The sequence below is a fragment of the Adiantum capillus-veneris genome, chromosome 14, assembly GCF_014529385.1.
Source record: "Adiantum capillus-veneris isolate H3 chromosome 14, ASM1452938v2, whole genome shotgun sequence".
Taxonomy (NCBI): domain Eukaryota; kingdom Viridiplantae; phylum Streptophyta; class Polypodiopsida; order Polypodiales; family Pteridaceae; genus Adiantum; species Adiantum capillus-veneris.
This window is the reverse complement of record NC_140944.1, coordinates 111,440,735-111,512,823: the sequence shown is the minus strand read 5'-3', so window position 1 is coordinate 111,512,823 and position 72,089 is coordinate 111,440,735. Positions and strand designations below refer to the sequence as shown.

The 72,089-nt window shown below is 42.0% G+C and overlaps 2 protein-coding genes and 1 pseudogene across 3 annotated transcripts; 2 read left to right on the top strand and 1 right to left on the bottom strand.

Moving 5' to 3' along the window:
* Window positions 1–28,104: 28,104 nt before the first annotated feature.
* On the bottom strand, window positions 28,105–29,177 carry LOC147442944 (uncharacterized; annotated as a pseudogene).
* Window positions 29,178–36,380: 7,203 nt separating this feature from the next.
* On the top strand, window positions 36,381–40,058 carry LOC147442943 (uncharacterized). Of its 2 annotated transcripts, none has more exons than XM_086528923.1 (4): window positions 36,381–36,956; window positions 37,646–37,791; window positions 38,007–38,203; window positions 39,709–40,058. In XM_086528923.1, exons 1-4 carry the CDS (start codon window positions 36,585–36,587, stop codon window positions 39,714–39,716), a joined length of 723 nt encoding a protein of 240 aa, XP_086385049.1. In that variant the 5' UTR covers window positions 36,381–36,584; the 3' UTR covers window positions 39,717–40,058. The 2 variants fall into 2 exon arrangements, with proteins under 2 accessions (XP_086385049.1, XP_086385050.1); XM_086528924.1 differs by having other exon boundaries at window positions 36,392–36,956; window positions 39,720–40,058.
* Window positions 40,059–51,506: 11,448 nt separating this feature from the next.
* LOC147442942 (adagio protein 1-like) lies at window positions 51,507–62,955 on the top strand. The gene is made up of 2 exons (XM_086528922.1): window positions 51,507–51,968; window positions 61,148–62,955. The coding sequence occupies exons 1-2, from the start codon at window positions 51,682–51,684 to the stop codon at window positions 62,760–62,762; spliced, it is 1,902 nt and encodes a 633-aa protein (XP_086385048.1). The 5' UTR covers window positions 51,507–51,681; the 3' UTR covers window positions 62,763–62,955.
* Window positions 62,956–72,089: the final 9,134 nt, after the last annotated feature.

The following is a 72,089-nucleotide window of genomic DNA, read 5'->3' as shown; positions in this document are numbered from 1 at the left end:
ATGAAGATATGAAGTCCATCCAATTCAACTAGGCCTTTTTGAATATGTTCTTTGTCTATCGAAGGGAAGAGGAGTAGGAGGAGACTAGGGCATTGGTTAGATATTGGACTGCTTGCCACGATGGCAAGCGGCACCAACCTGTTTTCAATGATTGTGAGTGGGTTATTACATGTTGACTAGAATGGTAGTCAATGCAGAGATCATACAGAGTAGAACCCATCACGAGGGTGCTTGGGGCATGAAACTATATAACTAGCTCTGCATGTGGCTTGTGTCATTTCTCTTTTTACTCTCCCATCTCTCACACACAAGGCATTAGACTCCTTTCTAGCTAGGCAAAAACATCCTTTCTCTCTCTCTCTCTCCACAGGTGCACATGCATGTACGATAGGTACATTAAAGTTGCCATGAGTTTGTGCATCAGGCTACACCCACAAAGGTGGAGTTATTTCAAGCCTTGGTAGGTATCGAGTGGCCTCATAGAGTTTCTCGAAGTTTGTTAATTCTAACCTTTTTTACTGTTTTTGATGCACCCATAATTAACCGCTTTATATGTAATTCTATGACTTGGGGATCTCGTTAGGGCCTCAACATGTAAGGAGGTTTGAGATTCTAAAGCCTCGGCTGCTTTGCTGAAATTTTAGATGTACGACCCTTTTGTGGTGAGGTGTTTGGTGGTCGAATCCAGCATGACATGATTATTTTCTTCAATATACCTTGCGCTCGTATCAATTTGTCAAAAATGTTGCTCATATTTGCTAAAAAATGGGCTTCGCTCGATTTTCTTTGCTTGTTGATTGAAAACCCTTGTGATAGCCGCTACATCACTCTTCCTGCTTAAGGCATCAGTCACAAGATTTTCCTTCCCAGGTTTATATTCAATCCCAAAATCATATTTTCATAACAACTCCATCCATCTTTGTTGCCGCATATTAAGGTCTGGTTAAGTGTAGATCCACTTTAGGCTTTTATGGTCAGTATGTAGTTCAAATCTTCTTCCAAAAACATAATTTTGCCATACTTTAAGAGCATGCACAACGGCCAATAATTTCAAGTCATCTATAGGATAATTTAACTCAAGTATACGTAACTTACGAGATTCATAATCTACTGGTTTTTCTTCTTGAGATAGCACGCCATCGATTGCTTGTTCACTTGCATGCATGAGCACAATGAATATCTTTGAGAAGTCTTAAATCTATAGTATTGGAGAGTTCACAAAAGCTTCTTTGAGTTTCTCAAAACTAATTTGAGCACGTTCATTCCAAGTAAGCACTTTAGCCTTCTTAAGCGTATTAGTCAATGGATATGCAATCTTAGCGTAGCCTTGAATAAATGTATGATACCATCCTCTTAAACCAAGAAATCCATGTACTTGTCGTACTGATTTCATTGTAGGCCAAGCTATAATAGCTTTGATCTTGCTTGGGTCAGTAGAAACACCATTTTTTTATACAATTCCCAAATATTCCACCTTGTAAGTGAAGAAGGTGCACTTGCTACATTTAGCATAAAGTTGATTTTAACAAGGAAGTTCAAGTACTCACCACACATGTTGCTCGTATTCTTTTTTGTTTCTTGAGTAAACAAGGATATCATCAAAGAAGACAATAACAAAATCATCCAGATGCTTTTGAAACACATCGGGCATAAGACGATTAAAAGCTGCAGGAGCATTGGTAGGTCCAAAAGGCATAGCTGTAAATTCACAATGTCCAAAATGAGTATTAGACCCTGTTTTAAATCCTATTCACTAGTCTGAGCTTAGGGTTTCCCTGTTTCCCAGTAATTGTAACCCTAGAGTCTTGGTCATTTTTGAAAGTCAATGAAGAGTCTTTACAATGTATGTGAGCATCATTGGCTTTAAGCCAATCCATTTCGAGGATTCCATCATAGATCCCTATGGGTAAGACTCTAAAGTTTGAAGAAGTATTATGACCATCCAAAAAAAAAATCAAGTTACCCACCAAAGTAGAAGATCTATCCTTCCTACCTGTAGCTAATTCTATTGTAAGGTGTGTATCAGGGTGTTCAGGCAAAATGAGGTTCCTGATGCACTTAGGAGATATCAAAGATGCATACTCCCTGAATCAATCAATAAGGTAAAATGTTTACCTTGATACTCCACTGGGGTTTGAATCACTAAAAGTTATTCATTCACTCCCTGATGTTCAATTGCATCATGAATATACACGTTTGCCTGATTACCTTCGCCTCTAGCCCCTTGAGCTCTGTTAACTTGAGGTCTTTGATTCCCTCCTCCTCTTGGACGAGGTTGATGGTTAATATTTCCATTGTTGTTATTTTTGACGAGAGGTCTATTCCGAACAAAAGGTAGATTTCTAAGTTTAAAATTCCCTTGGTTTTGAGGTTGTCTGGTTTTGGTTAAAGTTTTTTTGATTGACTTTCCTCTAAATTGCTGATGGTCTGGGTCTAAAATTTCTAAAGTTCCGATTTGGATTGAATTTTCAATGTTCATAATTGTCCACCAATCCTACGAAGCTTGAATTGTTAAATGGACAATCCCTGGATTGACCAGGATCAAGACAAGTGTAGCACAAATAACCCTGTATGGCTTTCATACTTAATAAGTTCTTTCTTCTTTGTTGTGGATTTTTAGACCTTTGTTCCTCGTTGGGACGAGGCCTTTTGATTCCATGAACAAGAACAGGTTCTAGTTTCCTTTACCCGGTAGTAGATAGCTCTATTTTGATAGGTTTTCCTGCATCAAGGACATCTGCAAAATTGGTAAGACGAAGACTCTGGAGTCTAGTCTTCATAGGATTATGTAATTCCTGACATGAATCAAGCTACCTTTACCTCTTGAGTCATCCCTATTGAAGCATACTTGACAAGGGTTAAGAAATGTTGATGGTATGATTATAGACCTCTGGTTCCTTGAGTACAGTCAAGAAAATCATTCATACGGTCTGAATGATACACTTTGTTCTGATAGTTCTTATTGAGCTGGGTTTTAAGGTAATCCCAAGTTGCAGCATTTGGGTCAACATTGTTTTCCGTGCAATGGTACCCCACCAATGCTTGGCTATTTTCTCTAGTTTGAGCTTAGCGATCATACCTTTGTTTGTTGCTGACAAATGGGCTAAATCAAAGTAGTCATCCATGCACTCAATCCAATCTTCAAGAACTTTTCCTACATCTTTGCCTTCCCCGCTAAAATGTCTAGGTTGAGACTTGCAAAGCATAGCATCGATATCTCTATCAATGATGGTGTGTTGAGGAACAATAGGTGTGTTTGCATTAGCAGCAGCCGCATTTCCTCTAGGAGGCACGGTAACTTTTTGCACCATATCAACCAAGGTTACACTTAGTAAAATATTCTAATCCGCTCCAAGCCTGTAAATCAAATAGAATAGACAGTTGAAGATAAGATGAGAGAGAAATAGGAGAAATAATAACGAATAAATTACTCCAATTTCTATATCACAAAACTTTGGGTTTACAAAAAGTCCACAAGTGTCTCAAAAGCTTCTAATAAATGCTAATGGCTCTGATATAATGCACTCGGGATTATCCATTATGACATCCTTCCACCAATGGAGTATAGTTGTCCCATTCCTTGAGTATATCGGATGGGTGATCCAATAATCCTTTTTTATCTTTGGTTGGAACAGTTCTCTGTTTGGCATGTGAGTCATACCATTCTTGAGTAAGAGATTTTTTTGTTATAGGTACCCCCATTTTGGTGTGAACAATTGCCTTCTTGTACCCGAAGTAGTCATCGAAGAAATTAGATCCTTCTGGAAACACATCCGGTGTGTCCCATCTAACTGAGCTTTGTATGTTTGGACAATATGCAAGGCACTGAGGTCTATTGTAGACATTGTATAAAACATTTATATGGCGAGGATTGTAGATAAGTGACTTTCCAAATAAGTCAAAGAACAACTTCCAAGCCAGGCTAAAGGAATGTCGATCGTTGTTTTTGAACTGATGACCCCATACATTAAACATAACAATGTTAAACTTATCCGGTAGCCATTACTAAAGGAAGTATGTTTCTGGCCATCCATGTTCCTTTTGTCGATCGTAGGGCAAGTTCATAAGCATGTATATACAATATTTGATTAGTGACAAAAATCTCCTTTCCCAACTTGGATTGTATCCACTCAATACTCCCAATAGGTGAGGGTTTATCTCGGGGGGCTCACTGTTTGGTAACCCCCTATATAACGTGCGTTTGCTGCATATTAAATCCCCTCTTTTAATATAATTGAATGAATAAAATGATCGCTTATTTTAGAAAAAATTCTAAAATTCAATATAAAAACCCCTTATTTTAATGTATCTTTGCTAAATTGGCTAAATTTTTTTCATTTTAAAACCCCTCCTTTCGAACTCACGTTATACATTAACATGATTACTTAGTGCACCCCCTGAGGGATTTATGCTTAGGTGGTCTAAACTCAAGGTTTCCTGTAGCATAATGATACCAAGATTGGAATCTATCAAGTACAATAAAGTGTATAGACATCAATCTTTTCTTCTCTTCTCCATTATGCGTGGTAGTGATAAGCCTTCGCACTTCCACTCCAGTTTGGAAATGCTCCTCCACCATAAGGCGGGAGAGTATATCCGCCCGTATCCCTCGAGATAAGCGGTCATCCATCTACACACACACCCCATCTCTCAAGTTAGTTAGAATGACAAAACCAAGATTCAAGGTCAAATATTATATCCTCAAAATAATATGCGTTATATCAAAATCAAATTTTTATAACCGTAGAAGACCAAAAAGGTACATAGTGTTTCTAGGGAGATGCATAAAAATGAAAGAGTCCTATGAACCAATTCTTGATTCCTACAACCAAGGTTCTACCCCTATACTTGTCCACATCTTGAGTATCAAAGTTTAGCACTTTAACTTGTGCATTGAAATCTACGTCTTCCTTTTCATACCATTCCTCTCCTTGTGATACATCATGGGTGGTAAAACATTAAAGCAGTTTACATGAGCATGTTGTTCATTTACATCACCTCTGTAGAAATATCTACTTGAGTTCACTGTCACTAGTTATGCTTGGGCAAAGTCACTAATGCACCTAGGCTTCTCGTAGTCATCCAAGGTAACGGTGACATTATGAGGGTTGTATTTAAGAATAGGTCCATAGACTCTATCGAACCAATCTTGGGGTACATAATAGAATCAGTTTTTGGTATTTGACTTCTTTCATACTCTATTATATGACCTTCTCACAAAAATTGTATCTTTGATTTAGCATAAGGGCCTTCTTACTAAGTATGAGTTCTCGACTCGGTATGTCCAAAAGAGAACATATGTTAAGGTGAAGAACATATCCTTATACTTTAACGTCCTCTTCTTGGATCTTTTTCTTTATCTAGAGCTGTGGGTTGGTCATAAACCTATCAGGCACTTGTGTTCAATGTTCACATTGAGATTCAACGTATAACTCCCATGCTACATAAGTGTTTGGTACAAGGTAGTCTCTACTCCCCTTTGAAACTCGAACTACGTCAATTACCCAATGGATACTAACTCCAACTGCATAATTGAAAAAGACCCTTTGTGAAAAGTCACTTGAGAGTTCATCTAGACAATTAAGAAGATCCATCTAAAAACAAGACAAGGAGAGAGAAACTTAGTACATATGTGAACAAAACTGAGTCTATGCTTCATCAACATTTGATTTTTATGACTTCTTTACAATAATATGGGTGTCTCGGAGCTACTTCTTTAAATATTCTTTTAACTCTCATGACAAGGTATTCTCGCAGACCTCCCACGGGACAACGTGGTCTGTAGTTATCTTCTAACTTTTCTTTTCGTATGACAATTGCAAGAGCTTCAAACTTCTTAGCAACTTCAGCAATCCTTAACATTTGGGAGCACATTGCCAAGTAGTAGAACATGTCTTCTAGGCCTAACCATATTTTGAGTTGAAGGAGCCTGAGGTTGGCAAACCAATCTCTTGGACTGTCATCAATGTAAATAAAGAATTGACTTAAGGATTCTTGGTGATCGGTAAGGTAACTACGATAAACACTCTTCCAAGAAGTTGTGCTTCCTGGCATGCCAAAGACTTTGGTCCTGATTTCTAAGTAAAAGAGTTCCAGTTCATCCCTCGACAACCATGTCGCCATATTGTTGAACACTATGCAACACTATGGCCAAAACCTCATTCCCCTTGCATAAGCATTCAGACGTCACTCTGGGAGCCATTTGTTACTACAAAACAAACATTCAAAGAAATTACAATGCCGTTGTTTGAACACTTCAACCACTTCACCATAACTTAATCAAACACTGCCACTCAATAAGACAAGTCAAACAAGTACCAATGTCACTTACAGATGCATCATGAATACAATATCCTTTCTCAAACAGCATACATGAATGCGTGCACTATGCATAACTAACCCGACTAGTTTCAGGCTTTAGGCTACCCCCCATAAACTTAAGCATAGGCTTTGATACCAGGTGAGGGATACCCCTCCCCAGGGGTCTATGCACAAAATATACAATTTACACTTGTATACAATTTTCAATATAAATCAAAGTTGGGGAAGCATTTGCCTAGGGAAAGAGCTCTCAACGCCCGACCAAGCGTGGAGTTTAGGCCATGAGCCGGACTTCATCCCCAGAGGCACCTAGCGACTAGTGCTATCCCTGAATGGGTGTTATAAATGAAAGAGTACTCAAGAAAAATATAACATTGTGGAGGGTGAATATATGTGTACACCGCATTGCGGAGAGAGAGAGAGAGAGAGAGAGAAAGAATATAGTGGAGGGTGAAATAGAGTGCAAAGAGATATGAGAGAATGACAACAAGAGAATATTTTAATGCCCCATCTAAATGAAACAGGAAACCATGTATTAATGCAATGACAAAATGTGGGTATACCATAACATCAAAAATTTTATGACAAAATAACTAGCAGAGCACCAGATCCTATGTAGGGATCAACCGGTCCACCCATCCACATCCGCTCTACCACGGACAGAGAGAATTTCACTTTGCCACGGGAGCAAGCCAGAACACCTCTAACCTACCTGAGCTAGACATAAGCTGAGGCCACTTCGCCTCCCTCCATGAACCCAAGCTCTGAAAGGATCCCAAGTACCAGTAGGTGGTAGAGTATCAACACCAACCATAACAGTTTAGATGCCATTCCTCTTTGATGCCCAGCACCGGGTGTTTAGGCAAAGCCGAGGAAAAATCCTCGACACGTTAGCCGCATAGTTTATTCAACCACAGACGCACTAACCGTGTTGATGAGCCTAACAAAAAGAAGACGACCTAGGTAACAATCCCGATCCAACAAAGCCCCATAGTCTAAGGCTAAGCGATGTAGGTGATCCTAGTTTTGTAGCAACACTACCATGAGAAACATAACACATGAGTCCAATCACAATAGTACTTTCCGTATGCACAAACAATCTTTTCCAAGGAGTTAGACTGTACAGGGTCTCTACCCTTACACGTCTACCATGAACCATCTAGATCACTTCATAATCCAATCCCAAAACCATAATCCAATCACATCACATGGGTGAGCACTCCATCCAACTTGGGTGAGGCACAACCAATTCTGCATTACCACTTTAGAACATAACATGGCTGCAAAAATTTCGGAAGCATTTTGGAAGCATAACCATATCCAAAAAACAAAGACATAAGCCACACCGGATTCCACCATAAAAAGCATAACCATAATCCATGAGGGAATCTCAGCCCTTAACCACCAGTCATAATCACACTAAACCAACTCCCACACTCGGAGTTTGACATAGTCCCTACAATCAATTGGAGTCCATACACATGTGACTCTTAAGACATGATCCTTTCATGCATAAAAAAAGTCCTACCAGCAAATAATCATGATATAAAAATCCAATTTTGACAACATTCAACCATGCAAAGTTGATGCATCACATCTGCACTTCACCTTCTTAGCAAGGTGGAAGGTGGAAAGCAATCATAACCATGCATGTGAGGCATCCACATCAATCCATGAGTTCCCGTACATCATATGATAGCATTCCATCACCATAAACATGATGCAAAACAACTCCGACCTTTAGGTCAACCATAAACCATAACTTCACACATATACAAAAAACAACTTTTTGGCATTTTCACGAGCGTGCATAACATGCAAATGAAAGTTTAACCTCAAACGAATGCATCAAACTCAGCTCCACAATATAGACTAGCACTCTATCACATCACTTTACCCATATGGTACTTACACAACAAATGATAATCCAAAAAGAAAGCCACTTTAATCATATCTGCCTATACGGTTCAAGATGTCTAGCCATATACCTTCACATAAGTTTATGGTTATCTAATAGCTGAAATCAACTCACCAAAACAAACCATAAATCATACATAAACGGCTCGGTTAACTCACAACATCATATGGTACCCCTATACATTGTCAGACATTTTTTGGATAAGCATGAAGTCATTGATTCATGCTAAAAAGCTTGCCCACTAGCCTCGTGTATATATGTGTACATAGCCCTACGAGTTTTGGAAGTGGCTCTCTAAGAATTCACGTACAAAGGTGTGATTTTTCCAAGCTTTAATGCTGATGTTTTGGGTTGTTCGAGACTCCAAAATATGGGTTTTAATAAGTATTTTCAGCCGTGCTTTATAGCTTGTGAATCGGGCTTGTACATCATGAGTTATGAGCATCCAAAGCATGCGGTCTCAACTTAGAAGGTGATTTCAGGTACATTCAAGAAGGGAAACTACGCTAACTTGGGGCCCTAAGATTAGAAATGCTGAAGTTTTGTATTTCTAGAGATAGCCGAGGTGATGGGCTTTGAGCCGTGTGTTATGGTGCGTCATTCGTTGATCGAAGCAGCAAGGTATGCCTCAGGGAAAATTTCCTAGAAGTCCTCTCATGCTTTGGGAGAAGTTGTGAGTTTTTGGGGAAGTTGGGGAGCTTGGGGAGAGTTTCCACGTGGCATGGAAGTAATCCCACATGGGAAGAGGAAAGAGGAAAGTGGCGGGTACATAGGGCACTTTGGGAGCCCATTATGGTATATCGAAGGTGAGAGAAGCTCGCTCAAAGCTTGGCTATGGGGGCTCGTGGGCTCATGGGGAAGCAATGGAAAAATTTTCAGTCCACACTAGCTACCCAGGCACCTGGCCATGTTTTTTGGTCCCTGGACACTTGCCCCCACCCCATTCCTTAGTCAAGGGTCACCAACAGGTCATTTTTCACCCAAAAAAGGCCAAAATTGGACCATTTAAAAGGTGCCCATGGAGAGAACCATGTGGGTTAAGAGGAGAAATAAAATTCCTTGGGATAAGAGCCAAAAAAATATCCCTTTTTGATAGCTGCAGTTCTATGCACACCCTTTTTCCTTACAAAGACTGTTGGAATTAGGCTTGCAGAGAAACGCACACAGTTTGGAGAAGACGAAGGAAGCTCAAGGCACATGATAGAGAGTGTGTTACTTAGTATGCAATGGAAAGATAGATAGCCCTAGAGTGATGGGCGTATATACAATGCACAGGGCAAAAAACCTCCTAAAGATGGAAAAAATGCCTCGGCGGTCCTAGTGTGTTCACACACAGCACTACCACATGTATATGGTAACAAGTCCCCCCTAGAGTGATGCGGTGAACAAGAGCTGGCACATGAGTAAAGGGAAGTGCCATACCCTAAGGACATGATCAGTCCACAAAGGGGAGTAAGCCCAAAGCTTTGCGGAAAGCTTCAAGCTTCTCACGACACAATGCCTTTGTGAAAAAATCTGCAAGGTTGTCTTGTGTTGGCACATAAGCCAAGCTGATCTGTCCTACGGAGAGCCTCTCCCTGACATAGTGGTAATGCACCTCAATGTGCTTTGTGCGAGCATGAAAAACTGGGTTCCTCGCAACTGCCAATGCGCTCTAATTGTCAGTGTAGATAGTGTTGGCAGTGTCCTGTCCAACACCCAAATCATCCATAAGGCATCTGAGCCATACACACTCAACTGTAGCTGTGAAGACTGCCCTGTACTCAGCCTCACAACTCGAAGTGGCCACAGTAGGTTGCTTCTTGCTCAACCATGATATACATGAACTGCCAAGCATGAAACAAAAACCACTTGTGGACACTCGCATGTCAAAAACCACTTCTCGACACTCGCGTGTCAAAACAACCAGCCCAATCTGAGTCCGAAAAAGCATGTAAGTCTGGCGGCAATGATCCCCCCTTGGGATGAAAAAAGCCAAGATGTAAAGTGCCACTAAGGTAGCGGAAAATCCTCTTGACAGCGTGCCAATGCTTAGACCCTGGGCTATGCATAAATCTGCTGACCTTTGAGACTGCAAACTGATTATCTGGCCTGGTGTTGTATACATAAATGAGGCAGCCAACAGCAGTTTGGTAAAGAGTGACATCAGCAGGATTGCCAGCATCATGTAGACTCAACTTCAAACCTGTTTCCATGGGAGTGGCAATAGGTTTGCAATCCTCAAGTCCAAACTTACATAGTAATGTCTCTATGTAACTCTTCTAACACAAGGCAATACCACCATCACACTGTTTAAATTGTATACCCAAGTAATGATGCAACAGCCCCAAATCTTTCATCTTGAAAGTAGTATTCAAATCAGCCTTAAATTCAGAAATATGTCTCTCATTTGGTCCAGTGATCAGCAAATCATCAACATAAAGAACCACAATGAGAAGTACATCACCCTCACGCTTTACATACAATGTGCTTTTTGTTGGACTGTTACGAAAGCCTCGTTTAATCAAATGAGTATCAGCTTTCTCATACCAAGCAGGAGGAGATTGCTTCAACCCATACAAAGCCTTCTTACATCTGCACACTTTGTCCTCTTATCCTTTTATGACAAAACCGGAGGCTGCATTACATAAACTTCCTCAAATATGTCACCATTCAAGAAAGCAGTAACAATGTCTGATTGATGTACATCCGAACCAGAATGAGCTACCAATGCACATAGAAAACGCACAATAGTCATACGACAAGTGGGAGAAAACGTCTCTTCATAATCTATGCCTTTTTCAGGTAGACAGAGTGGAAGATGAAGGATGATCAAAGTGTTGTTTTTTGGCCCAGATATGTAGAGCTTGAAGTGCTCAAGGAGCAGGTCCTGACAGATCATCAAGCAGAGCTACGGAGCCCAAGATATTTGAGATGGAAGGTGCGATGTGTTGTAGATTATTGGTAGATAGGGCAGATGGGGGCAGGTGGCCCAAGAGGATGTCAGTGTATGGACGTGTAGTGTTCAATTTATGGAGCTTGCCTATCTTTTCAGATTGCAGATCGGAGCTACGGGTTGCAGTTTATGGTCAGTTGAAATTTTGCAGGGGGCTAGGTTGATGCCCACCTGACCGCATGGGGAGTCATACCATCTGGCGTTTTTTGGGCCTCAAAGGGATTTTGGATCATGATATGTACTACGGTGAGCCAGCAGGAAGTGACAGCTCCTCGATCGATGCCTGGACAAGGAGATACGGCTCATTGAATTTGATGCTAGATGACGATAGTGCAATGCCAAGTGTTTGTGCCGGTTTGGGGACCGATGGTTGACAGCCCGTCAAAATGTATCCGGGCTTGTAGGAGTCACGATCAAAGACCGGGTTTGCAAGAGAGTGTTCTTGGCTCAGTGATTTGATCTGGGTGTGGGGAATGGCAAGCCAAGCGAGGATAGCCAAAATGAGATTTTTTTTACAAAAAAGTCATGTGTTGAACTTTTGAGGGAAGGGTTGCCAGAGTGTCACCACATGGCATGGGCACCTATCCCACATGCACACATGGGATGGAGGTAGCCGTGGTATATAAGCAATGGCGTGCACTCTCTCAAGGTATGCAAGAGCTCGTGGATCTCGTTGGTCATGGCGCATGAGCGGGGCTGCTGCTTCGGCGGCTCATTCGCCACAAGTGGGCGGTCTCGGGGAGTTTTGACCGTGACGCGGCAGCAGGTTGGCAAGGCGGTGGTGGTTCTGCTGGGCGCTTGCAGGCGGAATGAGCGTGAAGTAGTTGATGATGTGTCGGGCCTGACTGTGGGGCGCTTTCACACACCCGTAGGGTCGCAAATCTTTTGAGGGCTAACATGGGAACACCAACAGTGCCGTCGATGTCCCACTTGGAAAGAAGAGGGTTCTCACGCGGGTGTGGGGCTCAAGACAAGCCCATGAGAGGCACCGTCACATGCAAAAAAAGAGCGGCTTAAAATAGAGAAAAAAAAGGGAGTGGCTTGGGGGCATCAAAGGAGCCCCTTTTTTGGCAAAAAGGGGGGTTTTTTTTTTGCATGAGCGTGAGGAGTGCTTGGAGAAGAAGGAGCTGGGAAGAAGAGGCCCCCGTTTTTTGGAGGTCTGGAGAGCGGCAAAAGAGGAAGAAGAAGAGGAGGTGTGCCATTTTTTTTGCTCAAAGTGGAGCCCTCGACCTAGAGGACGCCAAGTCGGAGGTGTGTTCCCAAGCCTGCGAAGCAGGAAGGCAGGTTTCCCTTTGGAGCAGAGATGCCATCGTAGTCATTTTTTGGTTGCCATGCTCTGAGCGAGGAGAGGTGCACAAGTGGTGAAGCAGTGTTTGCAATTTTTTTATTTGCTGCTCGAGGTCTCCATGTCAAGCAGGTTTTATCATTTTTTTCATGGTTGTATATATGAGATTTTTTTGTCATAGTAGAAGCAGACCATATCAATTTCTGGTGTCGTTTCTTCCCTCCCCCCCCCCCCCCCCTCTTTTCTCTATTCCATCAATCTAGTGCTGGTGTTGGAGATGTGTGTACCTCCCCGGGCCTCTATGTATGTGAGAGAGAAATAGAGAGTGGTGTGTGTTGTGGCACGATTGTAAACGGGCCGGATCGGTGGGGATTGTTATCGATTGTGTGAGTTTTGAAGGTGAACTCTAGTGGATTGGGGTGCAGTGATTATCTTGGGCTATAGAAAGAGGAAAACTATTTGAGTTCCGGGTGTGTTCCCCTTTCCCCCCATCCAACGTGCTGAACAATAAGGTGATAGCAATTATTTGGAATAAGACTGCCACCACCATTGGACTTTGTGGCAATCCTTATGTTAGGTTTAATGGCCATGTGGCCGACCGCCCATCACTAACTGCCGCTAACCCTAAGTGTACAGCTATACACTTGTGTGAGCCACTGACACTAAGTACAATGTGTATTGTGCCTTAGTGCATAAGATAAGAGAAGAAAGAAAGGGGGCATACAGTATGTTGGCTCTCCCCCTTCAACCTGTGTGTGGCTATGGTGGTGTGTGTGTGTGAGTGTGTGCGTGCGTATTCTTCTTCCGTTGTGTTCCCAGCTCCTCCCCATCATCTGGTATCAGAGCGATTTCATTCCCGAAATCGTTTCCGCACGCGCGCACTTTCAAGAGTGCAAACAGGATTCCGTTTTCGCCATTGGCAAGTTCAGCTTCCCGAGAGCCTTTCCAGCAGGTGTCTTGCGGTTTTGCCCCCCTTTCAGAGCCATTCGAGCCATCAGAAACCCCATTCGAGCTACGATTCAAGCGCTGAAATTTTGAGCCCTCTTGTGGTAGTTTGTGCTGCAGTGCTTCCATAGCCAGTTTTTACAGGTACCATTGTTGCAGTCTCTTCCATCTACGAGAGCCCACGGCTCATTCGAGAGTGTGTAGCCTCTTTCAGAGTGGCCTCATACACACACATAGAGTGGGAGCTTGACAGCATTGTCTTCTTCGACTCTATAGGTACAGGTACAGGTACAGGTACAGATACAGGTACAGGTATAGGCTACAGGTTTCAGTGCTTGCGGTATTATGGTTCCAGTGGGAGCAATTGTTTATGCGTACATGCATATGTTGACACTTTTGACAGTGTTTGAGCTCTTTTGAGAGCAGATTGACTCCCCGCAGGGATGTTTAGTTGCAGGCACATGCTTTTGACGACTGTTCGAGCGTCTTGACAGACTTGTACGTCTTTGTGGATACTGCCATTGTACGCTTTTGTGGAGCCATCTTTTGGCTAGTACGGCAGTCCCGACCATTTCTGAGACTTGGTCCGGAAGATAGCCATTTCTGAGACTTGGCTATACGTTTTTTGCTGCATAACCTACGTTGTTGAGGGTCGATAGCATGAGGTTTTCATTGAGCTGGGGTATTCTCAAATGTGGAGATACCTTCGGTGATACAGGTAGCTAAAGCATCCCTTACGAGGCCTCGCCATAGGACATGTATAGAGTGGTATAGGTGCTTTTGACGCCAAGTTGGCGGTCTATGGTCAGTTTGACTGTTTATGCGCCTCAGTTGGTCTCTATACAATGTGCTTTTGAGAGGCATTGATCTCTTCTATGCTTTGTGAGTGACATACTTGGTCATTTTGTCTCGTATTTTGGTTGATATAGTCCCAAATACAAAGGAGACTCTGCCGAAATTTTCCCAGAATCTTTTGGTAGTTTTGTCACCATGTCTACTAGCAAAGACCGTGACATTTATGACATAAAGAAGTTTGATGGCACTAATTTTCAGCTTTGGAAGAATGAGATGCAAGATGTGCTTGTCCAAAAGAAACAGACATTGCCTATTATTTATGCAACACGGACTAAAGATGAATTTGACTCAGTTTCAGTGGGAGGAGCTTGATGAGCTATGCAGATCTACTATTAGATTGCACCTTGCTAAGCCAGTGTACTTTTCAGTGCTAGAATGTGAATCTGCCTATGCTTTATGGCAAAAGTTATGCAACACTTATGACAAGGATATGGCAAGTAATAAGGTTTTCATGATGCGAAAACTGTTTAACCTTCGCATGAAGGAGTCAGCCAATGTTGCTAGTCATATTAATGACTTTGATTCTCTATTTGCCCAGATTCGTGCACAACGGATCAATATTGATGACGAGATGAAAGCAATCTTCTTACTTTGTTCATTGCCACCCTCATGGATATCTTTTGCACAGCTGTCAGTATCTCTACTCCTAATGGTACGCTAGTGTACATTGATGTCAGTAGTTCTCTTTTGTCAGAGGAAATGCGCCGCAAGGCTATGGATAGCTCGCATCATGGCGAAGCTCATTATGTGCAAAAGGATGGAAAACAGCATAAAGGTCGTTCTGGGAATCGTGAATCCAAGAAAGAGGGCAATAGAGATGCTTCAAAGGGTAGATCAAAGTCTCCTGGTCGTCGCAATGTTCAATGCCATTATTGTGATAATTTTGGTCACATAAAGAAGGATTATTATGCTTGGAAGCGTGACAAAGGTAAAGGCAAAGGCAAAGACAATGATGATAAAGAGGAGAAACCAAAGAGTTCGGTTAAGATTGAAGAACTGAACATAGTGCAAGATGATTGTGATGCACAAGACATCAATATGTTGACTAAAAATAATGATGTATTTTATGATGCACAAGAAACTCCATCTTTGCAGAGTTCTATGCTAGCAGAGCTACTTGTTAGTGGTGAAGTGTCCCATACATGGATTCTTGATTCGGGCGCTTCGTTGCATGTCACACCTCATAGGCATTGGTTTACTACATATGAGGAAACCATTGGCACTGTTATGCTAGGTGACAGCTACTCTTGTGACATTGTGGGCATAGGTGATATTGCTATGGTTATGGCAAATGGGGTGAGGTTTACCATACATAATGTGCGTCATGTTCTAGCTTTGACACAAAATTTGATTTCGGTTGGACGTCTTGATGACTTGGGTTACAAAGTCACTTTTCATCAGCAGTCTTGGCGTATTGCGAAAGGTCATCTTATTTTAGCCCATGGTTCTAAAGTTGGTACACTTTATCCTCTTTATGTATCTGACAAGAACAGTGTTCTTTCTGTAACCGAGCTGCCAACTGTTGCTTTGTGGCATAGCCAGTTAGGTCATATGTCAAAGAAGGGAATGGAAACCTTTCTCGTTTGGGCTACTTACCGTCTTTATCATTTTGTGATTTTCCCTTTTGTGAACACTGTCAATATGGTAAGCAAACACGAGCATGTCGTACACAGTCTTTTGACAAAGAAAGAAAGCCCTTAGAGCTTGTGCATAGTGATTTATGTGGGCCTATGCCTTCCAAATCCCATGGTGGTGCGTCTTATTATGTTACATTCATTGACGATGCAACACGACATGTTTGGGTTTATGCCATGAAGTCTAAAGATGAGACGTTTTCTTGTTTCAAAAAGTTCTTATCTAGTGTGGAAACTCAGTCTGAACATAAATTGAAATCTTTACGCTCAGACAATGGTGGAGAATATGTCTCCAAAGAGTTTGCAGACTTCTGTTCAAGTAGGGGAATTAAGCGCGAGTTTACAGCTCCTTATACCCGTGCACAAAATGGTGTTGCCAAACGAATGAATAGGACCATCCAAGAGAGGATTATGTCTATGATATCACAGGCTAATTTATCGCAAGCATTTTGGGCTGAAGCATTATATAATTTTGTGTATTTGATCAATAGATCACCACATGCTTCATTATAGTTTCGTGTACCTTTGGAGTTATGGTCAGGACATAAGTTGTCTTCTGAAAAACTCCGTACATTTGGTTGCGAAGCTTATGCACATGTACCCAAAGGAGTTGCATGCTAAGCTTGACCCTAAGTCCAGGAAATGCATCTTTATTGGCTATGGTGTAGATGGTCAATTTGGCTATCGTTTATGGGATCCGGAAAGTCGATCAGTAATACATAGCAGTGATGTTGTCTTCAATGAGACCAAGATGCATAGGCAGCCCAACGAAAGAGGTTGAATTCTGGAAAGTGACGTTTTCTGATGTATCACCTCCTGCACAGATAGCTCCAGAGCCAATTACTACACAGGCTAGTACAAGCTCTGATCAGCCAAGGAGATCTCAAAGAGTCTCACATCCACCAGAATAGTTTGTTCTAAGCGTGGACTTTGTGTTGCTGGCAGATAGTGGTGAGCCTTCTTGTTACAAAGAGGCTATGCTAGCCAATGATAAGGTTCAGTGGGAACATGCTATGAAGAGGGAGCTATCCAGTATTGCAAAGAACAAAACATGGGAACTTGTTCCATTGCCAAAAGGTAGGAAATCTTTGCCTTGTAAATGGGTTTACAAGAAGAAGATTGTATCCAATGTTGAGAATTACAAAGCTCGTTTAGTGGCTAAAGGTTTCAAGCAAGAATATGGTGTAGATTTCCAGGAAATCTTTTCTCCAGTGGTCAAGATGACGACACTAAGAATGTTGCTTGCTTTGGTTGCCACTGAAGATATGGAGCTTGATCAAATGGATGTCATTACAGCTTTCTTACATGGTGATCTCGAGGAAGAGAATTATATGCAGCAACCTGAAGGGTTTGTGCTAAAGGGCAAGGAACATTTGGTCTATAAGCTTCTGAAAAGTCTCTATGGCTTGAAGCAATCATCCAGACAATGGTATCAAAATTTTGATGCATTTATGCGATCCCTAGGATATAAGCGCAGTAATGAGGATCCATGTCTTTACATAAAAAGACAACAAAATGGACAACTTATTATGCTTATCCTTTATGTAGATGACATGCTTATTGCTGGTCATTCTAAGAAGGACATTGCTGACTTGAAAACCAAGCTGAAAAGTCAATTCGACATGAAATATTTGGGTGAAGCCAATCACATTTTGGGTATGCGCATTACTCGTGATCGTAAGAAGAGGTTGTTGTACCTTTCTCAAAAAGAGTATGTGCACAAGGTCCTTGATCGTTTCAACATGCAGAAGGGGAAGGCCTTGAGTACTCCATTGCCTGCATATTTGAAACTTAGCAAGAACGATTGTCCCAAGTCTACTGAGGAAAAAGCTACGATGGCTAAAATTCCTTATGCTTCAGCTTGTGGTAGTCTCATGTATGCCATGGTGGCTACAAGACCTGACATTGCACATGCAGTGGGAGTTGTCAGCAGATTTATGTCTAACCCTGGTAAAAAGCATTGGGATGCTGTCAAGTCGATTCTCAGATACTTGAGTGGCACTGCAGATAGACAGTTATGCTATGGTCGTGGAGAGTCATCCATTCAGGGATTTTTAGACAGTGACTATGCAAGCTGTGTTGACAGTCGTAAATCAATAACAGGTTGGATTTACACATTTGTTGGTTCTGCTATTTCTTGGAGATCTGTTCTTCAAGATTGTACATCCATTTCTACCACAGAGGCAGAGTATGTTGCATTGAGTGAAGCATGCAAAGAAGCTATTTGGCTTGCTCGCCTAGTGAAAGATCTTGGATTGGAGCAGTGTACACCAGTTCTTCATTGTGACAGTCAAAGTGCTATTGCCTTGGCTAACAATCCAGTGTTTCATTCCAGAACGAAACACATTGATGTGCGCTATCACTTCAGTCGTGAATGCCTGGCAAACAAGAGCCTTGATTTAGTGAAGATTCCTACATCAAAGAATGCAGCGGATGCACTCACTAAGAGTCTCTCTAGCCATCAGTTTCAACATTGTCGTAAGTTGATGGGCATTGGGTGAAGAGTGGTGCTCTTCCATTTTTATAGTCTCCCACATTGGCCATCAAGTGGGAGAATGTTAGGTTTAATGGCCATGTGGCCGACCGCCCATCACTAACTGCCGCTAACCCTAAGTGTACATCTATATACTTGTGTGAGCCACTAACACTAAGTACAATGTGTATTGTGCCTTAGTGCATAAGATAAGAGAAGAAAGAAAGGGGGCATATAGTATGTTGGCTCACCCCCTTCAACCTGTGTGTGGCTATGGTGGTGTGTGTGTGAGTGTGTGCGTGCGTATTCTTCTTCCGTTGTGCTCCCAGCTCCTCCCCATCACTTTAGTAGTTTATGGTTCAGTTATAAGTTGAGATGTAGATAGCTATTAATTGTTACATTGAGCTCTTTGCGAGCCATGACTATCTTGTGTCCAAGTGTGAACTAATGTAACTCAATTTTTAAGCATGAAATTTTTTGTAAATAAAATAAGTGCAATAGGGACATGCTCACTCTTGCACGGGGTAGATTGCACCCAGTGTTTGTGTGATTCTTCTCCCCTATCCTCCCTTCTCTCTCGTTGTGCTGGTGTAGCACTCTTCTCTAGGAGCTGCACCGGCGCATGTTCTCTTCCTCTCTCTCGATTGCTGTCTCTCTCTGTTTACGTACATCATGGATTATGTGCTATGCAAGGCGTCGGGTATGCAGATTTGTTCATTTATGCTTAGCAATATGTTATTTTTGGTATTTTGCAGGGCAGCCATGCATCCGTTTGTAGCAGATCAAGCCTCTCAAGTCATCAAGGAACTCATTAAAAAAATACAAAACTCTTTTCTTTTCCCAACATTCTTTGCACTACAATTCCTTGACCAATAATCCGATTCTTGAGCCGTGAAAACCGTGTGAAATTCCACCATGTCGACTCTGAACCCCAAGACCCTTGCTATACTTTGACTTTTGCAAGCCCGTAAACCAAGGCTGCAAAAAAGGGAAAAAAACATTTGGCACTGACGGGTGCAAAGCACAAAACGAACCCCAACGGCCTCAACGCCAAGACCTTCGACTATCACTTACCTACCCAAGGTCTTTACACTTACTTTAGTCCTTTCGTTTGCACATGTATGCACCCATAGCCTTGCATAGCACACTTCCCACCATTGACCAACTTTGGTTGCACCATCATTGGCCAACCCCCTTGTTGAATATTTATGTTCAACCAAAAATATGTATACTAAACTTGAAAAATACAACACCAAACAAGAACTTTGTACACATCAAACCTAATACCATATGTACATTTCCTGGCTCCTACTACCTGCCATATTTTCTCAAGAGGGTTGCTCAACCCCTTGCCTCATAGTGAGGTGGTTCGGGGTGGGCAACAAGAGAGGTGACCTCTAAACACCCCTCAAGGATCTTGTGCTGCTCAATTGGGGTTGGGGCAACCACAACCAAAAAAAAACAACAACAAATCCACAGCCAAACAAGTGAAGGGGCACCACCTAGTTATAGAGCAAACTAGGATGCAAAAGAGGAGAATCCTTGAGCAATACAAGAGATAAGTAAGGGTACACTATCACTAATATCAATGCTACAAATACACACACCAAACATCGAGAGAGAGAGAGAGAGAGAGAGAGAGAGAGAGAGAGAGTTTTGTGCGAGAATTAAGCTTCAATTTAAATGATTGATGTGGGTGTATAAATAGCTTGGAGGAGAGTCAACAGACACAATTAAGTTTGAGGATGTTGCAATCTACACATTTAGGGTTATGGGAACCCTCTCACCATACAACCCTCTTATAGTGTTTTCCCAAGCAACAAAAACAAATACAAAAGCCCTTGAGTCACATACATGCAAATATTACAAAAGAATCTCAAAATGAAAACGCATCACCTTAAACCAAATAAGTCGAGGTTGCCAAGCATGAATTGGAGAGACTCAAGAGAGTTTTGAAGCGTGATTGCACCCAATTTATTGATTCAATTGATGTGCAAGAGTAGGTACAGCTTTGATTGGAAGTTATGAATCATTCACTCCCTTGCAATGCTACAACTAGCTTAAAAAATCTTTCCTATACACCATAAGTAATGGTGTATATAGAGCTCACTCTCTCTCCCTACAACTAAGATGGTGAATGGTACACTCAAATTAGTGACTAATATTGTAGAGATCATGCCATTTACAAAAAGAAAAGGGCTCTATTTATAGGTGAGGAGAGCCCTTATTAAGATTATCTCTTGATTAACATTTACATAAGAAACCATGTTTATGAAATTTTTTATATATTCTTATGAGAGTGGGGCTCTCTTGTCTCTTGAGTCACATGCATGTTGGCTCACGAGGAGAGAATTATTGAGGTGAAATAGAGAAGATTCTAGAGAGGTGAGTGATTTTTATGTGAAGTTGCCTACTCCAAGGTAGAGTAGAGTGGGTGCAATTTACAAGAAAGGGTTAGTGGTTAATGTAAGTACTCACTAAAAAAGTTAGTAATATAATTACAATGGGTAGAATGACTTGAAGGATGAGAAAATAGGGGTGAATGAGATGGGTATACTCTTGAGATGGTGAATCCTTGAGGAATCTTGGACTCACCCATGTGTAGAATATTGAAAGTGATTGCCGTTCTTTTTCTTCTTCTTTTCGCGTTGCCACCATAGTTGAATCACCACAAAGAGAATGAGGGTTTTGTTGGTAAAAAACCCCATTTTGCAGAGATTAAGTATGGTTAGGTTGCTGATTTTTTATGCATTCTTGAAAGGATAGAATAAAATTGTGATATGGGAGTAATAGAGAGAGATATGGAGATGGTGGATGTAGGTAGAGCTTCATATGGGTGTGAGAGGGGAGGGTAATGGTGAGGAGGGTGAGAGAAACCATGGAAGGTGCAGGCTTAAGTGAGGGATGGAGAGGAATGATTGTGTGTGTGTGTGTGTGTGTGTGTGTGTGTGTGTGTGTGTGTGTGTGTGTGTGTGTGTGTGTGTGTGTGTGTGTGTGTGTGTGTGTGTGTGTAAGTGTGAAGGGAGGTGAGAGAAGACAAGGGTGACCTGTGAGAAAAAGTGGGAGGACAGACTGGGGTCCACCATACAATTCATATCTCACCGATGGTAGCTCCAAATATTATGAAAAACATTAGGTGTTTATTCAGCTCATGGGCTACATTTTGTTGGTTGGTCACTTCTTCAAATTTCAAGCGGAGATAGGTGCCAAAAGTTTCACCAAAAAGCCTACTTTTTATGCTCGCAAAAGTCTTTTAGTGGCCCCCTCCTTTCTTGAATTTTCACAATGCATCCAAGATTGAGCCCGTCCTTTGTCATATTATGATACAAATCATCCAAGTTATATTTACACATGCATAGAGGAGTATTATTGGTGAATAAAAAAATATATACATGGTGGAACTAGTGTATAGACTATTCATAGATTTTAGCTCAATGAGCACATGGTGTTAGAATGATGAGTACATAATACAAAAATGGAAGAATTATGGATAAGGAAAAAGATATTGGAATCGTATGATATGGTCCCTCTTTTGTATTATTTTGATTGAAAGAGGAAAAAGCATGCAAGTAAATGAAAATTATATAATAAAAGTGACTAAGGGAGTAGAAATCAATTTTTCGTTCTCACAAGAGGTGAGGGTGAAAATGTGGGGGTGATTTGTATAAAAGAAAAATATGAGATAAGAGAATGTACACATTGGCAAAAAAAATATACTCATGGTGCAAGAGAATACAAGAAGGCATACATAGCCTAATAAAACACACACCCAGGTATAAATATTTAAATAAAATACCAAAATAATTATAAAAAACCCCTATATTTAGGCCCTACATACAATGAAATATTTACACACAAAGAGACCATAATACACCATGACTCAACTAGCAGAATGACTAGCTAATTGAGGGTTTTTGAGGAGATATGGGGAAAGTCCCCTAACTCACACACGCCTATGTACAGTGAAAAGGTGAGGATAACCACAGTGTTTGAGTGACTTGATAGGGTGAGGTAGCTCACTATGGCAATTTTGAATAGCCAAAAAACGGCTATCAATAGCAAAGCTTCCACCTGGGTCAAACACCTCGCTTTGATCTCATCCATCCCCCTTCAACAGCTTCCCATAATGCCATATCCTAGCACATAGCCAACCACACACCCAAAATGCCCATGGCATACCTCCACTGCTCCAAGATCCCATAAGCATATTGCCCATCTCCAAAAAACCATCACCAAAAAATCACACCATCACTTTTATTGTGGAAACATATACCTGCCACACCCTCCCAACCATGTAAAGCAAGGTCCTCTCAAACGAACCATGTACTTGACAGACCACCCACTGCACAACTACACCTACCAGCATACCTTTCAACCATGTCTCACATACCTCCATTCATAGCTTGGCCGTAAACTTTGGCCGTAACCTGGGATTCTACTCCATCCACCTTAGAGCACACCTATTGTGTTGAATACTCCTTCATTTCCTGCTCTATGCTCTCCTCCACACATGAAACATACTCAATTCTAGAATCATTGATCCCATCTTCATCACTTGGCCCATCAAGGTCCATCAACAACTCCTGCATGTCGACTTTAAGTGCCTGCTCTTCAACCACCTGTGCTACCACTACACCAGTCTCAGCCAAGGAAGATATAAACTCACCCCATACCACATTATCCATTTGCTCTTCTTCCATAGTCAAGGTTGATCTATCCCTCCTAGTAAAACCCTGCACCTATTGCACCACCATAGCATATTCCATTTCAACCTCACAACCATATCCATTAGCATGGCACCACACATCAATGTCATCACCTGAGGCCTAGATTACTCTATTTGCAGCACATCAGCTTGTACTTACCTTACTCCTCGTCCACATTTACTGCATCTCTACTCACATGCCAGAGATCAAATTCTTTATACCTTTATTGAGATGAGTTGGTCTCCCAAGATGTATCTTCATCCATAGAGTTTCTATCACTTGGCTCAATTTCCTCTTCAGCCTCGAGCTTTGGGATCTCCTCTAGCTTTACCACTTCAACCTCATTTGAAAGCCGCACCCTTTGATCCCTCACACACTTCAATATATCTTGACCAACCATACCTTGTCTTGGCCATGCATCTTCCACCCGATCTAGAACCATATGCACTTCCTCCATAATTAGAGCCTCTCTAACTAGCATCCTTGGCATAGAAATCGCTCTACCCCTTTGCATCCACATAACCCTTGGTTCCTCTTGCACTAGCACATCCCTTTGTATCAAGTTTGGGTTGCCTACCACCGCATCAATCTGCTTTGGCATCACCAAACTTGACCACTCTTGCCTAGCTTGGTGCTTCTTCAAGATCTTCTTCGTCCATTCTCTTGCTAAAGCCATTGCTTCTTCTTGTGACATAGGGACCATCTAGCTTCACTTTGTCTCAAACCTCCTCATACAAACAATCAATGAATTTGCTCAATTTTAGAAAACCATTTTTAAAAAAAAGTAGGGCTTTGAAATCCACCCAAATGCTTGAAAATCACCCTCTAAGCTTTGCTTTAACCCATCTAGCTTCCTCTTCACCTCATCTAGCTACGCATCCACCACAAATTTGCTCCAAAAGACCGCTTCCAAGGCTTTACAATCAGTCTTCTCTTCTTTTAGTAGACCATTGTACCATCTGCTCACTTTTCCATGAACCAAGAGCAGTAAAACTTGCATAGTACCTTCATCCCTCGATAAACTGCTCTCCAACAAGAACAAATCATAACCTTGGAGCCAAGTTTTTGCATCTTCAACCCGAGTGAATATCAGTGCTTCAACTTTAAATAGGAGCGATCAAATGCTCCTTAGTGGGGGCACCAGAAGATGGAGAGGGGGAATGGGGAGCACACCCAACACACAACACAATGACTCTCTATAGCTTAGGGCATTCACAACACCCCTACCCTCTATAAAAAAACCTTCAAACTTCACTCTTCCACAAGTAGATCATTCCCTGCACACACTATAATGCACAAACATTGCACATTCACACTCGCCAATATCGGCTACTTGCACACATTTCCTAGCTCATTTCAAACACACACTGCTACCGCACACAAACCTCTCTCTGAGTTCCATTTTGCACACCAAGACTAGAACACCAAGAATGGCTAGGGAGCCCACTTGCTCACACACACCGGCACTGCACACAAAAGAAAAGAAGTAGAGAAGGGGACAGGGGGAAACAACACTTGAGAAACTTCTATGGAAGATTCATTATTCTAAAAAAAACCCCATACATAACCGTCTACAAAAAACAGTGCACCCACTTGGTCCTTGGGCAAAGAAACACACACCTTGGTCTTTGTAACACCAGTGGCTCAAGGGCCTAGCCAAAAAGCATACATCAAACTCCCTCTGCTTGGACTTGATAGGCACACACATCTATTCAAAAGCCCCTCTCTATAGACACAAACCCAAACAGCTCAAGGCCTCCAACCAAAAAGCATACATTGACCTCCCTATGTTGGGAATTGACAGGCACACACATCTATCGAAAAGCCCTTCTCTGCAGACTTAAACCCAGATGGTTCAAGGCCTCTAGCCAAAAAACATACATCAAAATCCCTCTGCTTGGACTTGACAAGCACATACATCTGTCCAAAAGCCCATCTCTACAGACATAAACCCAAACAGTTCAAGGCCTCTAGCCAAAAGGCCTTTAAAAATGACCCAAAAGTGAATTTTATCGGGGACATCTTCTCATTTTGGAAGGGAGCCTCTGATTGGCCCATCTGGCACTTTATTTTGGCAACTTTGGAAGGGGGCACCACCTTTGCTTTCTCTCTCATCTGCTCTCTCCTCTTACGGGGGGTGCACTTGTTATGGAATGGATGATGAGAAGGTTAAGACTAACATTTATGGTCATGTGTGCATGATGTAGCAGGTCAAGGCAGTTGAGTCATGGGTAAGTGGATGATAGCAGCTAGTAGGACATTGAATAATCCAATAAGACATAGGATTTGTAATTAGTTCAAAGTCCCATTATCCCAAAGTTGAATGTAAATAGCATCATTTATTAGCTGACTATTTTTATCAATAAATATAAATGTATGCCTAGAGGAAGCCAGCTCACTCTAGGCATGGGGGGATGATTGCACCCAATGTTTTGTGTGTGTGTGTGTGTGTGTGTGTGTGTGTGCACGCGCGCGCGTGCATGGCATCCCTTGATCTAGAGGAGCGTGCACATACTCATGCGGTGTGTTTTTATCATCACGGATTCCCAACCTGAAACAATGGGAATATAGCCAAGCAACACTTTAACAATATACAGACTACGTTTGCAAAGATAAGTGCGTTGAATGGAATGGATTGGTACATTGGTCTTCCATGTTAGTTTGCTGCAAAAATTTAAAGGCACCCTACCTATTACAAAGATAAATGCAATGAATGGAATGGATTGGTATATTGGTTGGTTTTTATGGAATTGATTCAAACATATGCTAGAGCTCCTACGCTTGAAAAAGGTAGGTCTCTCCATTATATAATTTTTTTTGGAATTCATTGTTGTTACATACATGTGTATTAGAGTTCTTATGCCTCTTGAGGCAAGACTCTCCGTCATATTTTACATGTGGAACTAGCCCACCACATATTTTTTGCAAGTTTTTGTGAACAAGTGAGGTCATTTGCTTTTGTAACCCAGGGTATGTTATAGAATGGATGATGAGAAGGTTAAGAGTAACATTTATTGTCATGTGTGTGTGATGTAGTAGGTCAAGGCAAGTGAGTCATGGGCACATGGTTGGCAACAGCTAGCCAGACATTGAATAATCCAATAAGACATAAACTTTGTAGTTAGTTCAATAAAGTCTCCTTATCCCAAAGTGGAATGTAAATAGCCTCATTTATGAGCTGACCCTTTTTATCATGCCAAGAGGAAGCCAGCTCACTCTAGGCATGGGGGGATGATTGCATCCAATGTTATCTCTCTCTCTCTCTCTCTCTCTCTCTCTCTCTCTCTCTCTCTCTCTCTCTCTCTCTCTCTCTCTCTCTCTCTCTCTCTCTCTCTCTCTCTCTGTGTGTGTGTGTGTGTGTGTGTGTGTGTGTGTGTGTGTGTGCGCACGCGTGCGCACGTGCGAGGTTTCTAGTGTACCGAGCATTTTTTGGTTTATTCTACTTTATTTTCTCCCTTTCTCTTTTTTTGCCACCTCAGACCCTGCTATTTTAGAACTTTTTTGAACTACCCTTTGATCGGCCGCCTTGGATTGCCTCCTTGCTCGCCTCCTTGACCCATTTTTGGGGCTCTCTAGCTTTATGATCTCTCCCCTACCTTTCTGAGGACTCACCCTTGTGCACTTAACTCCCTCCTCCCTAGGCATTAGTGAGGTCACAAGTTTGGGGGGGGAGGTCCTTTCAAAAAATTGGGCCTTGAAGGCCACACACAGGACCAAGCCCCTACTGGTTTCCACATCATCAACTATTCCAAAATGCCGTTGTCAGTGCCCGACTAGGCTGCACCGCCATCCGCTACCATAATGGCCTCCTGCAACGGATCAACGTGCTCGCACAACATTGAATGCATCGACCACCATAGCCCATGGAGCTCAAGCTCCCTCTCTCCTCGTGTGTGCCGACAAGGGTCTCACAACCTAGGTAATATACCCTAAACTCGGGCACCTTGCCATTACATACGGGTTTATTACCCACCACATGGTGCCACTGGGTGATCAAGCCTCTCAAGTCTTCATCCTTTTCTTTCCCAAACAATCTTTGCATTGTAATTCTTGGACCAATGATCCGATTTTTGAGTCATAAAAACTGGTCAAAATTTTCCCATATTGACTCCAAACCCCAAGGCCTTTGCCACACTTTGACTTTCCCAAGCTTGTAAACCGAGGGTGCAAAAAATCGAATGAAGCATATGGCACCTTCTCTCTAGCATTTGCATCCAACTTCACTGGACCATAACTTGGCAACCATGTCTCCGATTGTGGAGCCATTGATTCCTTCTAATTGCATATGATGCATGCCACATTCTCAAACTCTAGCAAGGGCCAAAAAACACCACATGGCATGCCTACCAATACGGTGAAATTGGCCCACAACTAGCCCCGATAAACTTTCAACTGACCATAACTTGCCCATCTGAGCTCCAACTGACGATCCGAGAAGACCAACATGCTCCACATTTTGAGCACTACAATCCTATTACTTGACATCAATTCCGACACTTGCTAACACCTGCCTTGCGTGACAGAGATCTGCAAATCATTCCATATTTGAACTACCACATCGTAGCTCTGTTTGAGGAGCTATCTGGATTGGCTTGTAGAGCACTCCAAAGACCACATTCCAAAAAGCACTTTGGACACTTGCATGTGCCATCCCAAAAGGACCATTTTAAAACATTTTTAGTCAAGCAAACCAAATTGAGCATACATTTCCTCTATCACTTGCTTGCTCAGAGTCTTCACACATGTTTTAGCCCTTCACTTTGCACCTGTATGCACCCATAGCCTTGAATAGCACACTTTCACCATTGACCAACTTTGGCTACACCAATGTACACTTAGGATCTTAGAATCTCACCCCACTAACATCAAGGCATTGATTACCATACACACACTTTTATAAGTAATACAAGGTCCTACAAAGGTATCCTCACTTGAAAGAAATGACTTACAGGAAATAACATAACTTAAGAAGCAATCAAGATAGACATCAATCAATTAGCAACTCCAACATACATGGTAGGTCAAATTTGGGCTATAAACTGACAGAATGGGATGTAAAGTTGGTATTGATAAAGGGATTCCATTGAGTGTACTTTCTGCCTCTTTTGGTTGTAAAATTTCCAAAAATACCAACACAAAGCTTGTTAAGGTCAGAGACATACCCAGGTGTAGCCTAGAATAAATTCCATCATTGAAAGCGAGTACCTTATTGCCATATTGCTCATGTAGTGAATTCAAGTTTTTAGAAGTGCAAAGAGAATAGCAAGAAATTCCCAATGTGAATAGTCTATCAAGCCTATCTCTTGTGTAAGCAAAAGCAAAAATATATCTCTGGAGATAGTCCATGGGAGTGGGAAGAATCCAACTTTATATTAAAGCCTTGAACCACCCAAGCTAGAGGGGGGAATTCCAATGTCCTAAGAAGTAATGATGGATCCATAATCATTGACATAAAAGGATGATCTGAAGTGATGTATCCTAAGTGAAGCCCATTTTGAAGGTTGAATATTAATGCTTGTTTGGCAAGACCAGCAAGGGTGATCAAGGATTGGGTATTCCGAGTGTTCTAAGAGTATTATATACAAGATAAGATCTTAACAGGGTAGCAACAACAAAAACTCTTACATTGTTCTATATCAAGTAAAACCACTTGCAAATCAACCTTTCCTTTTAGTCTCTCTTTGGAAATGATTTGTACCCACATTCTTCTTGTTTCAGGCTCATGCTTAACTCTGATAGGAAACCATGAATGGAATTAAATAGCACATTGAGTAGAAAGGCTTTTCCCCAATGATAAGGTCCAACAATCCTCACAATGGCTATGGGGTCTTCTATAAGAGCCAATTTTTCTAACACAATCTCAGTAAGTTCTAAGCAATCGTGCTCCTTCCCAGGCTGCAAAAGCTGCATTGCATCTTCACTCACAATTTTTTTAAGGCCAACATCAATGGATCACCTGGCTCAATTGAAACCTTCCTCATTGGGTATATTTAGTAAATGAGGATCATTTTTTGCAGTAGTATGAGAGAACAATGTTGCCAATGTACTAACAACCAATACAATATCGAGTACCTTGCCATAAAATTGGGATGTTGTCATTATGATTACCTGAGCGATAGACTGTGGATGTTGGATGTCTTGTCGATGTGGGTTGTTGAAGAAATCTAGAAAACCTATGTGTGTGTTATATGTGTGTGATGAATGAGGATGAGAGAGAGATAAAGTGCATGTGTTAGAGAGGTAGGGTGGAGTCGAGTTGCATGGCAGCTAGAATGTTATGATGGGGGAGAGAGAGGGACATATATTAAGTTGTTTGCAGGCGGCCAGGTGGGTGGATTTGCGACAATGAAAAATGAGAGAAAGAAAAGTGATGTGTGTGCATGGTTGTTATAAACCAAATAAAAAGCTAAAAGTTGTCTCATAAGCCCGTGGTTGGTACTATAAGGCTGCAAGTGTGTGTGTGCATCAATGGAAAATGAGAGAGAGAGACAGAGAGTCAAAGCCCTTCTAAGTTTCCAAATGTGGTAGGCAGTCCTCCGCCACGGGGTCCCAAACCATGGGATCAGTGGTCCCAATTGAAAGGCGGGATGGCGGCCGATCTGGACCATTGATCGATTAAATCTAAATTTTGGATCCCAAGTTTAGATCTCACAAAACTAGCCTTGGAAGGTCAGCCACATGGACCTGTGAAGGATCTAATCTCGGGACGCCCTCGCTTCCCTAGCCGGGTTTTGAACCCTCACCATCAGCTTGAGGAGCACACGCTGATAAAACACTTTTGATCTGTACAAAGTAGTGCGTATATGCATAGGCATATGAATAAAGATCTTAAATTCATGCATTTGGGAGATTTTCAAAATGGTTTCAAGTTTTAAAAAAGATGCACTATGTGTTGGGGTATAAAGCCCAATGTGGTCGCCCAGGTCAGTGGGCGGGCCGCCAGGTATGTACACATATTCTTTTGTTAAAACCTAATAAGAACTCACTATGCTCTACACATTACAGTAGAGCGAGTTCACCATATCGCCGTGCTCTTCTTCTCGCACTCTCTCTCGCATCACACTTCCGCTCGTACTCCTTCAACTGGTATCAGAGCTCAGATCGAGGCTCGGGGAAGCATTGCAAGAAGCTAGAGTCACCTGCTCAGATTGGAGTGAGATTTGACAGGTGAAGACACGGCCCCAAATCCTGTGGGTAAGCCCGAAGGGCTTGGTGTTCTCAGAATTTCATTATGAGGTCATCTCGGCCACCGTTCCGCTTCGACAAAGTTCTGCGCAGGCCATTTTCAACTACGTGGTCTCGGCAGGTGCAGATCCGACTCTACAAATTTGGGGTTTCGGCCTACGACTGCAAGTGCTGAGGATATCTGCACTTCTAGAGTGCTGATTTGTGGTTGTCTACACAACGAAGGACGACTCACAGTTCTTGGAGGCGTGTCACATACGACACGGGCGCACCTACACACAGACTGTAGGTGACATACACTAGTTCATCAGGTAGCTTGTGTTTGCTGCTTGATATTCCAGATTTCACCCTGACATTGCAGGTACTTCCACATGGGATGTATTGTCAGAGATGATGTATGTCTGTTGAGGGTGTGCTGGCTGTGAGTCACGCAGCAAACAACCGTCGCAGCGGTTACAGCATAGAGTGGGAAATTTGTGGATGTATGACTTTGTGGGAAGTCTATGTACTGTCAGATTTACTACAGCCTTTGTTGAGGGTCGAGTGAGGTTTTATTGAGCTGGGGGATTCTAGAATGTTGAGATCCTTTTGGTGATACAGGTCTTGGAGCGATCCCTCAAGCACCCTTAGATAGGCAGCTAGGATGTATTGACTGTGAGTTAGACAGTTGGGATTGCATCTTTGCTTTACTGCCGTTGAGGCATTGTCGCAGTCTATGCTTACAGGACAGTGAGAGACAGTATAGGTGCAGGACAGGTTTACCCACAGCTTACAGTGTTAGAGAGACAGTGGTTTTTTGAGCTGTTTTTGGTCTGTTTTTTAGTACACCAGAGCCATTTTACAAAGGAGACTCTGCCGAAATTTCTGCAGAATCTGAATCTTTCTTGGTTCATTTGACAGGTTGATATTGGTTCAGAGGTCAGTTTACAGGGGAAACTCTGCCGAATTTTTCCCAGGAAAGTAAACTATTGTGAAGCGTAGTTATAGCTGGATCACAAGACACTGCTCTTTACAATATCAAGAAGTTGGATGGAACCAATTTCCCATTGTGGAAGAAGCAGATTTGGCACGTGTTGGTACAAAAGAAGCAGATAAAACCTATAAAGCTCAAGGGGATAAAACCAGAAGATATGGACGAAGATGAATGGAGCGAAATGGATGAATTGGCACTTTCTACCATTATGCTGACTTTGGCAGAAAGCGTTTACTTCAATGTAGCAGACGAGATGTCGGCTTATGAAGAATGGACAAAGCTGAGTGATCTTTATGAGAAGCAGAGTGCAGCTTCACAGGTATACTGGCTTAAGAAGCTTGTTGACTTGAAGATGAAAGAAGGGACACCTGTGTCCAATCATCAGAATGAATTCAACACCATCTACAAGTCAGTTGTCAGCTCAAGGTGTCAAGTTTGATGAACCTGTTAGAGCTATGTTCCTGTTGATCACATACCGGAAAGTTGGGACACTTTTCGCACAGCTTTGAGTAATTATGCACCTCCAGATGGTTTGACCATAGCAGGTGTAGAAGGCAGTCTGCTTACTGAAGAAACCAACAGAAAGACAATGGACAAAGGCAAAGGAATAGCCTTAGTTGTCAGGGGAAGGACCAAAGAAAAGGATAAAGGTGGAAAGAGGAATCAGTCTCGTAGCAAGTCCCGCAGTGCTAAAGGCAATAGTGACATAGAATGCTACCATTGTGGCAAGAAGGGTCACATGAAAAGAGACTGCAGAGAATGGAAAGCAGAAAAAGGCAAAGAGAAAGCTGAAGACCATGGTGAGAAGAACAAGTCCTCAGTGAAGATTCAAGAAATAAATGTGACAAACACTGTTGCAGAGGATGACAGTCTAGTGTCAGGAGACATCTACTTCTTGAAGAATACAATGGACTCAGCTCTTCTTACAGCATCTGATGGAAATGCACTGAGTGACTGGATTATAGACTCAAGGGCATCACTTCATGTGTCTCCAAACAAGGAGTGGTTTACCTCTTATGTGACCACTAAAGATCATGTTCGGCTAGGCAATGGGCAGACATGTGAGATCTTAGGTGTTGGAGATGTTCAATTGAAGTTTCAGAATGGCTCTTCTTTCACGCTAAAGAATGTGAGACATGTTCCCACAATTACAAAGAGCTTGATCAGCACAGGTTTACTTGATGATGCTGGCTACGTCACCACTTTTGGACAGAACATGTGGAAGATATCCAACGGTTCTATGACAGTAGCACATGGAGTAAAGTCTAGAGGACTTTACATGATTTATGTATCAAATGTCTCTAAAAATGTAATCAATGTAACCGAGCAGCCGAACGTTTCTTTGTGGCATAGCCGGTTAGGACATATGTCCAAGAAGGGAATGGAAATCTTGTCTCGTTCTGGTTATTTGCCTGGCTTATCATTTAATGATTTTGAATTTTGTGAACATTGTCTGTATGGTAAGCAAACACAGCAGCCACATAAGCATAGAAGCAGTAGAAGAGATACACAGTTGGCACTTGTTCATAGTGATTTGTGTGGACCTATGCCTAACCTATCTCTAGGGGGAGCTTCTTACTTTATGACATTTGTAGATGATTACTCGAGGAAAGTATGGGTTTACTTTCTCAAGCACAAGGTTGAAGCGTTTAGTGTTTTCAAAACGTTTGTGACACTTGTGGAGAATCAGAGTGGCAAGAAGCTTAAATTCTTACCCACTGACAAAGGTGGAGAGTATGTTTCAAAGGCCTTTCAGGACTTTTGTGAGTCAAAAGGTATAAAATGTGAACTTACTGCTCCTTACAATCCTCCTCAAAATGGTGTTGCTGAGAGGATGAATAGGACCATACAAGAGAAGGTCAGAAGTATGTTGTCTAATGCACGACTGCCAAATGGGTTTTGGGCTGAAGCTGTATCAACAGTTGTTCATCTTATAAATAGATCTCCTAGCAAGGTTTTGCAGAACGATTCAGTGGCAGAGATGGTATGGTCAGGCAAAATGCCCTCATACAAGCATCTCAGAGTCTTTGGCTGTGAGGCATATACTCATGTTCCAAAGGAATTTAGGAACAAACTTGAGCCAAAGAGTAGAAAGTGCATCTCTAGGCTATGGTAATTCTGGTGAGATGGGGTACAGACTTTGGGATCCCGAATCCAGAAAGGTTATCCGCAGCAATGATGTTCACTTTAATGAAGCCAAATATCATTCTAAACCAGAGAGGGTTGAGGAGATTAGAAGAGTTGTCTTCCAAGAAGATGGACCTGCACGTGCAAGACAAAATGTCAGGGCTCAAGAGGAGCAAGGATAGGATAGAGTGGAACCACACGTTGTGGCTGAGCCTCAGCCACCTCTTTTGCATAAATCGGGACGGATCTCACGACCTCCTGATCGGTTTGTTCCATCTATGAACTATGTCATGTTGACTGATTGCAATGAGCCTTCATGTTACAAGGAAGTAGTGCAAATGAAGGACTCCGGGAATTGGCAATTGGCCATGCAGTCAGAGATGACAGCTCTGCATAAAAACCAGACATGGAAGCTAGTTAAATTACCACAGGGCAAAAAGGCTCTACCTTACAAATGGGTTTACAGGTAGAAGATCACCGCTCATGATAGTCAGCCAAAGTTCAAAGCAAGGCTTGTTGCCAAGGGCTTTAAGCAAGAACAAGGCATTGACTTTGATGAAGTCTTCTCTCCGGTGGTCAAGATGACTACATTGATATGCTTTCTTGCATTGGTTGCCATATTAGATTTGGTGTTGCACCAAATGGATGTCAAGACAGCGTTCTTGCATGGTGATTTAGATGTGGAAATTTACATGCAGCAGCCAGGGTTGGTTGAGAAAGGCAAGGAAGATTTGGTATGCCACTTGTTAAAGAGTCTTTATGGCTTAAAACAATCACCGAGGGCATGGTACCATAAGTTCCACAAGTTTATGCTTTCTCAAGGCTACAAACGTAGTGAGTTTGATCACTGTCTATATACAAAGAAGGCTAAGGATGGCAGTTGGCTGATCCTTATTTTGTATGTGGATGACATGTTGATTGCTGGCAAGCACTTGGAAGAAATTTCAGCTTTGAAGTCAAAGATGGCAAAATCGTTTGACATGAAAGACATGGGTGAGGCAAGTCATATACTTGGTATGCGCATTGAGAGAGACAGATCAAAGAAGTTGATTTGGTTATCTCAACCAAAGTATATTGACAAGGTTTTGCAACGTTTCAATATGGAGAAGGGAAAGGCATTGAGTGTTCCATTGCCACCATATGTGAAACTTAGCAAACAAGATTGTCCAATGTTTGAGGAAGAACAGGTTGAAATGGATGAGATTCCATATGCGTTTGCAGTGGGTAGTTTGATGTATGCAATGATTGCTACTCGCCCAGACATTGCATTTGCAGTGGGAGTAGTAAGTCGATACATGTCAAACCCAGGCAAGAAACATTGGGAGACAGTGAAAGGAATATTGTGATACCTGAAAGCTACAAAGAGTATGCGTATATGCTATGGGAGTCAGGAGCTAAGTGTAAAGGGTTTTACAGACTTAGATTATGCAGGTGACTTAGACAATCGAAGGTCTACGTCAGGGTATGTCTTTACATTGGCTGGTGGAGCAGTATCATGGCGTTCTAGATTACAAGATTGTGTTACTCAGTCTACTACAGAGGCTGAATATGTTGCAGCATTAGAGGCATGCAAAGAATCAATTTGGCTTAATCGACTAGTAACAAATTTGGGAATCAAAGAAGAGATGCCTGTGTTATATTGTGATAGTCAAAGTGCTATACAATTGGCTCGCAATCCAGTTTATCACTCAAAGACAAAGCATGTGGATGTGAAGTATCATTTCATCAAGGAAATGCTCGAGGATAAGCAACTTCAGCTTGTCAAAGTTCACACCACAGAGAATCCTGTTGATCTACTTACAAAAGGACTTCCCTTAGAGAGCTTTGCACATTTTCGCAAGCAGTTAGGTGTAGGGTAGTACATTGCTTCTCTACATCTCTTGTATATTAGCTTGTATAGTAGCTTCTCTCACACTTAAAGTACCACATTGGACTTTAAGTGGGAGGTTGTTGGGGTATAAAGCCCAATGTGGTCGCCCAGGTAAGTGGGCGGGCCACCAAGTATGTACACATATTCTTTTGTTAAAACCTAATAAGAACTCACTATGCTCTACACATTACAGTAGAGCGAGTTCACCATATCGTCGTGCTCTTCTTCTCGCACTCTCTCTCGCGTCGCACTTCCGCTCGTACTCCTTCACTATGTACACATTGTGAATAGTCAGGTTTGCATGTTGGTAGCCAAGCACACGGATGTGCAAGGACACGTTGTCGACGCCTTAGATATGGTTCCAAGTGGCTTATTTTGGTTCTATGGAATGTTTTTGAGCTTCCTAGAATGTAAATAATGCACGTGGGAGGTGTGGACACCCTCATTTTAGCCTTCAACTCGCGGCTCGTGCCACGTGGAAAGGGCTCCCCTTCCGCCATAGTATGTTAGTTTAGATAGATAGATAGATGTGGACTCGCATGTACTTCAACAACCCACATGCACTTCTGTGGTTAGCTCTCCAATCTCCTATCTTCAAGGTTTTGAGTTTGAATCTTATGTCCTTGTTGAACGCTCTCTTTTTTCTGTTCCCCCCCCCCCCCCCCACACACACACACACACACACACCCTCGACGAAGACAACACATTTAGAACCCTCTGTAGAATAGTGTTGACAAGGCCAACCAAGCAACCTTAGAAATTCTGTAGTACCTTGGGTCGAATAGTGGTGAGGAATCAATGAGGATTGACAAGGCCAACTAAGAAAGCGGTCACATGATGCATAGTTATCAGTTGTTCACTACTAAGCCAACTAAGCTTGCTAGCTGGCGTTTTTGCAGACAACTATGCCTCTCATCGTGGTCACGCGAAAATACAATTGTGCAAATTACAGGCATCTGGATTTGAAAAGGTTGCCATGTCATGCCAGCAAGGTACAACAACTGCAAAATTTGCAGGTAAACCAGGGCTAGCTGAGCGCGCAAGGAAAGTTGATTCGTCATGTTTGCTGCAAAAGCTGCCGAAAGCTACTAAAGTTACCTGTCAGAATTAGAGATAAATATACCCCGTGTGACCATGCTCTAAGCAACCTCAGAAATTCTGTAGTGATGAGCAATATGCTTGTGTCCTTTCAGCACAACGTTTGCCAACACCCGACAGCGCACGCGCACTCGCGCACAGACACACTCACACACCATGTGCGTGTGTGTGCAGCGGTGCAGGTGCAGGTGGCTATGGCTTTCTCTGTCCGACAGTTTACATAGGGTTTGAGAGGGAGAGAGAGAGACGCAGAGACGTAATGGCAGCAGTAGAAAGGTTCATTGTGGCGCAAGGATGGCATATGCCGCGCTGGCGAACCACCAACAAGGACTATGGCAACTTCTACCAGCAGCGGCACCAGTCAGCGCTTGCATCGAAGGAGCCCCTGCAGCACCTTGATGCACAGCATCCCCCTCACCTCCATCATGTTGTTGACTACATCAATTGCAATGACCGATGCAGCCGACCTCGTCATCTTCGCCAACATCCTGGCTCCGTTGGCATGCCATCAATTTCCTCTTTGTGCCGCGAGAATGAGTCTCTTGGCCCCCCCTTTCTGCGCAGCTGTGCTGAACCTGCCCACCATCAGGGGCCTGGACTGAATGCTCACATTCAGCACCTTACTCTTCAGGTGACATGTCAGTTTAAAACTGTCATTTTGTCTTGTGTGCCTACAGGGATGACATATGGAAAAACAAATAGCGTACTTGTAAGTTGATGCATGGTGCTCCTTCTTGATTTTGTTTGTATGAAGGACATCAAAGCCACTTGCGGACCATATGGTCTCAGATTGTCCCACATGGCTGTCAGCATCTTGGGTATCATGACTAATCGAAAGTGGACTCCCATGCAAAAACAAACACCATGCTTGTAAGTTGCTGTATGGAGCAACTTCATTTGGTCTCAGATTACCCCACATGCCTGTCAGCATCTTGGGATCATGACTAGTGGAAATTGGCCTCCCATGCTAAAACAAACAATATGCTTGCATGATGCTCCTTCTATACAGGATGTTAGGGCCACTTGCAGACCATCTGGTCTCAAACTTCCCCACATGGCCGTTAGCATCTTGGGTATTCATGACTACTTTAGCCACTACATCAATTTTCTCGCTTCCCCCCGACAACGCAGCATTTAGTCGTAAATACACAGGGATAACAAATTTGGGATGTCAAGGGTACCCACCATTATTCTGCTACACCATCTTAATCCTTTTTTACGTTTTTCTACAACCAGTCATCATGTTGCTAATGAAGAGAAGGCCAAATATTTACAAACAAAGTTGTGCATTTGATTGAAGAGGTGGCGTTTTTTGAACAGGAGGAGAGATCCCCGACGATATGTGGCTCGGAACATTTTCCATGCATGCAAAGCGAACATGCAGATGATCCTCGTGATGTGTCGAGTGTGGATGAGCGGCCTCCATGGAAGCCAAAGCCTCTGAAGCCCATGATACTTTTTGAAAAGTACGGTCAGGCTTTATATAATAAACCAAAGGTGTTTAAACATAAAAAGAACCAGACCGATATTGAATAGTTAGTATATTTACACAAGGTTTGTAGCTCAACAGGCAGACATTGTGCCATTTATGTTCTCTCTATGTGTGTGCGCGTGTGTGTACGTGCATGCACAAACACTTGCGTTACCAGCTTAAAAGTTTGCCTTTGCTGTGTATTAACAGGAAAGCAAAAGAGCTAGAGAAAGAAAGGTCCTTAGACAGACAAACGCCCTACAAACGAAAGAAGTCTGGGGAGTGGCTTCAAGCACCATCACCCCCAAGTAAGAGGCAGCAAATAAATTATGATGTACTTAGGGAGGCGCAATACACGCAAGGTATCCATCCGGCAACAAGAAGATATAATTACTATAAGTATTACGGTACGCCACCATTGCTACTTGTGCATGCCGCTTTTTGAAGTTCTATTTGCTTTCTTGTAGTGGGTTTGAATTTTACACATAGTGCTTAGTACATTCTTATTGGAGAGTACATGGCTCAACTAAGGTCACAACAATTTTGTACGACTACCGTATGGTAATACGCGAGTGTTAGGATAAAGGAGGAAAGGTGCATTTACAGAGAATGATCCCGTATATAGGGGAAAAAGGCGCCATTCAACGCATGCAAGCGGCGTCGCCTTATTAGTACTAGTGAATCCCTGGGGTAACTTTGTGGTGATGTCGAGTCTCTGAGTGCACACTTACCATCCATACACCTTTTAAAGAAACTTCAATCTTGTCATGAACACAATGCCAGCCTGAAAATCTCCGTTTATCCCATAGCAAGGGGCATATAAGGCTCTTCAGAATCATAACATTCCCTACCTTTGAAGTCTGCACTGATTTGTGCAGACTTGAGCTCCCAAGACTTTCGCGGGGACAGATATGTGCATAATGAGCTTTGCTATGCGTTGGCTTACGTTTGAATCTTGATCCTCCATGCTGGTGTTGCCGTAGTTTTCTTTTAATCGCTTGCAGCTTCTACTGATCGATCAAAGCATTGGAGGAGTAGTGAAGAGTCTTATTATTGCTTTCGATGGTATTCTTGCTTAGGCCCCGCAATGCTCAACAATGCATAGCTCACCTGTACAAAACTTGCATGATCTGAACCTGTAAATATTGTGAATAGGCTAGCCTCTTTCATCCCTTTTTGACATGGAGGGAGTAACAACCATTCTATCACTTAATTAGGCTGTATCCTCACACATTGGTAGGAAGGCTTCTCGATTAAATCAACAGCTAAGGTCCCATGAGGTTCCACATATTGTCCCTTTCAGTTTTGCAATTTGTTGTTACAAAAACATTTTACTCTTAGATTCTTTCTTTTTTTTAATTTGCCGCTCATTTTCAAAATCTTTATTTTGTCTCATGCCTGTGTGTTGAAATATTGTACTCTTAGATGCTTTTGTTTCTTAAACTTGTTGCTCATTTTCGAAATCTTTGTCTTATGTTTGAGTATCAATTCGAGAAATCAAGTTCACACATTGCCTCATGGCCTTTCTGTCAACGTTTATGAATTTGGGTGTTCGATAAAAATCGAGAGTTGATGACTGGTAGTTCTTAACTATTCACTATTTTAGTATTATTTAACACTTTGTACAATTGATGTGTTTGTCTTCCTTTAAGCCTTCCTGTAGTCCTAGAGTTCAGAACTTTCTGACCTTATCAAGGCATAGTTTCGCCTTGTCTTTTCAATGTCGTAGTTGATGTACTCGGATGCACTACAAGGATATCCATGAATCGATCGCTCGAATGTTGTTTGGTCATTGATCAAAACCGAATGGTCAATTTTGATTTGTTTAAGAGATGGATGAAAGCGAATGTTTGTTGACGTACTCACATATGAAATATTGTCATCCAAAACTCAAAACTTATCCGATTGCAAGGTTTATAACAGGCTATGGAGGTCAAGGAGCGAAGACTAGTTGGGGCCACAATCGACCCCTAGGGCAAAAGCCTCCCTTTTCCAAAAGAACACGCGAATTGGTCGTTTGAAAAAACTAGCATCAATTGAGATGTTTGTATAAGAATGGTGGTAATTGAAATTTAGCATGAGCATGCATGAAGTGGTCTCATTTTGACCTCTTGTTGTATGCAAGTTTTCCATTTGATAGTACAATTTTAAAAAGTATTGTGGTGCCTCCGGATATTTGAGAAAATATCGCAATTCCTCGATTATTAGCCTTCCATATCATTTAAGGGTTATCAATGAAGATCGGAAGTTAATTTGTTGCTATTGTGCCTCAATACCATTTACTAGCAATTTTATTGCCAAAGTAGTAGATGTTGACTGCCATATAACCACAAACTATTTGACCTCAGTACTCGTTTATCTAGTAGGCTCAATAATTATGGCACTTGTAATAATACAAATTGAATCTTGATAAGGGTTTATGAGCTTCCTTTTTACTTTTGAAGGGTTTTTTTTTTACAAGCTTATGTTGGCATTCTTATCAAGGGCCGTTTTGCAAACGATCCTCTCTCCCTCCCTCTCTCTCTCTCTCCAACTCAACTAGACACACACAGATCCCCACTCACCGATATAGAACAACATTGCTTGAAAGAAGAAGTATGAAACCAGTTACAAGGTTTTTTGAATGTACATTGAGTGGACTAAGGACTTGCTCATTAGGTACTTCTCTTAGCTCATATCATTATTGAAGGCACAATTCCGCATACAGAGACAACATTGTGGTGGTAGAAACAACTTTAGTGTGAAGAGGTTTAAGTTGCCCAATACATTGAAGTAAGGGTATTAAGTGCAAGCTAAGCCACAAAATTCCTCATTAAGTAGTTTGAGTTGTTTATGATAAGGTAGTGTGTGTGTGTTTTGGAGTATTAATTTATACACGTTATTCACAGCTTGAATCAAACGATTCAAAAAGAGAATTGACATAGGTAAGCATAAATGGGTATATATTTTTTCATATAAAGATATGTACATATGAAAACGAATTTTGATGTTTTAGCTATATCTATTAAAAAAACCCAGGTATAATAAGTAGAAGTTCTTTGCATTGATAAATTGAATAGCTTCTGAATAGAGAGTTATCCGAAGTCAGAATCCTTATCTACAACCATCATGCAAACAAAAAAATAATCAATTTTCTTGATTAGGCATGGAATGCAGATATAGAGCAGACTTGATAGTTGTCATTCATGTAATGGTTATCCCCTCATTCTTATTTACTCCTTTAAGACAATTTCTTGTATTAAAGGACTCATGGCAAACTTGTTCAGTAAACTGCCAAAGTAGGAGGATTTTTTAATAGTTCGATCCTAGAATGGCTTGAAAGTGTGAGTTGTTTGTTGGTAAATGTTGATTTTCACATGAGACGCTATATTTCTGGAACTAAATTCATGTAAATTGTAATATGTCCATCAATGGAGTAGAGGTTAAAGACACTAAGTTTAAAAGAATAATTCTCAATGGAGATCTATATATTCCATTTTTCAATGTAAACGATCGAATGAAAACTCTAATGTACTCTTTATTCTTTTAGGCGGCAAAATCACTGAGAAAAAAGTGAGTATTATTAATTTTATTTAAATCAATGTTGCTAATTTTAGGTCATGTGAGATTGTCTTAGAAATATGAGCTCAAAGCCTAATTACTAGTAATTTATACCTAGTGTTGTGGGAAAGGAAGAACGCATACATAGCCCATGCTCTTTCTTTAAAGTTGTTAATAGATGAAACTTAATTAAAAAACAATGACACAATCATTCAAAGGATGACTAGCATCACTTTAGGTTGCACATTGTATCTAATAGACCACAATTATGCAAAGTTGAAGACAATATCAACCTAATAAGAGGAGAAGGAAGCATTGGTCATCAACTTTTTTGCCATGAACGTGGTCGTATTGAGTATACTTGCCAAGAAACAACTCAAGATCGCGTGCTCCTTCTCCAATATGTCCGGCGTTTGCATCTTTTGAAGGCTTATGTATCTTTGTACTCAATTGTAAAATGTGAATTCAATCTTGACTTATTTGAAATTAGTGCTAAAATGGAATGGCAAATGAATAGTTATGTTTACGCGCTTAAGCCTCTATACCACAAATTAAGTATGTCACACTAATTGATGCAAAATTTGCAACTTATATTTGTCTAAGAGTATTGCTTAAATATGTAAATGGAGAATGGCTGCAAGCCATAGCTCAAAAGGAAGCATTGTAAACATTGTTAGAGGCAGAGTAGTTTGTGCTAGCACTCAGAGGGGGTCTTTATATAGCTAGAAAGAGGGAATGTGTGTGTGTGTGTGTGTGTGTGTGTGTGTGTGTGTGTGTGTGTGTGTGTGTGAGAGAGAGAGAGAGAGAGAGAGAGAGAGAGAGAGCGAGACAACTTGTTATGGCATCACAATTAATAGCGCGAGCAAATTCAGTGTCATTGGAATAGCTTGGAACGGCCTTGTAGAACAAATGATAAATTTTATATATATATATATATATATAAAGTTATGTTTAGATTGTGTGAGAAAACATCGCCACCATGAGTGGACGCCATTATTTTACAAGTAGGAAACTATTTTGGTACTGCATTTTTGCGGTCTAACCCATCTATATAGCTAGAAAGAGGGAATGTGTGTGTGTGTGTGTGTGAGAGAGAGAGAGAGAGAGAGAGAGAGAGAGAGAGAACTTATGGCATCACATTTAATAGCGCCAACAAATTCAGTGTCATTGGAATAGCTTGGAACGGCCTTGTAGAACAAATGATAAATTTTACATATATATATATATATATATATATATATATATATATATATATATATATATATATATATATATATATATATATATATATATATATATATATATATATATATATATATATATATATATATATATTATAAAGTTACGTTTAGATTGTGTGAGAAAACATCGCCACCATGAGTGGACGCCATTATTTTACAAGTAGGAAACTATTTTGGTACTGCATTTATGCGGTCTAACCCATCTAACGTAAACCGTAGAAAAAGTACCTAGGACAATCCATGTTTCGGAGGGTGGAAGTTGTCCGTAGTACTATGGGTTTGGAAAAGTACCTAGGACAATCCATGTTTTGGAGGGTGGAAGTTGTCCGTAGTACTATGGGTTTGGTAAAGTGTATATACGTTTTCTAGCAAATTAGGAAATCTCGTGCATGACCTACGTCCCATCTCAAACGGGTTTTCCACGCCACTTGAACCAACCCTAAGCAATGACTAGTTAGAGGAGTGCTTTTCGTTTCTTGGGATAGGGTCAAATTCAACACCAAGTAGGTCAATTGTAAAAGGTTTATGATTTTATTTTTTAGATTGAACTAATAACACGTGTGTGTGTGTGTGTGTGTGTGTGTGTGTGTGTGTGTGTTTTTCGGCAAAAACCCAAGCACACTCACTCTATGAGATAGCTAGTGTGGCCTACTGCCTCAAAAGAGTGCTGGCCTTAATTTCTTGCCATTCGTCTTCATAAGTGCTTGCATAATGATGTTTATTATTTTAGGTTTTACAAATCCATTGTGTACATTTTTTTATAAGCTTAAAGATTTCTTCAAAGGTTGTAAAGGAGTCAGTAGACGAGTACATGAGTAGGTGAAGAATGCCCAGACAAGTATTAAGTGCATTTTTATAAGATCGATTACTTTTTTCTTTGACAAATTCAATAGTGGTGAATTGAAGCTTATCATGTTTCTAACTATATCTAGTAGTGAATTCACCTATGTAGGGTTCTAGTAAAGTAATATTTAAGGTGAGATAAGTTGTACTAGTAGTAAGAGATTCCTTGTTTAATAAAATAGTTGTGTTTGCAGTACTCTCAATTTTGAGAACGTTGGTACATGCAAAGTTGGCTCAAGCTGTACTTTGACAGAGGGGTGGTGCCCCCGATGTGCATCAAATTGTAACCAACGGGGGGTTACAAAGACTGTGATTAGTTGGCTTTCTTTATTATCAAGAATGTGATTGACCCTTCCATCTATGTTGCTCTGTAGATGCTCACTTGCATCTCTATTTGTGTTTTGTGCACAAGCATGGTAATAGTGTACAACATCACCTAATCACAACAATGCATAAGCAGTTTAGTATGATAAGGTGCACACTATTTGTTCATTACACTTTAATTTCATTTGCATCTTACAATGTGATAGAAATGAAAGAAAAATAAGGTCGCCCAGTTGTTTATTTTTGCAAGAGTTTTAGCCATTATGCTAAACTAAAGGACGTGGTGCAAATTTGCAAGAGTTTTGGCCATTATGCTAAATTGAAGGATGTGGTGCAAAATTCAGGCTATGACTTGAAATCATGTATGTCATTGATCTCTCTCCTCAAATTAAAAAAGCATGTTCCTCTTTGAGAGAGAAAACTATATTCAACCATTTACATGATTGAGCCTATTCCCTTATGCACAATCTATACCATACCAACCATTCTTCTTAGCTCCTATTCCCTTAAATGTGAGACGGGACATTGAGGCAGTGTAGGGGATCCTCTTTTGTTATACACATCATGTCCCTAAAAAACTTTGAGAGTATGAGCATCATAACCTCCTTAAGTGCTCAGCTTTTGATTACATCAAACTTTCTTTTCTTATATTTTAGCCCGTACCATGGCATACATTTCTTTCTCTCTCGGAAACTTCATGGATTCATTTTGTCAATTGGCACCATTATATCCATAGTCTTCAAGAATGCTACATGTTGAATTTAGTCCCACAGGTCAATCTAACCTTTAACGACTCTCTCTCTCTCTCTCAAGTCATTATGATTGTTTCTACGATATTAAAAATCCCACCCCTCTCCCTCATGGAGAAAGTATGCAAGCATGTAAGCACTTGTGTTCAAGAATCAAAACTCATCGGCTACATTTTATAGGATTTCTTCTTCTTTTTCTTCTCGCTCTCACTCTCTCAGTGTGTGTGTGTGTGTGTGTGTGTGTGTGTGTGTGTGTGTGTGTGTGTGTGTGTGTGTGTGTGTGTCTTATTTAAGCTACGCAACAGGATGGCTCCTTGCCAACAATGGTTAGACAAGGTTTGCTTAGCAGTTGAGAGTCTAGATTAACCGGTCTCAAACTGAGTCAACAGGAAGTAAAGACGGGAATATAGTAAACAATGCACTAAAATTACAAAATTTATTAGTACTTTTGGTGTGCATCTTAATAGGGAAAAATGTGCATTGTAGATATATCAACAAAGTTAAGGTTGTTTCGGCTACAAAGGGCATGTGCAAGAAGGTCTCAAAGGCTTGGGTTGAGAGAGAGAGAGAGAGAGAGAGAGAGAGAGAAAGAGAGAGAGAGAGAATGGCACATCACCCAGTCAAGGGAGGGACACAAAAGACCACCGCTCTTTGTTGATACGATAGGCTATGAGCATCCTCTCTAACATAATCGAAAGAATCCCAAATATTTCAAAGATTTGAGGCATCTCATAATATTGGAATGATATAGAGACGGCACACATAAGTTGATCTCTCTCTCTCTCTCTCTCTCTCTCTCTCAATTAGTGTTACTAGGCCTTTTCAGGTAGGAGATTTGATCATGTGCATTTGATTATGGGTAAGTGAACACTATGTTCAACCTCCAGGTATGCATATGATTTGGTTTTATTTCATTTTTAAATATTCTTTGATTGATTTTTCTAAGTAGGATGTGATAAGCTTGAATGCTTTCATCCATTTTCCTCTTCAGAGATATGACAAGGTCATGTAGAAGCAAAGAATTTGGGACCGTAGTGTCCCACATACATTTCTACATTATGCAATTATGGACCTGCATGGTAGGTACATGTTTCCACAAGAGGAGCAACATGGTCTAGAAACTCATGGAGTTCGCTTTAGCCAAGTGTGGAGCAATGTTTACGAGGGTACCCCTCACTCATGTTGTTGAGTGCTTACTATTATCTCCACACACAAGTACACCTCGTACTTGATAAATGTCATTTTTCGGACATCTTTCTATGAGACATAGTCCACATATAGAGAATATGAGTCTCTGGGACTGACATTGGCATCCGTTATTTCAATTATGTGTCGCAACATAGTCCTTGGGTATGCTAGTCGCATCCATTTGTTAGACTACTTTGAGCACATTATATCAAAAACAATTTCAGTGGCTACGAATTGTTCGATACATAGTAAGACTTGTTAAGATTACAAGTACAATTAAACAACTTTAATGGATGGTTGTTTATACGTGAAACAAAGTTATGTTTTGTTAATGACCTAGTTCATTTGGTACCTAGATGTGATGGATTTTCACATTCTATTATGGTCCAAATATGCTAGCATGGTTTTCATGAGGAAAGTATTTAGTTCCTTCCCCGTGGGACGTGAGCATAGCATTAGCCATAAGCATTGGCAAGTACGATTATGGATATGCAGGTTCATATCTATTTTTGCTAAATGCGTGCACACTAGGTGTTGTAGCAAAGACTGATTTGGAGTGGAATGCACATTCATGACATTAATAGCTTCTAAAGCGTTTCCGCTATATGTGCAATATGAGATTAATTGTAGATCTACCAATCACCAATAGACTTCGTGGCTTGACTTGGGTATTTGTAGATCAGATCAGTAAAGTTAATCAAGATGATTGTGACATTGTTGATTAATCAACAATAATACAAGGAATTGTGATCCCTGTTTACCAGTCATTTTGGAGGACTATTTGTAACGGTGGGGGTACAACATGGTTGTGGCAAGGAAGTTTTTGACTACTGCTTGCAGGATGTGTCCAACTTGGTTGTGGCTTTGGGTTGTTTTAACTAGATGTGAAGGTATGGTCTCTCTCCAAATGCAATCATCTATGCCTACACCTTGCAGGCATGTGGCCTTGCGTAAGCTTCGTGAAACAAAACACATTGAAGTTGCAAGGGCTGTTGGAGAAGCATGTTGTGCTTGGCAATGCTTTGGTCTATGTGTATGCAAATATGGAGCCCTTACAAAACCACGTAAAGTTCTTGATGAGATTTCTATTTGAATTGTCGTAATCTATGCAATGTGCTGATTGAAAAATATGAGTTGTGGCAAGGAAGCTCTTGGTTGTTTTAACTAGATACAAAGGGATAGCCTTTTTTCAGCTATGCTTGCACCTTGAAAGAACTTCACATGGATAAGAGAATCTTCCTTGAGATCAAGGGTTGTTGGAGAAACATGTTGTGCTTGCCACGAAATGTATGTCAAATGTGGTGCCCTTACTAAAGTCTATAAAGTTCTTGATGAGCTTTTTGTTCAAAAATGTTAAATCTCAATTCAAAATGCATTGATTGTAAGACATGCCCAACATGGCTGTGTCAAGAAAGAGCTTTTGCCAAATGTGTTGACACAAGGATAAGTGCTATGGGCGAGGAACCTTTGGGTTGTTTTAACGAGATGCAAAGGGATGCCCTTTCTCCAACTATAATCACCTATGCTTGCACCTTGTAGACACGTGGCCTTATAGAAGACATTCACATAGTGGATGAGGAAATTCATGAGGTTATGGGGGTCAAGATTTGTTTGGGAAACATGCTATGCTTGCTAATCCTTTGGTCAAAATTTATGTCAAATGTAGTGCCCTTATGATAGCACATACAGTTCTGAATGAGCTTTTTGTTCAAAAGGTTGGCTTTTTTAATGCATTTTTTGCATTCAAAATCCAACATGGTTGTGGCAAGGAAGCTATGTTTGAACCCAAGGTAAAAGGACTTTGTACAAAAGCATATCAAACAAAAAATCCCTAGTAGGCCATTACGAAAACGTGAGTTGAAAGCTATGTCATAAGATCTAATATCTAACCAATCCAAATGATTTTCTCATATTAAACTCATCATTTAATGCGGAGAATAAAGGGAACAAGGGTTAGAATATAGACATGTGCTTATGGATCAATCTCAATAGGGGGCCAAAGTCAAAGGGTCCAAATGAGAGATGGTTTGTCAAAGAGCAATGCTAGAATGGACCTTAAAGACCTTAGGGTTAGCTTCATTAAAGAGCTCCAATGGTTAGTGTAAAGATCCTTAGACCTTAGGTTAAAGCTAGGCCTATGCTTGAGGTGCTTGATGATTAAAATGCATGAGATGCTTGATGACGAAGTGCTTAAGCAAGTAGGGGGCCAAGTTGCTTGGGCTTGAAAGTCAACATGCAAGCCTACAAAGGAGGGGGCAAGCCATGCAAGTAGGGGAGGTGGTTGAGTGGCCTCTCCTTCTCCCAAAGGGCAAATAGGACAAATAGGACACATGTTAAGCCCCTAGCTAGGTTGCCCCCCTAATGTGTATAAAGCCTATTGGTTGACCCTTAGAGAGGTCCAATGAGAATTTAGCTCATTAAATTAATTATTTAGGCATTTATCAAGCTTTCTCTCTCAAAGGGGTAAGAGGACACTTGTCCTAATGTTAGCATGGTTGCTTGATATGACTAAAGCATGTGATTGGCTAGGCTTGTAAGGGTCCAATCAAATTTCAGCTTGAGCTACAACGGGGGGTCAACCAAGAGAAGCTAGGGGTGTGCTTGGGGGGTATACTCTCCCTCACTCACACTCTAATGCTCATTCTCACTTTGGCAAAGTGCAAGAACACTATCTCCTTCTCCAAGCTTGTTGAGAAGTTGAGAGTCTACACCAACACTCTTGGCTATGGAATGCAAATCCAACCAAGAGCCATGCTTCAATGCTTAAGCTTGCCATCTTCTTCTTCATCATTATTATGCTATGCTATGCAAGAAGAGTGATGATAAGTGAGGAACTATCTCTTTCTCATATGTTACTCCTTCTTCCTCTTCCCTATCCTCATTCCCCGCTAGCTCTCTCTACCTTCGAAGGTGTTTGAGGCCTTGGGACTGAGGGCCAGGGATGGTTAATGATTTTACAAAGTTTATGTTATGCTCGTGATGCATGAAGCTTTCCATCTTCATAGCATCACCTAGGTCACAAGGAACACAAAGATTGTATTGTACCAAGTCTCTCTTTATGGGAGAATCTATAATACAAAAGCCTATTGGAGGGGGGATCGACTCCACATAAATCTGCTCGTCAATTGTTGTCAAGTTCTCTAACTCTCTCTCTTGCAAAAGTATTGTTCATGTCAAGTTAATTAAGTATAATGGTTATGTTGCTACCGCTAATTAAGTTCACCCTCTATGTTCTCAAAGTAGTCTCATAAAAATGCTCACTCTAGTTCTCTTAATTCCGCTATTCTCAAAGTTCATAGGCCATTTTTGTTTTAAGCTATATGGCGGGCAAAAGCCGATCTTGAAGCAAGTCATGTGTGAGAGATCAAGAGTATTGAGGGTATATGCTGACGCATTGGCAAGAAGCTCACACTTTGCAAATAAATAATTAAACTCGATCTCTTCAACGTTGTCTGCAATTATGATTTCACTTTCACATCCTTAGTTATTTTGATTTGTATTCTCATATAAAAAATACTCTCCTCCTCGTTTATATTCTACGTCTTTTTGTCTCTATTTTATTTTTTGTAGTGCATGCCATAGAAACCATATATATCTACAAAAATGCCTCTTTCGCTTGGTCGCGACACCTGCAAAGCCAAGCCCCCTGTGGAGTCAGTACGTGGGGCCAAGGGAAGAGGTAGGATCTCTCTCTCTCTCTCTCTCTCTCTCTCTCTCTCTCTCTCTCGGCGCTTGAGAGAGAGAGAGAGAGAGAGAGAGAGAGAGAGAGAGAAGAGGCCCAAGAAATGATAAGAGATATTTTATAGTGGATGTTTCAAGTGGACAAGCACACCTCCACCTCGACTAAACTGCAAAGTTCGTAATCCACATCCAAACCTCGACTAAACTGCAATATTCGTAATCCACATCCAAACCTCCATGCCTATGTGTTTGCTTGGACAATTGATGAATACCACGTGGTAGGGCATGACTCCATTCCTTATAATTTTTTGGGGAGACCACAATACTAACTCTCCACCATGCTTTTGTATGGCACTTTGTGAGATGTGCAGTATATGTTTAGTGCTTTGACTATGACTCATTGTTTAAAAAAATGTTTAATTATTCACATTGTTTTTATGTAGGTTAACACAAAACAATGTCTTCTGCTTTACATACTTGGACCTAACTAGTACTAGATTACTAGGTTAGGAGTACACTTCAATTTTTAGAGTTTGTCAATGCCTTTTGTATTTTTAAATGGAGAACGAGAATAGTTTCTCAATTTTGCCAATGCCTTTTGTATTTTTAAATGGAGAACGAGAATAGTTTCTCAATTTTGCAGACACTGACCAAGTCATCAAGGTAGCATGCATATAGCACTTTTGATACACATGAGTTATAATGCCGTTCAATTTCGTGTCTATTACGTTTTTTGTCGTTATAATGTCCTCTATTTCTTGTCTACTAAATTTTATTAAACATAATGTTCTCAACAAACTTCTATAGAAAGGCCTATCAAGCAAGACTAGTTTATTTTGCAACGAGCGAGTAGAGGGTGCTAGCTGGGAAAAATGCTATTAGCTTGGGAAGGGAGGAAAGGGAAGCATGTGCGATGAGGGGAAGGAGGGGGTAGGCCACATGGAGGCCATCTTTCTCTCTCTCTCTCTCTCTCTCTCTCTCTCTCTCTCTCTCTTACTATTGTGGGAGAGTAGGTGTCTATCTCTCTGTCCCTCGCTTGGTTGCGACACCTGCAAAGCCAAGCCCCTGTGGCGTCAGTATGTGGGGCCGAGGGAAGAGGTAGGAGCTCTCTCTCTCTCTCTCTCTCTCTCTCTCTCTCTCTCTCTCTCTCTCTCTCTCTCTCTGCACGCTTGTCTGAGATGAGATGAGCTGTTGCAGAGGGACTTGCTAATCGAGGGCTGTTGTGAGGGGGGAAGCGCATAGGGTGCAAAGAGAGAGGAGGGCGGGGAGGTGAGGCGGGGAGGGGCATAGCCTAATCCTTCGGGTGTGTGTGTGTGAGTAGGTATCCTTAAGAATGGGGGAGTAGAGAGCGAAGAGAAGTTTAGTCGTAGGAACAATCCCAAGAGACCTCAAAGATCTATCCGTCAAAAGAGAGAGAGAGGAGAGATGATTAGAGATATTTTGTATAGGAAAAGAGGAAGGAGAGAGAGAGAGAGAGAGAGAGAGAGAGAGAGAGGGAGAGCCTCAGGACTAAGTGGCACGGGCATGGGAGGGTGGGATCTACGGCTGGAGCATTGTGGGTCGTAGATCTGGAATGCGGGTACCCTAGATTACTTTTGTAAAAAGTAAACTAGGGTACCCGAGTTTTGAAAGTAAACTAGGGTACTCGAGTTTTGAAAGTAAACTAAGGTACTCGAGTTTTGAAAGTAAACTAGGGTACCCGCGTGGGTTTTGAACCCGTGACTTCACCCATGAAAGGCGCACACCTTATCCACTACGCCATGTGCGCGTTGTGATACGTGGGAACCCTAATTTACTTATAACACGTATACACAAGGGCGACAACCAAAAGTAATCTAGGGTACCCTAGTTTGCTTTTTATAATTAAAAAGTAAACTAGGGTACCCTAGATTACTTTCGGCGCCGCCACTGAGATCTACGGCCCACAATGCCCCAGCCGTAGATCCCACCCTCCCATGCCGTGTCACTTAGTCGTGAGGGAGAGAGACACGAGAGATGATAAGAGATATTTTGTATAGGAAAGGCACAGCAAAAAGTGTAATAAGCAGCTGAACACGTGGAGCTTCCCTTTGCCCTTTATCTGCACGCACTCTCTAGCATATGGTCTGCAACTCTAGGGTTGATCCGCTGCGTATTTTTCAAACGTAGATCGCCATTGTTACATTCCAGGTCTTACTAGCACCTGTATAGCTCCTTCAGCTAGGGGTTTGCGAGGGTGAAGAGGGACTCTTTGTTGCAGAAAGGGGCTTCTTTCTTCTCCACCGCCACAACAGGAATTGGAGACATCTTGCTGTAGAAGTGGCTCGGTCACGGGTAGGCATGGCCATGGTGCAGAGAGTAGGTGTGTTTGACAGTGATAGTGAAAGCTCAGAAGAGCTAATGGAGGAATCAGAAGATTTCGCACATGGCTATCACTCAGTAGCAGATTTGCTCGTCAGTTGTGAGACTGGGCGACCCAGCAAACGTTTGGAGATGCTGCTGCAGTCTAGTCCTTGCGGGCTCATTGTCTCGGATGCTTTGGAGCCAGATCATCCAATCATCTATGTAAATACAGTCTTTGAGTTTATTACTGGATATAGAGCTGAAGAGATTCTCGGAAGGAATTGGTAAGCTCCTATCCATTTCTTTCATTTGTTCAGCTAGCAACAAGTGGCATTCGAGATATTATAATGTTCCATATTCAATTAGTGCCGCCCAAAGATGATGGAACCTTCTATTGTGACCATGTATGTTTGTGTGCTTATGGGTCATTGGCTGATGGAGATTTTAGCTTTTTTATAAGACACTATCATAGTTTCAGATCATACCAAAGAAGACTACCTTGAATTAGATGTTCTATAGGGTAGCCTATCCCTCTGGAATGATTCAACCTTGTTTGCTGATAGCAGATTTTTTGAAGGAATTGCTTCAGGGTCTTTGATTGCGAACCTCTGTGCCATATTGTAAAGTTGAGGGTGCCATCTTGGTCATAAACTAGCCCTTCTCAAGAATTGAGTTACCTTTTACATTTGCAAATTGTGCAAAATGTTAGGGCATTGATTTTTCAAATTTTGTGAAGAGCAATTTCAGTTTGTGAGCAAGCCTTATTTATGAGGAAGGTCACAATAGGAGTGATCTATTGTTCACAGATGTCTGTATTTCTATGTGCAATGCGAGCTGCTAAATTTGAGCAACCAAAGCGGCAAACCTCTTTCATTTGTTTCAAATTTCAGATTGAATATGGATCAGCGTTGTTTTTTCACAGGATCACCTCTTATTGATAGGGGTGATGACACCATAAGGGCTGTTGATCAGTTAACAAATATCAAGATTTGTATCTACTAACGAAGGGAGAAAATGACAAATTAAATTTTGTAAGACAAGCTGAATGTGTACATGTGTGACTAAGAAACATATCATGCATTATTTTAGGTTTCTCTAAGCATGCAATGATTAGGTAGAGCGTGTTCATATTTATGTGCGGTTATCAATTGTAACCTCTAGAGACTATTATGACTTCCACGAATTGCGTTGATGTGGCAATTGTATGGGTATTTGGATTTTGCGCTGCCAGCTTTTCAACGCCAGCTTCTGGACTAGATGCTTTTGAGTTTGATGCTTATCATGTATACTACTTTTCATGGCCAAGGGGCCTTTAAATATGTGCCCAGGTCTCACTCTCTGGCATCCTACCGTGTTGAGGTGCAGAGGAGTGTTGTCAGCATTGTAACGTGTTGAAGCAATATAAAGAAATTCCGAAAGGGGCGTCAAGGTTTGGGGCTTGTGCTCTCTTGGGGTACTTCCCTACTCCGTGTCTCGTGTGTCGTGCATCTCTCTCAGGTTCAGTTCTCTTTGGTTACACGAGCCTAGTGGGAAGCGGTGGTTACGGCTCTTGTTACGCAAGCCCAGTGGGGAGTGGTGGTTACGCCTCATAACCGCATAGTGTAGGCCTAGCGCTAGCTTCTCTGCAGACTTTCATCGTGAGAAAGTTACCTAGCTGCCTAGCGTTCTTGCCTAACTCAGCATTTTTGCAATCCAGCCTTGCGTTTTTTCTTCTATAGGCATCGATCACCTTCTCCCTCTCTTGATGCCCCCTCCTTGCAAAGAAACGCAACACAAGGCATCAGATCTGTCAGCGTTTTCTGGAACAAATTTGTGTTTACAGAAGTTGCTGCGTTTTGTGAGGAGTGGCCAAGGCACTCACGGGAGTCTTCTACACTGTCTGGAATTTGCAGATCTACGCCATTGTCTGGTATCTACACCCAATCGACACTTTTCTGGCACTTGTTACTTGATGTTTTTTCTCTGTTTTCAGTCCTTGGACGGCTAAGAAATACGAGAACCTCCTCCTCTGACACTTTGCGACGCTCCCCTATCGATTGGTGGTGTACAGGCACTTTGAAATCTCTATTACAGCGGCGTTTTCAACACCCTTTGCAACGTTTTTTGGGCGGACAGCCGGCTGAATTTTTGCCTCTTGTGTGGTCAATCACTCCATTGCTCGTCAGGACACCATCCGGTGGTTGTCTGAGCGGTTATTGTGGACTGCTACAGCTTTGGAGATGGTACCTTCTACAGCGACGTGAGATCCTATTCCTTGATCCTTGGAAGATCCATTCCAACCATCATTCGGCAATTGCACACTGCAGAAGGCGTAGTGCCTTGTGGTTTGCTATGGACACACCTATGCATTCAATAGAGGAGTTCACACGAGATATGGCCATGCTCATGGCATATGGGATTCCGACATTCCCAGAGAAGACATTCCTAGAGAAGACACCACCATCTTGGGTGGCCAGATACTTACTACTTGATCTCGATAAGTTAGATCACTTGCTTACACATGAGCATCTACATGGACTTAGGGAAAGGATCTTGGATCTCTTCTTGAACAGGTTCATTGCCTGGATCTACAGACTGGAGTGGGACTTTAGTGCTTTGAACTCTCTTGGAGAGTTTATTGGTGAGATGCGGGAGATTAGGCATGCCGCATCATTACGCGACTACATCTCGGAGCTTGGCTTGGATGGTAGACCGTAGTGCAGTTGCTCTTCTACACTCCTGATCATTTGGATTGCTACCTTCATAGTTGCTTACACTCACCCTCAGTAACCTAACAATAGCCTTATCCCCCAACGTGGGCAGAAGGCCACTCTCAGCTCATTCACATTGAGAGCCACATCGAGTTGCGGTTTGGTGGCATTGTTGGCGCGGATTTTGTTTAGGTTGACAACGGAGGATTGGAGGCAGGAGATACAAGCAAGACAACATAGACAAATTGGTCTGGCCTTTCCTCTTCTCAGAGGATCTTCACAGCGCAAACTTCTTAGTCTGGCTTTTCTACTTCTACAGGATGATTACGGTGCAAACAGCTTGGTCTGACCACACCTCTTCTTAGAGGCCCTTCACAACGCAAACTGTTGAGTCTGGCTTTCCCCTCATCTTGGATTACCCTACCTATTGACAGGACACTATTGGTGGTGGTTCGTGCGGTCTATCGGTGACTGTTGCAGCTTACAGTAGCTTCTACAGTGCAGACTGCTTAGTCTGGCTTTCCTTGTTTCGGAGGACGTTTACGGCATAGATTCCTACATTTGGCCTTCTTGGAGTTTTACACAGCTTAGCCACCTAGCAACACTGGGTTGCAGGTTCATGCTTTGACAGGCTTCCGGTCACTCTCATGATGGTTTTTGGGATTTCTTATTTTCTCAAGATGGTTTGACTATAGACACCATAGATCCGATTGGGCAGGACACTTGTAGATCTTTTAAGTTTTGATACTTCTCTTACGATGGTTGGAAGAGCTCTTGTGGTGAATTAAGTGTTTCTTGCAACAACGTGGTTCACCACATCCTGCATGACTCTTCACTCGGGCATCGTGGCGCGATTGATGCGCCTTGTAAACAACTTTTTGTGGGGTGGCATGGATGGCTTTATTGACACTCGACCACGAGTACATTGGGACACTCTCATTTAAGCCTAGAGAGGAGGGGTGATTGGGGATTATTGATCCAGAGATGCTGAGCAAGGCACTGCTTGTGAAGCTCATAGTGCGCGGATTGTTTCCAGGGGCCAAGCCTAAAAAACAGCTTCTCACCCTTGGACACGTCCCATTTGTCACTATTTATGCAGATTTGGAAGGACTTACATCTTGCTTGATTTGACACTAGCCTCCTTTTGTTGAGGAGGTAGCTAGGCAACCTCTTGTATGGAATGCATATGTGACAGATGCAGAAGGACGTCAGCTAAGAGAGAGGACTCACATTGATTGGGCTAGATGGGATGGCAGGCCAACAAGCTCTTTATGTCGTTGGTCAGATGCCTCCTTAGCTGGGGCACATGTTATTGGAGCAATCTACGGGATTCGCAGAGGGGTTACTGCTCTCAGTTGACGATGCGGAAGCGTAGAGACCAAGGGGAGTGAGCACGAGCGAGAGAGAGAGAGAGAGAGAGAGAGAGAGAGAGAGAGAGAGAGAGAGAGAGAGAGAGAGAGAGAGAGAGAGAGAGAGGAGAGAGAGTCTTTTGAACCAATTAACCTTGGCAATGAATCAATGTGTATACAATGAAGGCAAGGGGTTTCTTATATAGCAATCCCAGTAAATTGCCCTACCTAAGACTTCGACGAGTAAGTAAAATAAGTACCTAAAAGCCAAACTAAATAATGAGATCACATTGGGTAGTTCACTTGAGATGCCAAAACTTTAACACCCTCTCTGCATCTCATAGTGGACATCATTAGTGAGACCAAGTCGATGAAGAAGCTACCATGGACACGCCAGTAGTGGCCATCCAAGATACACCTCGGTGTTGCTCTCCTCAACTTTGTACCTGAAAGTAATGCCATCTTGAGCATCGGCTGCCTTTGTAGAAACTTTAATCTGTAGATCATACTATGTGTAATAATCCCCATTCGTGAATTGTGAACACATCACGTCCAAAATATAGAACTCCAAGATAATGAATTGTTGGAACACATCTTGTCCAAAATTTGACCAACAACAATGGATTGGTGCACTCATCCATAGTGTTTAGATGTCTGATTGGTTCCCTGCGAGATGCATGTGCATTGAACTCCGACCTACGGGTCCAAACACCAATAACTTGAACTTCAACACAAGGGTCCAAATAAATTATAGGGAGCATTGCTTGCCTCCCTCTGCCACTCACAAGCCTCTCTCTGGCTGAAGCTAGTGGTGACACTTGTCATTTGATTAGAAATCTGATGTCGAGGCCACTGTGGCCACCGACACGTGTGCCATGTCGATCTCCTTTGCCAAATCTTTATTACCGTAATCTCTGTCCAACTTGCCTTTCTCGTTGTCTATTTGTGAGTTCTTGCTTTTGCCTTTGGCTTCAAACTCTCGAGCTGAACAAAGCGTCTGAGTCACATTCATGACAATTGTGATTGTGATCGTACCTCGTGGGTACCAAGGCAGCTAACTGAGTATTGGTACTGCTATCCTTGTCCAACTGACCTTTACCGCGGTTCTCTAGTGACTCCTCCATTTGCTTTTGACTTCGCAAACTCGAGCCAAACAATTTGTCGGGTTCCTGTAGGCCGCTAAATGGATGGTTGATGATTCGTTATCCATAGCTTTTGGTCGGTTTTGGTCGATGTCGTCTCGGGCGCTCAAGCAAGGGAGGGCCATGATGAAGTTGCAAGATCTGGAATTCGGGGAAACCTTCTTGCACTCCAAGGCTGGCTGCACTAACCAAGCGGTAAATATAACCAAGCCGATCCACTCCTTTGCACTAATCCCAAGCCAATCCTGTCCTACTCTTCGTCTCCCAAGCCGATAGCTTCGCTCCCTCGCTGCCAAGCCGAACACCAAGAAACTTCTTCAAAAGAATAGCCACATGATTGGCTCAAAGCCACTCCCTTGAACCATGATCTCCTTTGTCCTTCTTGTGCCCCACACTACTTCTCTCTTACAAGCCACTATTTTTATTCCCAAAGCCTTTTAAAAACGCAGCAAGAGAAAAGGGATAGGGGTTGGTGCAGTGTTTGAGCACGGAGGGGTAGAAGGGGACAAGATCAATGGGGTCGGCAAGGGCTTCTCCTGCGATGGCAAGGCGGCGCGCGAACGGCGTGAAACTTGGCCCAAGATTTGCCAAAGGCTACTGCATTTTCAAAAACCATTGCAAAGAAAAGCCTATTGCTCTGCTGCAATACCATGCAAAGCCGCTAGGGGAGTTTCAAAACGTTGGCCGTCGCAAAGCTTGCTTCTCAAGACGTCGTCGCTCCTGGCATTTTAGAATGCAGCGCCACAGACTGTCAACCGGTGCTATCTGCGATGGCTTTTCAAAATGCAGCGCCACAGTGCCTCCAACCTCTGCTTTCGAAGCTGCCCATGATAACGCCCTCTGTAGATTTTTGTGTTTCGAAACGCAGCTCCAGATTTCGCCCTCGTCACCACCCCATTCGACAACATATTAAAATGCTCAAAGGGGAACCAGAAAACGCTAGACTTCTGTAGAGCTTCTTGAAACGCCATGCAAGGAGGCAGTGTGCCAGTGCTAGCATTGCTTTTCACAATGCCAGCACGTACGTCAATGGGACACCGATTGTTTATACTGTAGGGCCTAGGCTGCTTCTATTCTTCTTTGCTCCTCCGGGACAGTTCCTTCACCAAGGCCTTCAACGGCGACAAAGCTTTGATACCATGTCAAAGTTGACGATGCGGAAGCGTAGAGAGAGAGAGAGAGAGAGAGAGAGAGAGAGAGAGAGAGAGAGAGAGAGAGAGAGAGAGAGAGAGAGAGAGAGAGAGAGAGAGAGAGAGAGAGAGAGAGAGAGAGAGAGAGAGAAGGGAAGAGAAGAGAAGAGAAGAGTCTTTTGAACCAATCAACCTTGGCAACGAATATCTGAATGTGTATACAATGGAGGCAAGGGGTTGCCTATATAGCAATCCCAGTAAATTGCCCTACGCAAGACTTTGTCAAATCAGTAAAATAAATACCTAAAAGCCGAACTAAATAAGGGGATCATATTGGGCAGTTCACTTGAGATCCCAAAACTTTAACAACTGCTCGTATAAGAGAGATTAATGAGGCCATTCCACCCGATTGGCATGCCTTGACCGAGGGACAATCTACTTTACCTTCCCATCAAGGATCCATCTTAGGAGACCCAATTGTTACTCAACAAGGGACTCTAGTCTTTAGCATTGCCGAGATTGGCCATCATGGACTGGCCAACAGGGGACTCTAGTCTTTAGCATTGCCGAGACTGTTCATCATGGACGTCACATCAGATAGGACTTTCAAGGTGAGGTTTTACCTGATTAGCATCTGATTGCCAATTGCCAGACTGTTAGAGTGGTTGGCTCTTTCCAGAGAAGATTGTGCGTCGACCTTGTTTTCTTTGTTGAAGAGGCTCCATTTTGGAGACTGTGGATTTGGCAAGGCAAGGCTCAAGCCCTTGTTTAGTTGGACAGGATCCTGTGGAGTGGCTCTGGCCTTGGTTGAGTGATGGTGACGCCCCTCTGTCCATTGAGTACAAAGTCTCCTTGGGAGGAGGCTTCTCTTGTGAACCCGACATCCACCTCATCGTCCTCGCCAATCAAAGGTGTGGCATGATCAATGCATCCTCCTAGCTTTCCAATGACAGTTTTGGTCGTGCATCTGGACCCTCCGAATCATCTGGAAGATAAGTTTTTTCATGTGGATGATAGGCACATGCTTGATTGCGTGTAGGGCTGAGGCACTTGGTCGGCAGTCATTGGTCATGATCCGACTTGTTAGAGATGTACTTTGGAGCCTGGGTCTTTGAGGCACTGTTTTTGGGTTTGCTCATATGCACAGTTAGTGTGGATGACAATATGTTGTTTGCTGATTAGAGTGGGCGTCCATGGTGGGTTTGTGATGTGGGGGGCAGTTGCATGGATTTTGCAATTTCCAGGATCACACCTTTTTTTCAGGGCTTGCCTATAGAACGTGTGCTTTTCTAAAAGAATACCGGTCCTATCAAAGAACAGACAGAGCAAGATAGTGCTTCCAATTTTTGAGAATTTTTTATCGAAGTATCTTCGTGTCCTTGCCCCGGATTGAGTAGCCACTCCCACCCTTAGTCCATCGCGCATTGTGCGTGCTCCCGTCTTCGTTGCTATGACTTAAGGGGCATAAACCATAAATGATAAAGAACCCATAACCACTTGCAAGTGCAAGAGGGTTCCTCTAGACGAACCCTACGCATTGACAGGAGTGGATCTTTTGGGCCACTGCTCTTCTCAGAAGCAGTTCCATGCAGTGGTGGATGTCTATAGCTACCAAGCCCCACTTTCCAAGGACTTGGCAAGCTTTCAAGAAAACTTTTACCTCATGTTACATGCCTTCTGACATCTTCCTTTGGAGTGCAACTTCTCGCAAAGTGGGGCACCCTGAAATGCTTGCCACTGAAACCCTAGCAGATTACAACTTGCTGTCTTTGGACACCTTTCAACAGGTGTCTCTTCTCGAGCTGATAACCTTGGAGGTCCAGTGTGATTGCTATGTCATGGGACTACACCACCACTATAAGAAACACTGTCTGTCGAAGAGCTTATGGACCATGTTGCGGTCGGCTACAAATTTCTGGAAGAAACCTAACCCTAATATTTGGTGTAGGTGTCAAAATGGAAAACCAATCGTCTTTTCGAGTTCGATTGATGTGAAAATTACTTTTTCAGTTTGATTTAGTAGTTTTTTCAATTTTGTTTGAGAACTTGTTTTGTGATCCCTATTTGGAATTTGTTTGAAATGGATGGTATTTGTTTTAAACCTGTCTTGGTGCCGATTTGAATTGTTTGACTCTGCTTTTAATACCGGTTTTAATGATCGGTGATTTACTCCCAGGTGGAGTACTTAAGAGAAGAATTGATGTTTGAGAATGCTTGCATATACCCATGGCGCGGACCCTTGTGGTTATGTGCGGGGGGAGTATTGAATGTTTGAAAAGTGCTGGTTTTACTCATGACCTGGATCCTTGTGGTTATTTACGGGGTTGGAGTATTGTTGTTGTTACTCATGGCCCGGACCTAGATGGTTATTTACGTATGTCGTATTCACCGTTCAGCCTTTTGAGGATGGTGTGGCGGATGAGGCAAGGTTGTTCATCCTTGTCATTCTTGGTCATGGGATGCTTGTATATAGGCTTTTCTGAGTTTTGGCATTGAGAACCGGCTGATGGAGTGGCTGGACCAAAGTGTTTAGACTTCAAAGTTCAGAGGCAGCCAGGCCTAGAGAGAGAGAGAGAGAGAGAGAGAGAGAGAGAGAGAGAGAGAGTCTTTATTTAAGTTAAAGTTCAGTATGGCTTATGAGATGGTAAAGGCTTCACAGCAGTATCAAAGTATTTAGCTTGTGAAGTGGCCAGGTGTAGGAGGCAGGGTTTGTTTCGTCGTGAGTGAGGTCTACACGTATAACGACAGTTTCTTGTCCATTGTGAATCGAAAATGAATTTGATTGCCTCTCATATTATGTAGATTTTCCATTTAAAATGATATTGATGGAGTTTTCTTATAAAACATCTCAAGAGAGACAGGCTTGATAACACACAGTATGGATTTCAGTACTGCTCTCAACTTTGGAATGTCTCTGAACGACCTTTCATCAAGTGGTCATGTGCGTTATTTTGCATTTACTGATGAGCATTCCTTCTCTTAGAAACAAAGTACTTCTCCTCTCTATATTATAAGCCTTCTTTTTTTGACTTGGTCCTAACTCTGGAGTTGTGAATCTACATATGTTTTCTTTTTGAGATTACTGTTAGTATATAAATTCTTAGGCTTCGTTTTTGCTACACTACCTTACTAAGAGTTTCCTTGTATTGCAGTCGTTTTTTGCAGTATAGAGGCTCTTTTGCCCAGAGACGACATCCCTTGGTGGATGCTACTGTTGCTTCTGAGATGAAGAGGTGCATTTCTGAGGGGCTGGAATTTCAAGGGGAGTTACTGAATTTCAGAAAAGATGGAACTCCATTAAGGAACAAATTATGTTTAACACCAATTCTTGGAGATGATGGCATCATTACACACGTGGTTGGTATTCAGTCCTTTACTGAAGCGAAACTTGATTTGGGTCCCTTACCTGGACCTCCTTGGAAAGCAACGCTAGGTCTTCCAACACCGAAAGGTACAGATAGAAAGTTGGAAACCAGAGCTTCATCATTTGGCCCTGGTAGAAATTTTTGTGGTTTGCTACGGTTAAGTGATGAAGTTTTGATTTTGAACATCCTGGCCCGGTTGGCGCCCAGAGATGTAGCTGCAGCTAGTATGGTCTGCACTCGATTTTATATGTTAACCAGGAATGAAGATCTCTGGAGGCTGGTCTGTAAAAATGCTTGGGGCATGGAAACAGTAGCATCACTGGAAGACACGAGGCACTCAAACAAACAGAACTGGGGCCGGCTTGCAAGAGAGCTAACTACCCTGGAAGCATCAGCTTGGAAAAAGCTGACTGTTGGCGGTTCTGTAGAGCCGTCAAGATGCAACTTTAGTGCATGTGCTGTTGGTAATAAAGTGGTGCTCTTTGGGGGGGAGGGTGTAAATATGCAGCCTATGAATGACACATTTGTGCTTGATCTAAGTGTATCTCACCCTGCGTGGCGAAATGTGGCAGTGAGCTCTCCTCCTCCTGGACGGTGGGGACACACACTTTCATCTCTTAATGGTTCTTCATTGGTTGTTTTTGGAGGCTGCGGAAAAGAGGGCCTCCTAAATGATGTTTTTGTGCTTAACATAGATGATCCCTTTCCTGCTTGGCGGGAGGTGACAAGTGCAGCTCCGCCGCTTCCTAGGTCATGGCATAGTTCATGCACCCTAGATGGTACGACACTTGTGGTCTCAGGTGGGTGTGCAGATTCTGGAGTTCTCTTAAGTGACACGTTTTTACTGGACCTGAAGGTGGAGAAGCCTATGTGGCGAGAAATCACAGTTACCTACAGTCCTCCCTCTCGGCTGGGTCATTCCTTATCGGTGTATGGAAATAAGAAAATACTCATGTTTGGTGGGTTGGCAAAGAGTGGGCCTTTGAAATTAAGGTCCAGTGATGTTTTCAAAATTGATCTCAATGAAAAGGAGCCTAGATGGAGGTATGTTACCGGTAGCTCAATGCCAGGCAGTTCTACACCGGGGGGCAGTGTGCCTCCACCCCGGCTTGATCATGTGGATGTTGCTTTGCCAGGAGGTCGTATTGTTGTTTTTGGTGGCTCGATTGCTGGCCTACATTCAGCTTCCGAACTTTTTATGCTTGATCTGAGTGTTGAGAAACCGACCTGGAGAGTCTTGGAGGTTCCTGGCCAGAAACCGAAGTTTGCATGGGGTCATAGCACATGTGTTGTTGGTGGTGGAACAAGAGCAGTTGTACTAGGTGGGCATACAGGGGAAGAATGGGTTTTGAATGAGCTTCATGAGCTCTCTTTCGAAGGTCAAAATCCGGCCCCTGATTGAAGATAGATTAGAAAGCCTGATGATCAGGAATTGTCGTACAACTTTGGTTTGCAGTAATTGATTGCAGGAATATTCTTTCTGCCCATTCATTGTACAGTATTGCAAGGCTACAAATGATGCACTCTGTAAGGTTTTGACTCCCAATGCCAATGGTGGGTTGGCCTTCTTAACATGATAGAAGATGTTGACAAAAGTGAATGGTGCATACTACTTCAGAAAAATATATAACTGCTGGGCATAATGCTTGTCGCAGAAAATGTATGTCCGTTTTGTGCTCAAGGCTGAGCTGGGCTTCTCTAAACAGTTGTATGAAATTTAACTGGGAGTGAGTGAACATATTCTCTGTAAAAAGAGATTTCATCAAGGTACGCCAAATGTCTTTTTGCATTTTTGTCTTTTGAGAGGGCCTTCTACTTGAGGCTTGATGATTGTAAACAGATATGGTTGTAAATGAATTGTCATTTGTGGAGAAAAACAGAATGAATTGCAACTGCTGTGGATATTGAGTGTCTTGGTGTAGAAAAAACTTTGAAAAGGCCTTAGCCACCGATTATAAGTTTCGCTTTACAGAGAATCACAGCTACTTGAGGATACAGCCGATTCTTGGAGAAGTAATGAGCAAAATGAGGGCTTAAAGGAATCCTTGTATCATGTAAAAACAAAGTGAAGCATTATGCCACGCTCCTCTTGTATAACATTTTTGAACTGAAATGTGTTGGCATAATATTATACCTTGAAACTTTCAGATTTATTGGGTTTTCAAATTTATACTTGAGCCTTTTTTGGTTTGCCAGGGGCAAGGCCTTACATTTTGAACCATAACCGGTTCTTCCAGTGACAGGCTGTGATTGGGATGGAAAAAACTTGAGAAGTTCTGCCTTGGGAGGATGCACACCCACCTGCATCTGTACAACACACTTTGTTGAAGGCTTTGCAACAATTTGAGTTGTAATCTCTCAATTGTTCTCTGCTGTTAAGTTCATTTTCTTGTGTGCCTATATATATCCAACTATTTTGAGAAGCTTAATAGGAGTGGCATGGATGTGCTAGTGAATGTTGAGATTGTGGCTTGGTTATGCAAGGTTGCTATAAAGTAGGTAGCAATTAGCAAGCATGATTGTCCATTGATAGACGTAACATTACAAATTATGTAAATCTAGATGGATGAGTATTGATGGTATTCGTGCGCCCGATTTTGGTTTTTAGTTACACGGAAACAACATTATCACTTTTGCAGCTATTAGGTTACACTTACACCCGATCTTGGAAGTAGCTATTGTTGATGAATGGCTTTACAATGGTGGTCCCTAAACCGTGAAGGATTCGTTGGTTTAAGAAGTGCGTCCATGCCAATACATGTTGCAATGTTTTCTTTTGTAAGGCTGTATCAAGACCAACCTTTTTTTGGCTTGCTAATATTAGGTCTTAGACAAAAGGATTTAAAGGCCTACTTTCAGTTGAACCCTATGCATGAACAGTAAAAGTAAGGTCCCATGGCAAAAACAGTAGGGCCCTAGATATTGCATCATGTTACCATTTGACATTGCAAAATAGAGGCTCCATGTTCATGCTTTGATTGTCCTCGTGTTTTTGGGTTGGTCTCTCTCTCTCTCTCTCTCTCTCTCTCTCTCTCTCTCTCTCTCTCTCTCTCTCGGTGTTGCATGTTGCAACCATTAGATAGATCTATGAGTGAGGACTCTAGTGAATGCTCCTACAACATTAAGAATTATCTCTCTGTGTCTCTCTCTCTCGCCAAAACTATGCAATATAATGCTACCATCTTCTTTGTTTAACAAAATACGTGCACAAGTGTAGTGGTAAGGCATTGGCTCAGTGACGGGGAGCTCGTGAGGTCAAATCCCACCTAGGTCTTATTTTTCCCTCCAAATGGATCGAACAGTCCATGATCATTAATGATTTGGGACGATTTGGGATCGCTGATCCCCTCTAAAAGAGAAAATGTCAAATAGAGCCGAGGCTCCGCCATGACATGCTGAACTCATCCCCGCCCTCCTCTTCAGTGCTAGCTTTGATACCCCTTGAGGCGGCTTGCCACACTTTATCAATAGCAACGGGTTGGACATTTTGAAAGTACTCGCCAACTTTGAGTATTTAAATTTGGAGGCGCCACGAGAGTATGTAGATGGAGCCACTCCAGAGTATCCGAGCTGGCCGTTATGAGATAGACGAGGCACTAATTTCCTCACCTCACACACTATTGCTAGAGGGCTCAAAGAAAATCCTCTCTCCAAACCCAATTCAAGCTCCAAACGTCTCGACCCACAAGCCCTTGCCTCCCCACAAACACTACGAGATGAGTCGAGTGAATCTATGCTTAAAATTACACTTGATGTTGACCACAAGAACCATAAAAAAATAGAAAAACTCCAACCATAAATGGCCTCTCTCAAATCATTAGAAAAAGTTCAGCCATAAACGGCCCCTCTCAAATCATTGGAGAAGCTTCACCAAACTCTACTTTGGTGTAGCCTTAACCCTAATGACATAGATATAGGGTCACATAGTCTTGCAGAAAGCCGCACCTTCTTCCCTCAATTCCTCGCACATACACATTCATGAAAACCTCATAACTTCCATAGACTTTCCCATGTGCAGAATTGAAGAGAAGAAATTCATTCACTCCACACACTCAAAAACAAGATGCAAACAAAACGGGACTCCATAGGACTACCTATAGTAACCTTGCTTCCTCCTTCACATAAAGAGGTAAAACTGCTGATTCTCAACTCCACACACACTCAAGATTGGAAACTTACACGAGTGGTGTGGAAATTTTACAACCATTGCACACCACTTTGACCATTTTTTGACCTTTTTAGATCCAGTTTTGCTAATTTTGACCCCTGACGGACATTTTTCGTGGAAAAATACCAAATGGACTCCAAAATCCACCAAATTTTTTAGGCTTGTTATACCCAAAATTCATGGCCACAAACCAAAATTCTATTTTTGACCACCTCTAGGACGGTTTGTGCATCATTGCATATCGGATGCCGTAAATATACAGTTACCGCACATGTTAAACTTCCGGGGTGGGATGAGAGTGACCATACTTTTTACTTGCATTATTTTCATTCTAGAAGCTCAAAAACATTCCCTTGAGCCAAAAGAAGCCACTTGGAACCACATCTAAGGCATCGACACCCTATTCAGGCATGTACATATACCCGACTAGCGACACACAAACTAAACTATTTACAATGTGTACCTGTTGCATCATGTTTGAGACCCAAAGCCACATTGTGAAGCTTCCAAATGCATGTATTTAATTATTCGCTACATGTGCCCATGCATATACACAATACTCTGTACACGCCAAAAATTGTCTCATCATCATTGTCCTCCATCTAGGTCGAGCATTTATGCTAAACCAAGAGACTGTTTGCATCCGCTTGGAGGGAGTGAATTAGGGTTTTCCCTTATCAAAATGGTGTGTGGACTTCACTTTAGAAGCTCTTAAATCTCTAAAAATTCAGAAAATGGTCGCCATGAAGGTGGAAGCTCGAGTATTCCTTTCAACCGTTTGATGTTACGACTATGTAATTGGGGGAGAGGCTACATGATACCATGAAAGAGGTTTGGGTTTTGATTGAGATTTGTGCTTGATGAGCATCGAGGTTTCATGGCTAAAACTTTGGTGTTTTTAAATGGTCTTTTTAAGTGAAATTGAATGTGGTTTGGTGATCCTCTTATCATAATCTCAACTATGAAAAGAAGGAATTTCCAAGCACGATAGGAAAGAGGGTTTGTGACTTTGCTGTCATGAATACTCTTAGATTTTTTGTCACCCTTAGAAAGAGGGTTGGTGATTCTCCACACACGCTTTTCCACAAAGTGTTTGTGACTCTCATCACGAACTCTCACAGCCAGAGGTTTTGTACCTCCCAGCTAAGACCGCACACATTTCGACATTTCTGGTGAACCCACGTGAAGCAGTTGGGGTGGGGGTTCAAAAACTTGTTTTGAAAGATTTAATTACAAATAATTAAAGCTATGTATCAGCAAGAGCAATAAGGCATGCGTTTTTGTCAAGGCACAATGCAAATGTTTCAAGCATTCGCCATGTGTATGCAACAACAACAAGATGCAGAAAGAAGGGAGGTGTCAGCAACCAAAGCCCTTCAAGCTATTGTAAACAAAATGGACCAATTTTAAGGGAAAGATGTCACAAAGTTTCTTCGTGGTTATGTAAAGGAGATGGAGCTACGACGGGTTCCAGAGGTGGACATGATTCGTAGTTTTGAGCTTGTTGTGGTCTCCGAAATTAGAGACCATGTAAGGGGAATTAGGGAGGAGCATGGAGAAGGTTGGGAGAAATTCAAATTAGCCCTAAAGGAGGAATACTTCATGGAGGACTCTGAAAGGGTTACAAAAAGAACCTTCTTGGAATGGGTTGCAAAGCCAAAAGAAGGACTTTCCATCACCGAACTGTTGAGAGAGTTTGACCGGTGCTATGCTCAGCTGTCAGGAACAGAGCGAGCCACTTTGGATAGTGAAAAGACTGAATTGTTCCTTCAATCTGTAGGTTCTGAGCTCCAAGAAAATCTAGAGCTACTCCTTGAAGACAAGAATACAGAACAGGGTCTTAAGGCTGAGTGGAAAGAGGTTGAAGACGTAGTCTCATTGCTTGCTAAGAGGCAACGTCGTAGGGACAATATGGTGGTGAATGGTACTACCTCTCCTCTTAGCACGTCAGAGATTCCACCAAAGCCTACTATTGTGAGTCCAAAAGGTGATAATTCAATGCTTGATGAGCTTGTTAAGGGCATGTGAGAAATGAAGTTAAAGCTAACAAGGCTTGAAGAGAAAGGACAACCTGCAAGACAAAAATCCCAAAGCAAATAAGGATTTGTGCACAGATGTATATAGTGTGATGGCACAGACCATGCTAGAAGGGACCCTGATAGCTTCAATGATGCCTTGAAAAGAGATTGTCTTTTTTAAGGATGGCAAGATCCATCTGCGGGAGACAACTATGGCATTAGGAACTAACTTTGGAAAAGGGGGTATACGGAAGTTAGTGGAGGATATGGAGACCAGTCATGCTATTTCTGCAATGAAGGCTGCTACCTATGGGGCAAAGATAGAGCTAATTCCAGAGAAAGTGTTATACTCGAGATGCTTTTGAGGCCCGGGGGATTCACCATGGGAAACTTACCGCACCACGTAAGTGCAAGGAGGTGGGTTTTTTTACAAGCTACATAGGTGTATAAGTTAGGGACAGGCCCTCAATAATTTATCTCCCAAGATTAAAAATATGGGAGGGGGGTATCATATTTATAAAGGGGGGGGGGGGGGGGGGGGGGGGGGGGGGGGGGGGGACCTGACCGGTTTGATTACTTGTAAACGACTGGTCACCGATGTGCACTAGAACTCAACAGATAAATTTAGGGGAAGTTTTTTTTATCATGTCACACATCAAATTTTGCATCAAGCCAGTCATAGATGAGGGTTGATTTGGAGCAGGTCAAGGGTTGATTTACACCAGATTTAGATGGGTCAGAATTGGACGAGTAGCCAGAGTGCATGTTGATCGGGCACATAGTTTGAAAGTTAAACTAAGACACATTGAGGTTACATCTAGCTATCAATATAAGTGGTTCCTTAGTACATTGCCAATCACTTTGCTACACACTCTTTGACTAGTTTTATTTAGTTAAATCATGTGAGACCTAAATTATATATGTAAGATAGGGGCATGATAGTTTTCTTCATTGATTGTCATATAAGCGTAGAAAGGGGGGGGGGGGGGGGGGGGGGGGGGGGGGGTCATATTTCCTAGTATGAGTCATATATAGGGGTTTTATCAAATTTGTCCGCTCGCAGGTGGCGTCCCATTTTGTATATAGAGTGAATCCCCCGGGTTTTGAGGAGGTTGATAGCTTGTGGCCATATGCAGTAGCCTTAGCCAAAAAAGGGAAGGTAACTAAACAGGTATTACATGAAGCTGGTGATTGCATACGCCATACAATAGGTTGGGATGACCCTGTGGACTCTTTATCAGTGCATGCCTATCTTGCAAAATGCTATAACAATGAAGCAATTGTGGAAGAGAAGAGTAGACGTGGGAATGGAGATGCAGGTCCTTCTACTTCAAAAAGGGTTACAAGAGCCGGAGGAAGAAAGGATCTAGGACCTTACGAGGCTCCACCACATGTGCCTCCTCCTCGTGAGATTCCTCTGAAGGAGGCATCTACATGGAAGAAGAAAGAGCAAGGAAAAGCTAAAGGAAAAGGTACTACACACAAACTACAATCTGACATTGAAGGTGCCACAAACTTAAAGCAGGTATTGGAGGAAAGGATTTTGAATAGCAAAGTTGAGTTTAACTTGGGTGAGTTTCTTGGCATTGCTAAACGCGAGTTTCATGAAAAAATTATAGATATCACTAAACGAAAGAGGAAAACTCGCACTGAGTCTATTCCTCCACAGTCTGAGGGTGAAGGGAGTCACTTAAGGCACATGGAATACATGTCCAAGAGTGATTGCGATGACAGTGTGGTAGGATGCTGCCGATCTTCTCGAAGAGATGCACATGCTAGATTTGCAGATGATGATGATGAAACCTCCTATAAAAGCCACTACTCCAAAAGTCATTGGGCAAGAGCCACAACAGAAACTTTAGTTAAGGTGGATGATCTTGAGGAGCCATATGTTGCATTGATAGATCATGGCTCTGAGATCAATCTTATGTCCAAGAGTCTTTACATGAAGGGTAAGTGGCCGATAGACAAAGACCATGGGTGGATGATTAGAGCTGCAAATAACTCATCAAGACAGCTGTATGGGGCTTGTCCAAATGTGAAAGTGACTATTGGTAATGTGAAGGATGAGAAAAACTTCTTTGTGCAGGAGATGTCTATCTATCCTCTTATCCTTGGATAACCATACATCACAACCGTTCGCATGGAAACAAAGGTCTTTGATGATGGTTCTGCTTATGCTAGGGTAAAGAGCAGAGCTGGGAAGCGAGCTATGCAATTTTTGACTATGTGTGTGAATCACGAGAGGAACCGTAATAGTCTTCGTGAGTATCCTCTACCAAAGCGAACAAAGAGTTCAAAGAGTACAGGGAGACAAGGGGTTTTGACCATGTACCATTGTAAAGCGGGATTACAATGGTACAAGAAGAAAAAGATTCTCGCGTGACCCAAAGAAATAAGAATCTTTTTCTACAGGTTTTCAGGAATTAACAGAGCATGTGTCAGTATGTTTTATGAAGCTTGAGGATATGAAAATAAGTGGACGACAATATGTATATAGTGTACAGAAATACATGAAAGAAAATGGATTCATAGAGGATAGTGAATGCATTTCAGGTTTCTTTGAACAAGTTTCTCATGTAGATACTATGCTTGAGCTTGAGGCTATAATGGACTCTAGCATGCAAGATGGAGCCCACGTTGTGGAAGTATGCTCTATGGAAATGTATGATGTGATTGAGGCTTTTGAAGATCTTAAAGATTTCAATGCTAATGAAGGACCGGAAGTGCGTGTGGAGACCAAGTACAAAATGGTGGCAAAGAAAGTGAGACCAGTGGCCTTACCTTTACCATCAGATTGCAAGAAAAATCTAGAGCAGGCTTCTTTGCAGCCGAGTCTCAGGGATCCAAAAAGAATTGGACACAAGTTCACAATGGAATCCCTAAAAGAGATAAAAGTTGGATGTGAGGAGTTTTTAACAGAAGAAGAGAAGAAGAATTTACAGAAATGCTTTCAAGACATGGTAAGGCTTTTACTTTCCAGCCACATGAGATAGGGTGTGTTGATCCTAATGCTGTTGCACCTATGGTGATCTAGATATGTACCTTGGAATCTACGCCCAGTTTCGGTTCCGAAATCACATTTGCCAAAGTTAATAGAACTACTCAATGAAAAGATTAGCATGGGTATCTTGGAGCCTTCTTGTGCGCCATATTCGAACAGGTGGTTCACTGTGCCTAAGAAGAATGGAGCTTTGCAATTCATACAAGATATGCAACCTGTAAACAAGGTTACCATCAGGAAGGTGGGTACAAGACCTATAGTGGATGAGTTTATAGAGGTGTTTGCAGGAAGGTCAATTTACTCAATGGGGGATCTCTATTCAAGGTACGATCAATTTCAGCTAGATGTTGAGAGTAGAGATTTGACAACTATGAAAACACCTATGGGACTAGTAAGGATGTGTACCTTACCTCAAGGAGCAACAAATTCAGTTGCACATATGATGAATGGGATGAACAAGGTTCTACGTGACTTCATACCTCAAATCACAATGCCATTTCTTGATGATGTGCCCATCAAAGGATGTGAAGACAAAGACAAAGATGAAGCTATGGATTCAAGGGGGTGCCGTATGTTTGTTGCAAACCATGTCAAAGATTGTGAGAAGATTTTGTCAAGGCTCGAGGAAGTTAATCTTACCCTATCAGGAGAAAAATCTGTATTTGGAGTTAATGAAGTGTTGATTGTGGGGAATATGTGTGGTCCTTATGGTAGAAGGCCTTGTCCAAAAAAGATGGATGCAATCAAAAACATGTACAACTATAACTGAAGTTCGAAGATTTCTTGGTGCTTGTCTCTTCTATCTTATTTGGATACCACATTATGCACATGTAGTAGAACCCCTTTATAGGTTGTTGAGAAAGAATCAGAAGTTTTGATGGGAAGAAGAGCACACAAAAGCCATTAGAAAGCTAAAGAAGCTACTTCTTTCATCACCAACTTTGAGAAAGGTAGACTATGCATGTGAGAAACCTGTCATTGTGACAGTGGACACAAGTCCTACAGGGATAGGATGGGCAGCAAGGCAAGATGATAATGAAGGAAAAAGGTATGTGGTGAGATTTGGAGCCAAGACTCTGAGTTCTCGCCAATGAGATTATGCACAAGTAAAAAGGGAACTATGGGGGGTGGTTGCAACATTGAGGTGTGACAAGGAGTACTTGATAGGGACATCAGTGGTTGTGAAAATTGATTGTTTGCCTCTTCTTGGAATGATAAAAAATTGTTTGACTCCTGATATTGCAATGTTGCGATGGATAGCCTACATAAAGTACTTGAATTTTGAGTTCAAGCATATTGCAGGGAAAGACAATTCAATGGCAAATATGCTATCTAGGGCAAGGTATGAAGATGAACAAGACATGATTATTAAGGGAGATGATGTAGGCACAAAGTTTTACACTATTGATTATGCAAAGAGTAGTCATGCATGTTTTGTGTCTTCACTTGAGTCCTTTTCAGAGGAACTATATGAGGATGAATGGCTCTTGATAGGTCGCTACTTAAGTACTCTGCAAAAGCAGGATGATTGGACTGAGT

Excerpts from the sequence above, each read along its gene's own strand:
- LOC147442943 (XM_086528924.1), top strand. The coding sequence starts at position 36,585 with ATGGCAGCAGTAGAAAGGTTCATTGTGGCGCAAGGATGGCATATGCCG. Across the intron at positions 36,957-37,645 it reads TTCAGCACCTTACTCTTCAG|GAGGAGAGATCCCCGACGAT; the intron begins GTGACATGTCAG and ends TTTTTTGAACAG. Across the intron at positions 37,792-38,006 it reads CCCATGATACTTTTTGAAAA|GAAAGCAAAAGAGCTAGAGA; the intron begins GTACGGTCAGGC and ends GTGTATTAACAG.
- LOC147442942 (XM_086528922.1), top strand. The coding sequence starts at position 51,682 with ATGGCCATGGTGCAGAGAGTAGGTGTGTTTGACAGTGATAGTGAAAGC. Across the intron at positions 51,969-61,147 it reads GAGATTCTCGGAAGGAATTG|TCGTTTTTTGCAGTATAGAG; the intron begins GTAAGCTCCTAT and ends CTTGTATTGCAG.